This window comes from Delphinus delphis, chromosome 4, assembly GCF_949987515.2.
Source record: "Delphinus delphis chromosome 4, mDelDel1.2, whole genome shotgun sequence".
Classification (NCBI taxonomy): Eukaryota; Metazoa; Chordata; class Mammalia; order Artiodactyla; family Delphinidae; genus Delphinus; species Delphinus delphis.
This window is the reverse complement of record NC_082686.1, coordinates 3,318,429-3,389,081: the sequence shown is the minus strand read 5'-3', so window position 1 is coordinate 3,389,081 and position 70,653 is coordinate 3,318,429. Positions and strand designations below refer to the sequence as shown.

Genomic DNA, 70,653 nt, shown 5'->3' with positions numbered 1-70,653 from the left:
TCCCAGAATAACCCAGATGACAGCAGCAGGGAAACTGAGGCACGCGAAGGTCCCACTCACAGCTTTGGGGTGGAACCTGGGGGTGGTCAGCAGAAACCTGTACTCCCAAAGGCATCCACATCCCAACCCCTGGAACCAGGGACCGTGTCACCTTCTAAAAGGGACTTTGCAGATGTGATAAGACCTTGAGATGGGGACACGATGCCGGGCTCTCTGGGTGGACCTTAAGTGTAATCTAATCACAAGGGTCCTTCAAAGGGTCAGAGAAGGAGATGTGATGATAGGAGAAGCGGAGGTCAGAGGGGAGAGAGATTGGAAGATGCTGTGCTGCTGGCTTGAAGGTGGAGGTGAGGGCAGAAGCAAGAGTTGCAGGGGCCCTAGAGGCTGGAACACGTGGGAACGGATCCTCCCCCAGAGCCTCTGGGAGGATCACAGCCCTCCCGACACACTGATTTATGACTTCCGATCCCCGTAACTGTAAGGTAATACACGTGCATTGCTTTAGGCCAGTAAATTTGGGGTCATTTGTTACAGCAGCGACAAGAAACGAACACATCTGTGGTGGGTCAGCCTCGCCACCCACCCGAACAGATCGACACACTCTAACTTCACCTGCTTGTAAACCGTGACCTTCACGTATTACAGGCTCACCACAGGGCACGCCCGCCTCCCATTCCTCTCATGTCTCAGTGGCCGGCTGGGGGTCTGCGCTACACCCCAACCGGGACACATGGGTGGGGACATTACACTGGGAGCCTGGGGAGCAGGCCCAGAGCCCTCTCGGTTCTAGGCACCCTGGACTCAGAATCTTGATTTCAGAACACTGACCTCCATCCTCTGTGGCCCCCCAGCCTGACGTCCAGCACATCTTCCCATCAGGAAAGTGCTCTTCGGAGTTGGGCAGACAGACTGGCTGGATCATCTCTGTTTGGAGAGGAAACAAGAGCTTTCAAGCCTGTGGCAGCTGTGGTCTGAGAAAACCGTCTTCTCAGTGCCTACCGCTCTGGCAGCTCAAGCCAGCTCCCAGAGAAAGGCCAGGTCCCTGGTCGTTTGGAAGCTATTTGCTCAGAGTAGGGACCCCTCGCCCACCAGAGCCCTGAAACTTTAAAACAACCCGAGACCGTGGCAACATGAGGGAGTCTAGACCAGGGCTCAGCATATTTTCTATAAAAAGCCAGATAGGGCTTCCCTGGTGGCCCAGTGGTTGAGAGGCCGCCTGCTGACGCAGGGGATGCGGGTTCGTGCCCCGGTCTGGGAAGATCCCACATGCCGCGGAGCAGCTGGGCCCGTGAGCCATGGCCGCTGGGCCTGCGCGTCCGGAGCCTGTGCTCCGCAACGGGAGAGGCCACAGCAGTGAGAGGCCCGCATACCGCAAAAAAAACAAAAAAAGAGAAAAAAAGCCAAATACTTTATATTTTAGGCTTGGCAGGCCACGTGGTCTCTGTTTCAACCCTCACCTCTGCCACAGTAGCATGAAAGCAGCCACGGGCCGTGGTGAACAAATGGGCCAGGCCGTGGGTCGATAAAACTTTATTTACAAAAGTAGGCAAAGGGTCAGATTCAGCCCATGGGCCGTAGCCTGCCTGCTCTTGTTCTAGACCACGGGCACGCTGCTTCATGGACCAACAGTGTGTGAATATTCCCATCCCTCCCGACATATCTGGAGGCGACGAGCCTGCCTGTCCACGTGGGCTGTGTCACGTAAGCCCTCCACCAAAGACTGTCACGGGGCCTTCGTGTGCCCGCATCCTGGGACACGCTAAGCTTCCGGGGCAGCTAGAGGAGAGGTAGAAGGGGGAAGGGCACTCACTCTAATTTTTGTCAAAGTGCAAGTGTTGGCACCTCAGTTCTTTATAACCAAGGGTCATTAATCATAATTAACAAACCAACACCACCTTTACAATTTCTCTTTGTTTCTCTAGAAATATTTGTTTCCGAGTGTGATACGTAGAGAATTCTGTGTGCTGTGTGATAAACACACTGTTGATTCTGCCAGGTCCAACCTGCTGCTGGTCCTGAGCCAGGATCCTGCTCCGACAAGGGGCCTTGTTTACTATACTCTGCTGCTCTCTGAGCTGCCCTAGTCCTTGGGAAGCAGGAGGGGGCTTTCACTTATTTAGGAGTAAGCTCATATGCTTTGCTGCGTCTGCAACACCTCGGAAAGTTCTGTCCTGTGTGGCTTTTCTGGTGTTTTTGAAACCTCCGGGAGTCAGGACTTGACGTTTCTGTGGAGAAACAGAGCCTCTGAACTCAGCAGCTGGTTGGGAGAGAACGTTTCTGAGTATTTCCAGGAGCTGGAGATTCCCAGTGTCTTCTGACTTGGAAAGAAAGGGCTGCGGGGAAGATCCCACCACAAGCAGCTGGCTGGCCTGGGAGGCCCTCTCTTTCTCAGCCAAGATTGAGACACCAGGCAGATGGGTGGGGACCTCACCACAATAAACACGACACAAGAAAAAGCTCTTTGTTCGCACGTGCCTGAGACCCCCTTCTACCACCCACAGGCACCGGGTGGTCTGGCCTGGGGAAGTCCCTTTAATCTCCAGGTGGTACCAGCAGAAAGGAAGTAGCACAAGTGAGGGCCCCCGTGGCCCCAGCCAAACCAAGTTGACCAAAGTAGAACCACACAGGCTCTGAAGTCAAATAATCATCAGAACCACAGCCCACAGAAGCAGGCCAGGACCTGCAGAGTGAACCTGAACAGGGTGACCGTCTGCTAACATTGAAGATGTACGTCTCCTTACGAGGTACGTCTCCTTAAGATGTACGTCTCCTAACACGATGGTCCAAATGACCAGAATGTGACTGAAGATTTCTTATCATACCAAGAAGGGGGAAAATCACAACTTTAATACAAAGAGACGGTCAACTGAGGCCAACGCGGGAAGGAATCCCGTATTGGAATTATCTGGCAGAGTTTGTAAGGCAGCCTTCATCACCATGCTTCAACAAGCAATTCAAATTCTCTTGAAACAAAGGATAGCAACAAAATGACAGAGACCCAGACGTACCGTTGAAAGTGACAGGCCCGGCCAGCTTCATGAGGGCGATGTCATTGCCCAACCTCTTTGGCTTGTACTTGCTGTGGTAGATGATTTTTTCCACCAGATGGGAGGGGGCTGGACTGTCCAGCAGAGAAACGAGGCCCACCTGGATGGTCCATGACTTGGGGAGGTAGAGACTAAAATGAGAAAGCCCCAAGCACGTTAACCCACGGACCCCTCAGGTGTCCCGACAGCCGGTGCCAAGGAGATGTCAGCAGACGTCCCCCCCACCGAGCCCTGCAGAAGCACAGACCCACCCTATGCATTTCCTAGACAGGCCTTGCTCTTTGCACCTCTGGGCATTTGAGAAGTGAGCTGAACTTTGCTCCCTGTGAGAGTCCATCAGGGTCTGTTCTCCATCAGAAACCGAAGTAGAGGGAGGTGGAAATAACGGGGACAATTGCCCCTGTGTTTGGAAGTATCTTCTGTGGTTTTCTTCCAAGCCACCCCCCTGGAGAGAGACTCAAGGAGGGGTGGCTCTGGGGACACCCCTGCCTACCCTGCACCCTCCCTCTCCCTTTCAGCCACAGCATGGTCCACTGTGATGAGCTACGGGGAGGCCTAGGGCCTTTACGTTGCTGGGTTCCCTCCCGCGAGAGCTTCCTTCCTCTTCCTTCTCTCTTTTCTGTAAGAGCTGCGGGCCAGAGATCCTTAACATGAGCCCGGGGTCACCAGTCTCACCCAGCTGATGGAGCTGGATCCACAGTGAAGAAGGAAGGTGCCCCGCCCCGGGGACATTACTTTGTGACCATCCGGTCTGTCTTCCTGCTTTCTGGACCTGCCCTGCTGTCGACCACCCAAATCAGCCCTGTCCCAACATGGCCCGGACTGGGATGGGGGTCTGCAGAAGATGAGGACCCCCCGCAAGGAGGTCAGGAGAACTCACTCATAAACACAGTGGGCAGCAGTGACGATCCACACGGGGGTGATGACGGACCCTCCGCACAGGTGGTAGCCCTGGAACTGCAGGCTGGCCTGCCAGGGCCACTGAGCCAGCAAGGACACGTTGCCACCCACGATGCGCGGGCTGGAGCCCGTCCTCAGACCGCAGACTGCAGAGCGAGAGGGAGGGGCAGGGGTGGGAGCTTTGGCAGGAGCACAGGGTGAGGGATGGGGGGGGCAGGTCCCCTGCGGCGTGGGACAAGCAGGGTGCTGTAGGGGTGCAGTGGGGAAAGCCCGTCAGGACACAGCGCCAGGTACGGCGCCCCCTTGCCAGGAGCACAGGGTGCCTGCCCAGGCTGGGGGCGGGCACTAAGCAGCCCGTGCACACTTTTCTGGCAGGAGGGGTGGGGAAGAGAAGGTGACAGAGAGTCAGGCGATTGGAGCCACCACGGAAGGACAGGACATCGTGCGCCGTGGTCCTGTCTGCTGCTGAGAAGTCGCCCAGGGCTCTCTTCACCAACCTGGCAGATGGGGGTCACAGAGTTCCCACCTGGCCCCTGGGAGGAAGGGACTGCCAACAGAGCAGTCCAAGGAGCAGGGAGGGGGGACAGGAGCCTGTGAGCCAGGGCTTCCTTCCGTTTCTCTCTGCGTTTCTGTAACTCTCACCTGAGCACTTCAAGGTAACCACGTAACCCGAGGTGCATCCCTCCCTAAAGTGGAAAAAGAATGCGTTTAATGATAAATACCCGAGGCCTGTGAACTGAACACTTTTTTTTTTTACTTAAATCTTGAGGTAAAAGAAAAATAAACTTTACTCCCTTGCTCTTGAATACAGATTATAATTTTAGTCTATTAAAAAAAACCCACGAGAGTGAGGTCACACAATGCATTATAAAACACGTGACTACAGTGAGGTATGGTGTGCGTGACCGGGTGTTGAGTATTTCTAGGCTTTGTATAGCTAACGATAAGAAATGTATAATGAGCTATATTATATAAATATACACTGGTGTCATTTGCATGTCAGTTTTGTGGCTCTCCTGCCACAAAGTCCTTGCAGCCTGGGACACATGCATGTCAGAGAAGACCTCCCCCCACCCCCAGAGCTGAGATGTGATTGCCCGGGAAATGACACACGCTGTCCCTTGCGTGGGTGGGTGCTCATGTTACAATCCAGCCTGGGATCCCTTTGTAGATCCCTTTGTAGATTTCCTGCCTTTAGAGCCCCAGTCCTGTCACATGATCATGCAAGAAAAAGCTAGTGTCACCAGACTGAGGTTTTAGGACCCAAGAGATGAGCTGTCCCTGAAGATTTCACGTGGGTTCAGGAGCGACTGTCAATTGCACAATAGGCTGACAGGCAGGTGTTTCCTGGAGCAGAGAACACACTCCTCTTGGGGTTTGGTCCAATAAGTCAGGAAGAGCACATGGAACGTGGGTTCAGAAAGCCTGACGTACCTCTGTGCACCAGACAGGTGACCCCTGTAAGCTTCAGGTACCTGACTGTCACTTAAGGATACCTCGTTTTACCTTCCTTATGACTTCTTTGGGGAAACATGTAATACAAATGGTGAACATTAAAGTATTTTGTAAATAAAGAAGGATACGTTTCTTTCTTAATTTCTTTCTTTCTAATATTTTTTCTCCTCCCTCCCTCCCCCCTTTCCCCTAACACATCAGCAGCGCCCACCGTGTGCACGGTGCAATGCTGCATTTACGACACGCGCATCACGGGACCCCTTTACCATCCTTCCTCCCTCTGTCTGTTGGGCTGTATTTGCCTGGCTTGGGATTAAGTTCTTGTACCCCAGCCTGGTGCGTCCACCCTTCTAACCAAAGTGGCCAAACCCGCACCTGGCACTTGGAGAACACAACCTCATGCACAAGTCCAGCGGATGAGTGGACATAAGTGGACACAGCACCACCTGGCCGCTTACCTCACGTACACCGACTGGTGTAAAGTGGTCACTTTGTCATCTGACAAGAGGTGATTGATGGAAACGAACTCCTCTCGGAACTGCTCCTCCAGTGAATCCACTCTGATGGTGTCCGAACTCACATAGCTGCAAGCACAATGGAAACACAGACCTGATGTGTGGAATTCACTCTGTAGCAAATCTACCTGGGCTCAAGTCACAAGGATACAGGTATCATACTGGGAGGGGAGTCATTTTGCAGCCCCAAACCGTAAATGGCTTCCTTCTGCCAACTTAGCAAGGTATTCCAGACCTGGAAGAGTCTGGGGCGACCCTCTCCCCACAGCCCATCCACCCACCATGGGCTCCAGCCACATGCGAGGGAGGACCACTTCCTGACGTAGCTGGGGGGACACTCCCTGATGCATTGAGCTGAACTGACCTTTGCTTGGCCTGAAGCGAGCCTCAGAGGGAACAGAACACAGAATTGGGTGGAGTGTTTTCAGGTGAGCACCGAAGTGGGGATGCTGAGCGCCCCAGGTACGATAGGCTGGGGGGGGGGGGATGAAAGACTTTCCCAGGCTGCCCAGAGCTGGCAGGGTTCCCGTTACAGACAGATGAGCACGTAGACGGAGAGATTCGGGGGCACCAGGACAAGTCAGTGTTTAAAGGGTCAGGAAACAGGTCTGGAGAATGATGGAAAAGAGGGAATAATATTTTTCAAATCAGTCATCCAAAGAGTTATGAGATGGGAGGTCGTGGAATGAACAAAAGACAGAGTCGCTGGCTTGCTTCGCTCACGAACTCACCAGCTTTTCAAGCATGATTTCATCAGGTGATTGTAAACGCTGGGGGGCGGCGCGGGCAGCGTACGTGGTGTACAAAGTGCAGCCAGGTTTGAGTTTTGAGAAAAATGTAATCTAGGCAGCAGCAATGACCCTTCCAGCCTCCCCAGGTATTGCTCAACCCGCTGATACGTCAGGCACCAGATGAAAGAGCCGGATGTTACCGAGATGGAGATCCTGATACAGGTGGACTGGGCCACCAGTGGGGCGGTGAGGGTGAGGCAAAGGGACCCCAAAGGCTGCACCTGGAGCCCCATAAATTGTCAAAGTCTCAGTGGTAACAACAACCATGACCACAGACTCTTACAGGGCGTCCCTGCGGTCCAGGCCGGCTTCAAAGCCCCAAGATCACTTGACCCTCACAGCGACCCTTTAAAGCTGGTATTATTATTCGCCTTGTTTTTGAGGCCTCAGTCATGTGATGGGGCTGCAGGTGTGCTGGGATTTGGACCCAGGCAATCTGAGTTGCCAGTCCATCTTTTATTCTTTATCACAGACCTCTGACACAGGATGCTATAGAGCAGAGGGGATCAAAGGAGGGCTTTCAAGAGAGAAATAGGAAGACTAAACAAGAAAGGATACAGAAGCAAATCTTAGAACTGAAGAAACAGGGAAGAACAGAGCAAGTTCAGAGGGAAGAAAATGGACAGTGTTGACAGACTGTCAATGGACAGACCGGAAAATTGCATACTCCAGACTTGCCCTGAGATGGAACAAGGAAGGAGCCTCTCCGCAGACGGCTGGGGTGCAGAGACGCCTGAGCACTGCCGGGAAGGGTTGGGAGAAGGAGAGAGGGGCTGCTGGGTCCTTCTGCAGGACAGAGGGGAGGCCAAGGATTCAGGGCGGGGAGGTGGTCCAGGAGGGAGAAGCAGGGGAGGCAGATGGGAAGAAGAAGGGACGCCCCCTAGTAAGTCCAAGGAACTACCTCCTATGGAGCAGAAATGCCCAAGGGAAGCTTTCAGCTGTGCGCCGTGGTGGTGGGGTTTGTGTGTGTGTCTGTGTAATTGGCGTGTGTGTGATGTGACGTGTGCGCATGGTGTGTGTGGCGTGTGTGTGTTTGTGGTGTGTGATGTGGGCTGCGTGTGTGTGGTGTGTAAACGTCCTCCTTGCCTATGAGGGGTCAAGTCTACATAAGTCCTGAAGGCAATTGTGTGGGTGTTTTGCTGTTGTCGTTGGGCTTGAAGTGCAGCTGATTTCTGAATCCAGGTTGTCTCGGGTGAGAAAGAGGCACATGTCAGGGATACGGGCTGGAGGGTGGGTGTCGCTGGCTTTGGAGGAAAGAGTTGAGAATGTGATGCCTTAGATTTGCAAGTCAGGGCTCCCTGCTCAGAGCGTGGAGGTTTCAACACCCGTTTCCTTGGGCGCCAACAGGGTTGCCCACTTCCTGAGGAGAGTGTGGGTACTCAGAGCCTGCTGGTTTTGAACTCCAAGAATCCGGCACAAAGAGGAGCAGAAGCGCAGTCCTGGGCACCCGAGGAAGACAGCAGCTACCGGGGGCCCGAAGGAGGGGCCAGGGGAGGGACGGGGCCGCATCAGGGCCAAAATGTGTCGCCCCAGTGCAAAAAGTCACATAAGGAACGCAGAACGTTGAAACATGGAGAGTCCACGGCAATAGTTCTTTCTTCTACCTGTTTCTTTCTTCCACCTGTTGCTAATCAACTGTTTTGAATAACTGGACATTCACTAAATTGCTGACTTTTCGAACTTGGCTCCCTGGGGCTCCTTGGGAAGTGGGACCAAGCTGGGTGGTGTCGGGAAGCTGCCCAAAAGCTGTGGCCTGAGGAACTGGGGGCTCTGAAGCTATTGAATGTTTGCATCTAGGGTCCTGGCCTGAGACGCCCCCAAACACGCTAGGTCCCGAGTGACCTTGAGCAAGTAACTTAGCATGTTGGGACCTTGGCTTGCGCACCTGTGATGTCAGGCATCGCGGGGTTGCCATGGGGATGTCCAGGTGCCTTGTGCGTGCTCAGCTAAACGGCAGCTGTCTGCCCTCATCGTGATCACTGCTCATGTCCTGCCCACTGCTGGACACTCTCTGAATTACCTTGGAAACCCCAGCTGGGCACAGGCGACAGTAGCGTGGTGACTCTTCCAGTCCTCAGAGCACATGGTCCTCCAGGTGGCAGCCGTGAACACCTGGAGTGCGGCGTTCTGACCGCTCACGCGGACTGACCAATGCACAGGAAGACAGGTCGTTAGTGGCCTGAGGAGCCCTGAGACCCGGCAGAATTTCTCTGCAGCCAGCCTAGACCCTCCCGTGCTGAGTCTGACCTGCCCCTGGTCAGTGCCCCACCCACGCAGGGCGGCCACAGTTCTTATCGTCTGTACCCCTGAGCTCTCTTGGAGTTCTCTTCTGCTTGCTTACCAACCCAATTTTAGCTCCATGTAAGGACCCTCCCTTAATACCCAGCCCAGGGTCTCCTGGGCTGAATGCCAGTTGGATCCCATGACTTAACAAAGGCATTGCCTTGGACCCATGTCTCAGATGGGGAAGGTCAGGGTCGGGTTGTACTGACGTCCTCCTGCTTCTGCTTCTGAAAAGGCATGACCTTACCACATCGGTACTCATCTTCCCCGTCTTTGCAGTCGGACACTCCGTCGCATCTAGCCGTCAGCTCAATACACTTAAAAGACGACCGACACCTGTACTTCCCGGAGCAGTCAAAGTGGACTGAGGAAAGGAGGGAGGGGGTCGGGGAAGGGCTGCTTCAGTGCACAGCACTGACAACCGTGCACCTGCCACGCGGCCTTGAGCTTGCCCAAGCGTCATGAAGGCTGCATTGAAACGGCACCACTGCCAGCAGCCTGTTTCCCTCAGCCCAGTTTCTGTTCCAGATTCCAGCGGGTGGGGCAGCTGCACCCCACCGTGTCTCCCTAAGTGACCTCAGGCCACAACTCAAGATGAATTTTAGACTCCGGTGGCTCAAGGTCCAGAGAGAAAGTGCATGGCTGTGGCCGACTGGCTAAGCCGGCTGAGCAAGGAGACTTGAGAGAGGACCCCTGGCCCCCACTCTACCTCCTGCCTTCTCTGACCCTGGGCGAGAAGTGAGGGCACTGTGGACCCCAAAGCCGAGCACGTGGAGAGTTAAACTGATCTGAGATCCGCCTATTTGAAGAGTAAATGCGAAATTGTTCCCTATCAGGGACCATTCAAATGACTCTCTTTCTCAAAAACCACTTGCACCTTATTTGCAACCCAGCTTGGCCTGGCATGAATGGCCTCCTTGTCTCCTCCACCCGCTCCCACCCTCTCCTGCCTGTGGGTTCAGTTTCATCAGCTGCCTTTGGCCACTGTTAACTGGGCAGAGGCTCCTTGGTGACGAAACCTCCACCACAGCCAAAGGCCCCGCTGGGGCCCTGGTCGGCTTCACGATCCTGCCGGCAAATAAAGCTCAAATCAGCAAACCCAGAGGGTGTTTGCCTTAGTAATTAGGGCTGTGTGGCGGGCCCGGGTTGGTGTGAGGGGGGAGCCCGTGAAAGTCTAAACGCCTGAACAGGTATTTGAGAACCTACTAAATAATGGATGGTACTCACTGCCCAGACCAATGGCCAGCGCTAATATCAGTGCAATTATCCCGATGACAATGATGGGAAAGAACTTCAGTGGCAGCAGAGACAGGAACTGGGCAGCCACCGCGTCGGCATCTAGAAACCAAAAAGCGGGGAGAGCAAAAGGCCACGGAACAGCGAATCTGAATGAAATAAAACAAAATTTAGCTCTTCATCTCCCCTGCCCTCAGTGCAGAGAATGTTCCAGCCCAAAGGGAGTTGACTTCGAGAAATGGCCGCCTACCCAGGGGCACGTTCTCTAAAAGTTGAGCCCCAAGCTCCCCAACACCAGCCCAGCTCCATCCGTCCTCGGTTAGGGGACGGTGTGATGGGTTGAATTGTGTCCCCCAAGAGACATGTTTATGTTCAAACCCTCAGAACCCAGAATATCATCTTATTTGGAAATAGAGTCTTTACAGAGGTGATCAAGTTAAATCAAGGTCATTAATGTGGGCCTTAATCTAAAATGACTGGTGTCCTGATAAACAGGGGAAATTCAGACACAGAGACAGACACACACAGAGGGAAGATGATGTGAAGAGACAGGGGCAGAAGGCCGTGTGAAGAGGAAGACAGAGATGGGGGTGATACATCTATAAGCCAGGGAACCCATGATTTATCAGCAAACCCCAACATCTAAGGTGAGGCAAGGAAGGATTTCCCCTGCAGGTGTCAGAGGGAGCAAGTCCTTGCGGTCACCTTAGTTTCAGACTTCTAGCCTCCAGAGATAATAGATTTCTCCTGTTTTAGGCCACCGAGTTTATGATGTTTTGGTGGCCCTAGGAAACTAATACGGAGGGGAGGTAGAACCCCAACTCCCAAGGATGTTTTCCTACAGAGGAAGGCAACATGTAAAACCCAAGCAGGGTGCTTTCAGGAGAGAGACAGCTGGGATCTCTGAGAGGGTCACCAGATGATGTGCGGGTCATTCTCCACCAGTCCTGGGCATAGACACTGAGGGCCTTTATTCCAGACCATCTCTTGGAGGATGCTGGCAGAGCAAACAGCTTAGAAGATAGAGATGGTGTCCTTCTCCGGAGCAAGGGACAGGTTATTATTTACATCTGGCTTAGTAAATACCACCTCTTCCTTTGGGACAAAGCTTGTGCAGGTCTGTTTGAAGCCCATTATAAAAGATGTGGATTCCCTCAGCTCAGGGCTCCTCAGCTGTGGTGCAGACCCACTGCGTGTACAGTGTGCACCTGGGCCACTCCACGTTGCTGCTGAGGGACGTGGTGGGCAAGCGTGACCTACTCAAACAGGATGCTCGTGCCACCTGTGCTGTGCGTACACGTGTCTGACGGAAGGGCTGTGTCTTCTGCCAGCATCCGTGGGACTGGGGCAGGCTGACTTGTTAGCTTGCAAGTAGGGTAAAGCCCCAGACCCTTCCCAGTTCTTGCCTATAGAACAAGGCTGATTTGGTAGAAAAGAAGATGTGAAGAGCTTAAGATACCCAAAAGTGCAAGCCTCTCTGGACAACAGGAGGATATCCACTGCAACGTTTACTCTCAGGAGAACAGGCCATTTCATGCAAATTATCTCATCAATCCTGAAAATACATCTATGCTGAAGTTGTCCTCTCTTATAATTAGGAAGGTTAGAATGTAGGGAGGGGAGGAAGCTTCCCAGGCCTCACATGACGACACAGGACGGAGACTGCCTTGGCCTGTTTTCCTGCTCTTGGAGATGTTGGGCCGAGAGTCTCCCATGGAAGAGCCAAAAAGAGGCTCCCTGTCTGTCTTTAGAAACCCACAATTTCATCCTCTGGCTATAAAGACTGCGATTATAAAATGGTCAGTACCCTTCCCGGTTGCCCAAAACAGAAGTGAATTAGAAAACAAAAAGGGAAAAAAGAAAGCGATGAAATGGGAGAAAAAGGAGAAAAGAGTAAACAAGGAAAAAGCAGGAGCAGAAAGGGAAGAATGGGGGGATAGGAGATGCACATCAGACTCTGTGCCGTGAGTGTGGAGCGGGGCAGAGGGACCACCCGCACGGTCCTTGTTTAGCCTTGGATGCAGGAGCGGGCGGCTTGTTCCAGGGTGTGCTCTCAGCACCTAGAACGGCACTAGCCATTCCACGGTCCTCAGTAAATGTTAGTAGATTGAAGGAATGGATGGATGGATGGATGGATGGATGGATGGATGGATGGATGGATGGTTGGTTGGTTTGGGGATGGTTTCGGGATAATGAACGTGGTTTTATCTCAAGGCCAGAGACCAGTTCCTTTCAGGATGACCCATTTAGAGTCAGCAAAGCAGACCCCTCCCCTCCACCTCCCCCGCCTCCGGAAGCCTGCCCCAATCAGTCACTCTCCCTACTGAGATGCCAGCTCTCCAGTCACACTTTAAAACTCAGCAGGAACCCCAGAATGACTTCTCATCATTCTAGCTGTTCTGTATCTAAGAGTGAGGTTTAGGAAGTGAGCCCCAGTTGTAGATCCAGAGCGTCCTGCAGTTATAGCGCCTCCTGCAGTCACAGCGCCTTTGTATCCGCTCACATTTGCCACTTTACGGCTCCTCGGCCGCGTGCCCTGTGGTCCCACTGTGGTCCCCCTCCTCCTTGCCCTGTCTTTGAGGTCATGCTTGGAATAAAAAGCAAAAGGTATAGCATCTCTTCAAAGGAGGAACGCAAATGATAAACAAGCATTTGGAAACGAAAAACACACCACAAATTAGACACAATTACATATCACCTTTGCAATGTATTATTACTACTACTACTATTTCCACTGCAGTCCAAAGTGAAAGGAAATGGATCTCCGCTTAACAGTCAATAAGAGTATAAATTGTGTCAACTTTTTGACAGTCAAATTGGAAATATGTACCAAAAAGCTAAAAAATGGATAGAATTTTTGACCTATCAATTCCACTTCTAGGAATTTATCCTAAAAAGTCATCATAGATGTACACAAATCTCTATGTAAAGGACACACTTAAAGGAGCGACCTTGAAAATATTGATGCACGGACAGATGGAGACAGCCTAAGTGACCAACAAAAGGGAGGTGGTGAAATAACAAATGGCATAGAAATATCTAAAACGATAAGAGGACAGGGGTCGGCAACGTGTTTCTGTGAAGGACCCGATCATAAATGTCTTAAACTTTATGGGCCATAAGTGGTCCCGTCACAACTTCTCAACTCTGCAGCTATGGCCTGAAAGCAGCCAGACAAGATGTGAATAAATGGATATGTCTGTGTTCCAATAAAACTTTATTTATAAAAACAGACAGCGGGCCAGATTCGGTCCAGGGGCCATAGTTTGCCAAGCCTTAAAGGCTATTTAATTATTTAATGTCATGGAAAGATGAACATAATATTTTTAAGTTAAAAAAAATAAGCTTCAAAATCATACAAAGAGTACAGGCAGACCTCGTTTTATCACGCTTTGCTGATATTGCAGTTTTCATAAATTGAAGCTTTGTAGCAACACTGTGTAGTCAGGTAAAGGCTAGCATTTTTTAGCGATGAAGTTAATTGTTTAAGTTAAAACGTAATTTTTTAATTAGGGTATGTACATTGTTTGGGGGCATAAGGCTACTGCACGCTGAATAGACTATGCTATCGAATAAACTTGACTTTTTGTACGTATGGGGAAACTAAAAAATTAGTGTGACTCATTTTATTGCAATATTTGCTTATTGCAGTGGTCTGGAACCAAACCCAAAATATCTCTGGGGTCTACCTTCATATTTCACTTCCAAAGAGAAATACAGATATGTTGATAGGAAAAAGGCAAGAAATAAATTATAAAGTGCTAATAGGTTTATCTCTGAGTAAGAGTAAAATTGTGGTTCATCTTAAAAAAACTTTGATTAACTGTATTTTCTAATTTTCTCTCATAAACAATGTATTGGTTTATTTAAAAAGAAAAGTTTAAAAAAGTTTTTATTCCTTCCCATGACTAGGAATTAATCATGAAGAAATGATCAAAACTTAGCAGAAAAGAATATGTATAGTGCTATCATGTTATGATTTATATTATAAAATATTAGAAACAATTATATGTCAAATGATGACCCAAATGGCTACGTAAATTACACACCTACCTGATCCTATAAAAAAGGGCATTTAGAAAACCAAAAAGCACATGGAAGAACGCCTGTCTGCACCTGCACTGCCTGTGAGTGTATACTTATGGTCAAGGACATGGAGAGAATAAAGAAAATGTAAAAACTAGCTAAGTTTGGGTGCTTAGGTAACTGCAGGATGTTTTTTCTTCATTTCCACTGATGCTAATTTTTGAAAAGCATTTGTAAGTTGTGTATATTTTCCCTTACTTGAAACCTCTTCTCCCACCTCCCATCAGTCCACATCCTCTGTCCAGGTGGTTTAAAAGGAATCATTAGTGCGGCCCCCATGCCATGCTTTCTGGAACCCTAGCCAGGGGCCCCAGATGTCCCTCTGCCCAGCCCCTGGGCTCAGCCTTCCCGACTGCAGCCAGGACCAGGGAGCCACAGCTTCCTGTGACAAGTCCTGATAGGGTCTTTGCCAGAAAGATCCTATCCAGGCACGAAGGAGTCTGCCATTTCTCCGAGCATTTATGACCCATTTCCAAAACCAACTTTCCTTCCTTCAGTTGCTAGGAGCAACTCCGTCACCTGCTGTTGAATTTTAATCTAGGTATCTGATACCGTGAGGGCAACCGGCTTATTTTAAGTTTTCTGGAAGGGCTGGTGACCACTGATTGTCAGGAATTCCTGGAGGGCTCAGAGATTTCCTGGCCAGGATCTGACCCCTAACTCCCAGGGGCAGTGGGAGCCTGGATTTCTGAAAACCTCCATCCAGAGAATACCAACACCTGTCTCCAGGGAGTTCGCAAGAGGCTAACCAAAGTGACGGCCCCCCTAATGCCCCTTCTCTCCAGGATTCTGCAAACACGAGGAAGCGGCCTGTGGGTGTGAGGGCTCCTGGGGAGATATTTCTCCAGGGGAACACTCAGCCACATCCATCATCTATATGGGGGAGGGGAAGCGGGGCAGAAATGATACCTGGTGCCACCTACCTGGTGTAACAGGACTTATTTTCAAATCGTCAAGGCCGAAAAGCGATCTGAAGGAGAAGGGGGCTTCGGCAGCAGGTGGGTCATTTTCCCCCATGGTGACTATTTCAGGACCTCGGAGACCAGGCTCTACCTCCACCTCCTTCGCAGGAAAGAACAGAGAGCGTTTGCGTCCCTATTTATAGTTTTAGCATCAAACGAATCTTTGTCGTGTGAAATCTTTGAAGTCTGACAATCCACATAAAGAGCTTTCAGTGCCGATAAATCGAAACTATTTGTCCAGGGAGAACGCATTTTTTTTTTCTGAGCCACAGCAGATAACGCAGAAACGTCTAGAGTGAGCGAAACTACGAATGTAATTCTGCCAAACGTATGACTTTCCCATTATTTGTTCAACCAATCTTCAAATCAATTGAACAGCATGTCTCTAGAGATATGCCCTTTTACCATTTAGAAGTTAGTTACCATTATTTTTCAGAAGATAAATTACTTTCAAACCCTTTCCTTCTCTGTTTTGTCCCACTTAAACTTGACCCTTTGCCCGTGCAGGTGATACACCTACCATACTATAAGAAGTCTGGATACTCACATCATGTCCGTGCCCCCAAAATGCAGATAGCACCAAGGAAGGGACGCTCACCCCCAGTATTCGGAGCTTCCCGTAAACACAACCTTTTCCTGGCTCGCACAGGCTTGACCTAATTAAGGATGAAAGTATCCTCGCCCTCTGGGTGCCCAGTCCCCCCCCCTTACCTCGCAAAGGGAGGAGTGGCTGGGGACTGCGGGCTCGCCCAAAAGCTACACGGGGGATCTGTTTCCTCCAAGAGAATTCCACCTATCGTGATGCCGGACAGGTCAGAAGCCTTTGGAAGTCATTTCCAATAACTCAAAAGAGGGGCAGAGGGAGCAAAGAAACAGTCCAAATGTTCCCGACTGAATTCCGGCTCACTCTCCGAGGAATCAGGCGAGAGCACCCCAGGAAGTTGCTTCTGCAACGTGCTAACGCCTAGACTTGCCAACAGCCATATAAACATGGATACTTAGATCACCCATTGTTATTTTCTCTCCATTTACTTGTAATGTTTGAAATTCAAAAGGGAACTATTAAGCCACTTAAAACAAACTCTGTCTTCATGCTGTTTCACGTGGTCATGGGGAAATCTAAGCAAGAGTCATGCGCTAAAAATGTTTATTTCATTTCCATTGCGAGAGTAGCTTCGACGAATAGCTTAGGAAACTAATAATTCACATTCAGCAGCTTCTACCTTGATTCTTGCTCGTAACTGCAGCTGACCGTCAGCCTGTGGCAAATTCCACAGCCTGGCTTTAGAACGAGAATAAGAATCAACAGCAAAAGGCTTTCTGAAACGGGGAACCTAGGTAAGGGAGTCCCTTCCCAGCAGGTCATGGTTGGGGGGTTTCACATCCAGAAATGTTGAGAAGTCATCTTTTAGAAGCGGCTTCTCTCCCCTGCACCTGCCCCACCCCCACCCCCCACTCCACTCACCATTTCTGGAGCCGCCATCATTAAAAGCAGAAATAATTTCCTTTCTCATTATAAAAGCAAGCGTGATGGTGAGCAGGCTGCCAACAGGAGAGTCCAACCGGGAAATATTTCCACCGAGGCACTCAGCCTTGTCGACTCAATCATCACGCAAATGGCTTGATCACGGGCCCCTGGGTAACCCTACCTGGCAGTGACTATCAAGTAGCCACTGGTGGTTGACTGCAGAGACCAGAGAGGGGAAAATGTGGCTTGCCTTTAATTAGTTAAGTAAGGTAAGCAAACCTTTTCAGAAACTTCTCATAAGAGAGGCTTTGGGACACAGGCACTCCTTTTATTTAAAAGAACAGGCAGGTCCTGCCCGCTGCTGAGCAAGGTCACCCAGCAGGGCAGGGAAACTCTTTGGTGGGGCTTTCGAGCCCCCTGTGTGCCCGACCTCAGGTTTAGACTTGCAGCGCTCTGCAGACAAAGGACAGGGGACCCGCAGCCAGCACTCTACAGAGACACCCTGCCCGCTCCACTCTGCAGAGTCCTCTGCGTCCCAAGAGGCTTCTGCACACAATACGGCTTAGAGATGTGTTATCAGGAAAGCACAGAGCCCTGCTGCTGTGGGCAGGGGACTAGGAAGCCCTTTGGAAGGCCAGGGTGAATGTGAGCTAGATGAGAGTCGTGCATTCACTGATTCAGCAAACATTGATGGGCCGTCTGCCATGAGCCAGCCATCTAGACTCAGAGCAGGTGGCAGAGGGGACAAAGCACTCACCTGTGGTCTCAGGTGATGACAAACAGTAGGAAGAGATGAGGCCAGGAGAGGTTTAGATAATGATGGGACGGTGTGGTGGAGGAAGGCCTCCGGGAAGGAAGTGATGTGTTCGTAGAGCCCTTGATGATGTGGCAAAGTGGGTCTTGTGAGCCTGATACTAACCAGGACTCTTGGCCTCCTTAACCAAGAGAAATTGATAAGAGGCCAGACAAGAAATTCAGGCAAGGCTGTATCGGGGCTCCTGTGGCCACAGGAAGGAGCAAAAGCAAGTAACACGTTCCCTTGATCGCTCCCCGAGGGGGGTTGAGCTGTTTCTTACATGGGGTGAGGGGAGGGGTGTGTCCAGGGGTCAGGCCAGAGGGTGGCTCAGGTGGTCTGCCCACCCTTTTGGTGGTGTTGAGTGCAGGGGGCATGCGCAGTGCCTTGCTTTTGCTCCCAGCTCTTCAGAAGTGGCAGTTGGGGTTTTGTTTTGTTTTTTTTTGGTCTTTTTGTATTTTTTGAATCTTGTTGTCCAGAATTTGTCCTAACTGTGCATGCATGAAGTTATCTTTAATTCTTTATAGTTTCTTTGCATTTTGTTTCTCTAGGAGACGTTTGTCCAGGTGCAAGCACTGCAGCAAAGGATCCCAGGTCCCAGCCTGTCTCCAGCTAAGAGGGGAGCTTGCTCCAAGCATGGGACCATCAATGCCAAAGGCCCAGTGGAGAGGATGAGTTAGGAGTGTTGGAGAAACTCAGGAAAGCCTATGTGCCTGGAGTGGCCAAAGGGCAGAGCTTGGAGAGCCCGGGCTCCTGGAAGGACTCTGGTTTGGCATCCACGTGAGGGAAAGGGTGGAGGAGCTGATGTGGTAGATCCCCGGGTGTGGTGGGGATCGACCTGTGTGCACCAAGCATAGGGGCAGGTTTGTGTGTACAGAGGACCAGTACGAGGTTACTGAAACCCTGGGCCACCACGACTGCAACCAGGGTGCTGGTGGTGCAGGTGGAGATCAAGGGCAGGGTTTGGGATCGATTTTGAAGGTCGCATTGGTGGGATTTGTCAACGGCAACAGTAGCCAAAGAACTATATTCAGCCAATCGTGAATTACTTCAGTCTTGTTCTCCCACCTCCGAGCACCTGCTCACATATCTCTCAGTGTCTTTTGCATTTAACACCAGGTATCCCTCAAGCCCATACATCCCTTCTTTACATCTGTCCTAACTACCCTCCCCAGTCCCTGAAGAAGCATTTGCTCTCAAAGACAGCAACAGGAAACTTAGAACTTAATTCTTTCTTTGCTTTTACCTGAGTGTCATAGCTGGCGCTCCCAAGTGTGGTACAGCTCTCGAAGGACAGAGTCTAGAATGTACTCTTTGGGTGTCCAGCCCAATGGTGAGTGTATGATGGGCCTCCATGTATACGAGTTGATTGTAAACCTAGGTGGATGGAGAATACTGAGTGGACATGCAGAAAACCAAAAGCAGCCACGAGGGCATATTACCATGTGTTCACATGTTGGCATGTGGGTCACATGAAGTCAAAGATTGGGACAATTCACCAGGGAGTATTAGGGAAAGAACCCATGAAGGTAGCTGGACTTCTACCACCATAAAGTAGCTTTTCAGAAAGGTTACCTACAATTCAATTCCATCAAACTCAAAATAAAATGTTAAGGAAACAGAAATCAGCATACGTAGGGCTGGCAGATATTCACCAAGCTAATGTCTTCAGAGGTCCCCGTTTGAAGGTATGAGAAGGGGCATCCTCCCCTGAGGACTGCTCTAGAAGCTGTGAAGCCTTAGTAACCATCTTCACACAGCTTGAGTTACAGGTGTGGTCTGTTTCCACCTTGATTCCTTTAGTGAGTGAAGGGAGGCTTTGGGGCTCAACCACAGTAGAAATCGTTGATCAGGAAGCTTTAGTCTTTTCACTGTTGGCCTTTGAAGATAACTTTGCAATCTAAGAGAAAGGAATTAAGCTAGATAGGGCACTTCCTGGTTTACACGGATAAGATATTTTTTTTAAAAAATTTACATTTTAATATGCTATAAGCACCAGGGTTCACAAAGTGGCTTACTATTAGAAGAGAAAAGTATGTTTGAAGAGAGGCTCTATTTCAGACCCCAACTCTACTTTTTTCCCTTTGGGTAACAAGCTTTGCCTATTTTCAGACATTCAAATTTAAGATCTATAATTCATTTGATTTTGAAATTATTTCATCTTTTGAAATCCCCAAAGGAAAAAGATATTACTTTAAAATATAATTTTTACTTTTCACATTTAAAGGTGAAATATCGAATCTCTTTCCTCTGAGATGGACGAAAATATAAGGAGATGCACTATGTAGGTATATGTCATATGTATTCAATATTTGGTGTCCAAACCAGTGCAATAAAACTAAGGAAGAAGGAGGAGGAGGAAGAAGAAGAAAGAGAAAAAGAAAAGAAAAAAGATGAAAGAAAAAGAAAGGAATAAAGGAAGGAAGGGAAGAAAGAGGGAAGGAAGGGAAGAAAGAGGGAAGGAAGGGAGAATTTTTAAAAGAAAAGAATATGTACTGGTTAGAAAACAAGAAACACAGCTAGTATTATTCATAGACAAAATTATTTTTGCACAAAGACTATCTTTAAAATTCTAAAGATAAACTTTTAGAATGAATAAGTAAGTCAAGTAAGACTTGTGGATATAAGTTGAGTGTAAAATAATGTGAAATCAATAGTATTTTGATTTACCAGCAACAGAGAGTAGGAACATGAAATTTTTAAAAGATATACTTTACAGTGCCTCAATAATAATCAAATATCTAAGAATAATAAAAGCAATATTGTAAAACCTTGTGAAAATTAAGAGGGAAACCTCACTAAAATGGAATTGGAAGGCCAGAAGTGGGAGTTCTCACAGACACACAGGTAGACGTCAATTACAGGAAGAATTGTCAATTACAGACCCCAGCGGAAGGGTCACCAAAAGGAAAGAATCACCGATTATGCGCCCCAACAGGAAAAGATGTACATTGCATCTCCTACAAGAAATTGACCAGCCCGGTAACTCAGCCAGGGACAAACCATCATCACCCTGAATTCTCACTTTTATCCAATGGACTTAGTTCAAAATAAGCCCTCCCAGCTTCCTCCTTTTTACTATAAAATAATGTTCCTCTCCTTTGTTTATTAGACCTGCCTGTGGTTTTTACTGTGACTTACTTGTCCTGAATTGCAATTCTCTGTTATTCTCGAATAAACCCATTTTTGCTGGTAAAATAACGGACTTTTATTTTTTTAATAGCAATCTGGATACAGAAACTATGGAACAGAATTGGAAGTGCCTGGAAATTCGGCAACTTACATAAGACGGTCAAATTCCTTGAAAAACCACTTAATAAAACACAAGAAGAATAGTCCTATATTGCTTAAATAAAGTAAATCCATAGTTTAAAACTTCCCAAAAAAGAAAATTCTAGGCTCAGATGACTTCACTGATAAATCTTTTCAAATATTTAAGAAAGAAATTATACCAAACTTACAAAAACTCAGAATTTGGAACGAGGTAACACTTCCCAACTCATCTATGAGGCCAGAATAAGGCTGACACTAGGGTGACAAACTGTTCTTGTCTTCCTGGGACTGAGAGGGTTTTCCCAGGATGGGAACTTTCAGTGCTAAGACCAAGAAAGTCACAGGTAGGTCAGAATGAGTTGATCACTGCTGATACCAAAACCTGACAAGGAAATTACAAGAAGGGAAAACAAAAGGCCAAGCTAACTTACAAATATTGATGCAAAGATTTTAAACAAAACATTAACAAATTGATTCCAGCGATATATAAAAAGGATAACATATTATAGCCAAGGAGGTTTTATCTTTGGAAAACAAGATCGATTTAACATTCAAAAGTCAATTGGTGTAAGTTACCTCATTCATTGAATAAAAAAGGAAAGCAATATGATCACCTCAATAGACGCAGAAGAAGCATAAGATAAAATTTAATATCCATTAATGAAATTTTAAAACACTTCAGTAAACTAGGAGTGAAAAGGAATTTCTTTTATTTGATAAAGAGTATCTACCAAAAAGCCACTTTTATTCAACATGGCATTGGAGGTCTTTGCCAGACAATATGGCAAGAAGAGGAAATAAAGTTTATAAATATTAGAAAGTGAGGGGAAAACTGTCCTTATTTGAAGATTACATAATTGTGTACATAGAAAATCCAAAAGCATCTACCAAATATTAGAATTAATAAGTGATCTCAGGGCTTCCCTGGTGGCACAGTGGTTGAGAGTCCGCCTGCCGATGCAGGGGACACGGGTTCGTGCCCCGGTCCGGGAAGATCCCACATGCTGCGGAGCGGCTGGGCCCGTGAGCCATGGCCGCTGAGCCTGCGCGTCCGGAGCCTGTGCTCCGCAACGGGAGAGGCCACAGCAGTGAGAGGCCCGCGTACCGCAAAAAAAATAAATAAATAAGTGATCTCAGCCAGATTATTGGATGTGACATCAATACATAAAACTCAATTGTATTTCTATACACTGGCAGCAAACAAATGGAAACTGAAATTATTTTTAAACCATAGCATTGAAAACATACAACATGTAGGAATAAACTTAATGACAGAAGTACAAGACCCTGAAAACTACAAAGCATTACTACAAGAAATTAAACAAATAGAGAGATATACCATACTCATGAAAGACTTAACATTGTTGAAATTGATCTATGGAGTCACCGAAATCTCCAGCAAAATCTCACCGGGCCTTTTGATTGGTGGAAATTGGCATAATACTGCTTTTGATTTTCCTCTGGATTCCTTCCCTTTCCTTTTTTAAAATCAATCTTATTGAGGTTTAGTTTACGCACTATAAAATGCACCCATCCTAAGTGTTTAGTTCAGTCAGTCTTGAACATCTATGCACCTATACAGTCACCACCAAATCAGGAAATAGGACATTTCCATTATCCTCCCAAAACCCCTGCATACACTAGTCTTGGTCAACCACGTGACCTGCTTTCTGTTTCTATAGATTAGTTTTACCGTTTTTAGGATTTCATTTAAATAAAACCATATAGTATGCATGATCTTGTGTCTGGCTTCTTTCAGCCAACAAAATGTTCTTTTAAATTCATCCATGCTGTTGCATGAATCAGTGGTGTGTTACTTATTATTGATAAATGTTATCCCATGGATTGAATATACCATAATTTGTGTATCCATTCTCCAGTTGATGGACATTTGGATTCTTTCCAGTTTGGGTCTCTTGTGAATAAAGCCATCATGGACATTCATATACAAGTCTTACTGTGGACATACATCTTCATTGCTCTGTGGCAGATTGCTAAGAATGGATTGGTCATATAGCAAATGTATGTTTAACTATAAGAAACTGTCAAAATGTTTTCCAAACTGGTTGGACAATTTTGTATTCCCACCAACAACATTATGAGAGTTCCAGTTATTCCACAGTCTTGTCAAAACTTGGTATCGTCTGTCTTTTCAATTTTAGCTCTTCTAGTAAGTGTGTTGTGGTATCACGTTGTGGTTTTAATTTACATTTCCCCAATGACTAATGATATTGAATATCTTTTCACATCCTCACTAGCCATTCATGTATCTTCTATTGTTAAGTGTCCATTTAGATCTTATGCCTATCTTTAAACTGGATTGTTTGTTTTCTTATTATTGATTATAGTAATATAAATACACACAATAGATACATATGCAATTACAGTAAGTCCCCAACATACGAACCTTCAAGTTGCGAACTGTCAAAGATGCAAACGTGCGTTCGCATGTCCAATCACGTAAGTTAGTTCATGTGTCTAGCGTACATTGTCACGTGCGAGCATCCTCTACAAGTGGTTGTGCTTTTGTGTACTTTACTGTACAGTACTGTATAGAGTACAGCAGTATAGTGTCTTTATTTCAAACCCAGCATGTCTGGAAGCAAGCGTAAGAGCAGCGGTATATAGCCGATTGTGTTAGTTGGATACCTAGGCTAACTTTGTTGGACTTACTAACAAATTGGACTTACGAACGTGCTCTCGGAATGGAACTCGTTCGTATGTAGGGGACTTGCGGTATATTATATTATATTCTCTATATATTCTGGATATAAGTCCTTTGTCAGGTGTATATAGGATGATATTCTCTCCCAGTCTGTGCCTGGCCTTTTTAGTTTCTTTATGATGTCTTTTCAAGAGCAGATGTTTTCAATTTCGATGAAGCCAATTCATCAATTTTCTTCTTGTATGATTCATGCTTTTTATGTACTAAGAAAGCTTTGCAAACTCCAGCATAGCAAACCCTTTTTCTTTTAGAAGTTTCACAGTTTTAGCTTTTACATTTAGGTTTATCATACATTTTCGGTTAATTTGGGGGCATGAAGTGGAGAAAGGGTTGAGGTTCATACTTTTCCCATATCCATATGCAGTTTTTGGCACTATTTATTGAAAATATTACCCCTTCCCCCATGAATTACATGGATCCCTTTGTTGAGAATCAGTTTCGCTACATATGAGGGTCTTTCTGCACTCTCCAATGGCTCACTATGGCAACCTGATTTTTAAATTTATGTGAAAAATCAAAGGGCCCAGGGGAGCAAGACAATCTTGAAGTAGAAAACACAAGTCAGGGCTTCCCTGATGGCGTGGTGGTTGAAAGCCCGCCTGCCGATGCAGGGGACACAGGTTCGCGCCCCGGTCCGGGAAGATCCCACGTGCCGCGGAGCGGCTGGGCCCGTGAGCCATGGCCGCTGAGCCTGCGCGTCTGGAGCCTGTGCTCCGCAACGGGAGAGGCCACAACAGTGAGAGGCCTGCGTACCGCAAAAAATAAAAATAAAAAAAAAAGAAGACACAAATCAGAGGCCTTAGCATTATAGTAATTAAAATAGTGTAGTGTGGACACAAAAATGAACAAATCAAACAGGAAAACAGAGTCAGAAACAGACTAATACATATTCAGTCTACTGACTTATAATAAGCATTCTATTGCAATTCACTGGGCAGAGGATGGTCTTATCCATGAATAAAGAAAGGTATAGGGAAATAAGTGAACTTTTATGCCTACCTCCCACCATATAGAGAATGAATTCAAGGGGATCTTAGAGCTAAATATGAACCGCAAACATGGAAAAGCTCCAAGAAGGAAACATAGGAGACTATCTTCGTCAATGTTGGATTAACAATGATTTCTTAAATAAGATGTAGGAAGTTCTAACCATAAAAGAAAAGATTGCTACATTAATTTTTATTCAAATTAAGAACTTTTGTTTTGCCCAAAGACATTAGTAAGAGATTAAAAAAGCAAACCAAAGCCTGGAAGAAGTTACCTGTAAAGGCATCCAACCAAACACTCATCTCTAGGGCTTCCCTGGTGGCGCAGTGGTTGAGAGTCTGCCTGCTAATGCAGGGGACACGGGTTCGAGCCCTGGTCTGGGAGGATCCCACGTGCCGCGGCGCAACTAGACCTGTGAGCCACAGCTACTGAGCCTGCACGTCTGGAGCCTGCGCTCCGCAACAAGAGAGGCCGCGATAGTGAGAGGCCCGCGCACCGCGATGAAGAGTGGGCCCCGCTTGCCACAACTAGAGAAAGCCCTCGCACAGAAATGAAGACCCAACACAGCAAAAATAAATTAATTAATTAATAAACTCCTACCCCCAACATCTTAAAAAAAAAAAAAAAAAAAAAGACATCTCTAGAGTTTCCACAAATTGATAAGCAAGCAAAAACAATCCGATTTAAAAATGGCAGACAACTAGAAGAGGCCCATCCCCAAAGAGGAAATTCAGATGGTCAACAGCCTGTCTCATGGTGGTCAGTGTCACTGACATTTGGGGAAACGCAAATGAGAACCATAGTGAGATACAACGACGCAGCCCCAGACTGGCTGAAAGACTGATAACATCAAGTGTGGGCAAGGACGTAGAGCAGAAGGAACTTTCTTCCGCTGCTGGCAAGGGGGCAAGTTGGTACAAGTGCTTTATAAAATTGCTTAGCAGTTTCTAATGAAGGATGCACATGTCCTATGACCTCACTATCCCACACCTAGACGGGTGTCTAATGCATGCATGGGGCACTCACACACATAGACAAGAATGTGTGCAGCGGCAAAACTGAAACCCCCCAAATGTACATCAACTGAGAACTAGAGAAATAAATTAGGGTGCATTTATCTGATAGTTCACAGCAATACAGTGAACCACGGCTACACTCAATAACGTGGATAAATTTCACACTCATAATTTTGGGCAAAAGGAATCAGACATGAAAGAGTACAGGCTGTACGGTTCTGTTTATGTCAGATTCAAAGATGAGCAAAATTAATATACAAGTGAGCACAGCAGCTACATTTTGGGGGAGGGAGGAGAAAACGAGGAGGCTGGGGGAATGATGCTGGGGGCCAGGGGTTTTCTGAGGCTCTGGTGATGTTCTAGAACAGGGTTTCTCAACCTTGACACTGTTGACATCTTGGTCTGGGCCCTTCTTTGCTGTCATATACGCTGCAGCATTCCTGGCCTCAGCCCACTGGGTGCACGTAGCAAACACCCCCTCCTCCAGCTGTGACAACAAAAAATGTCTCCAAACATTGCCAGCGGTCCCTGGGGATGGGGGCCAAAATTCCCCTGGTTGAGGACCTTTGTTTTATTGCTGGTCTTGGAGGGTTAGGTTAGCGAGCTCACTTTGTGAAAATGCATTGAGCTGTACACGTACGATTCATCAGCTTTTCTGCATGCATATTAAACTTTAAGAGTTTTTTAAATTGAAAAAAAAAAGTAAATGAATAACTAGAAGAGCCAAACCTTTTAGAGCTAGCAGGGACACTAGATGCAGTGCCTTGCAGCAAGGAAGTTAAGATACAGTGGTTCAGAGTTAACCCCACACCGGCTTCCCCTCCCCCACCCTGCCCCCTCCCTCTCAGGCCGACTCGCTCCCCAATACAGCCCAAGTCAGAGCCAAGGCCGATCCCCTGCAGGTACTCGGTTGGACCTCTAGACTCCAAACCCCACTGTGGAAGGGGCTTGGTTGACCTTACACCCGTACTCTGCAAAGAGAATTCTGAAAACCAATAGCTCATGCAAACAGGATATTAGCTTTTGTCAGAAAGATCAAAACGGGTTTGAGGTTTTTCTTCTCAGCCTCAGCCTCCCCTGCCTCTCCCTCCCTGCTTTATCTGCTCGCTTCAGTCGGCATCAGGAAGAGATGGCAGCGGGCGAGACTCAGATCTATGCCAAGGTTTCCAACAAGCTCAAGGGCCGCAGCACCACCTCGCTCCTGGACCCCCTCCTGGGCATGGGCTTCCCGGCACACATCGCGTGAGTACCGCCCTGGCTGGCCATGTGCCCTGGACCCTGAGCTGGCCCCTCTGGGGCCACAAAACTGCAGGTGGCTCAGAGCACTTACTTCCTGTCAAGGGGTGCACCGTGCAGGGCCAGAGACTGGCTCAAAATGAGGCCTTTTCTGCTTTTATAAATGACACGATCTTTGCCTTTTAAAGACAAACTCTGCTGGCTGGTGATGGAGGGACCTTGAAATTTGTGAAAATTGGAAGCAGGGTTTGGAGGGGCCTGGCTGTACCTCCTCTGTGGGCAGCTCAGTGAATCTGAGACAGCTTTTTAGACTCGAATTTGAAAGCCCCAAAGCCGGGTGGATCTCTGATGCTGGGATCTCTTGAAATACACAAGAATGTAGTTCTAAATATGTAGGGAAACCCCTTGTCCTTAGGGGAGGACTCTCTTGAATGTCTGATAATGGAGCGAAATGGTTAAGGAACTCCCCGAGCAGGGTGGACATGAGCCTACTTGTCCAAGGAGAAGGGCCACACAGAGACAACTCCACCTTGAAGGTTACCCTCCGGGAGAGGACAGGGTCCCCCAAAACAATGAGCTTGAGACTGACATCAGGTTGCAGCTTCCACAGTGTTCTTAGATCTGGTGCTTTTCACGTGTTTATTCATGTGGGAAATACATCATAAGTCCCCTTAGGTAACCTCGGATTTGGGGGGGGGGGGCAAACTCTCCTTAGACAGATGACAAACCCTTGCCCAGCTGCGTGGAATGACTGAGGCTGGACCCCTTTCCTCCCCAACCCAAATCAGGACTTTGTTGTCATGGTATGCTCATAGTAAATCGGGGGTCTGTGAGACGGGAACAGAACCAGGCGTGTGCAGGGTGCTTGCCGTGGGCCGGGCACCGTCCGTCAGGGGCAGACGGGGACACCGAGGCTGGAGAGGGCAGATTCTGGAGGGGCAGGGCTGGAACCCCACTCCCAGTAACACTCACGCTCGCAACACTCACGCTTTATTATGTGACCGAAGCCACCATCGGAGACATACTCAAAATTCCTTCCAGTTTAAACAGCTGCGTGTTGGAGGTGGAGAAACGTGTTTTAAACGTCTCCCTTAGGCGAGAGCGCCCAGGTAAGGCTCCTGTTAACGTCTCCAAGCAGCCTCATCCCCGCCAGTATCCTCTGAAATAGCAGCGCTGGGCACTGGCCATCTTGGGTGCCTGGTCAACTCCAGCTATTTCCAGGCTGAATTCCCAGATGAGTTACCTTCACCAAACTCCATCTGTCCAGTTCAGTCCCCTTCAGTTAAACTCCATTCAGTGTACGTTCATCCTAGTTTCAAGGATGCTTAAGACTTGGTTGGGCCCTGGGAGCTTGTGGTCCAGTTGATCAGGTGGATGGACTCAAGTCCATTGAGATGAGGGGCAAGGTGGCCATATGTGCGGTGGGGAAGTGCAGGAGAGCTGCACGGGCACCCTGCTTGGGTGGTTTGCGGAGGGCTTCCTGGAAGAGAAACCTCTGAGCCGAGCCTGGAAGACCCAGTGCCATTTGCCCCAGGGCATGTTGGCACCAGGCCTAATCTTGGCAGGGAGGCAGGTGTGCAAGCCTGGGACATGGCCCTGCGCAGCCAACTCAAGGGTCCAAGAGCGGGTCCACCTGGCTTGGGAGCAGGTGCGTGGGGAGGGATGGGGACGCGGGATTCAGGTGTGGGTGGACCTCAGGACAGGAGCCCTTGGACTCCGTGCCAGGGACTGGGGGTGGGGGCCAGGGAAGGAAAATGATGGGCTGAGATGCAGGGCGTCTGCGTTTCCAAAACCACAGTGATGCCACGCGGAGGGCGGAGGCCTGGGCGCTGCATCCCACTGTGAGGTCTGGCCGTCCAGCCCCTGGGGGGGACCCCCTAAGGTCCCATGTGCTGCAGGGACACTCCTGTCTCTCTGACCTTTTCCAAAGAACAGAAGGCAGGTTCTGAGAGCTCCTCGCGTTCTCCCTCCCCACAGGCTCAAGGCGTTGGCGGCGACTGGAAGGAAGACGGCGGCGGAGGCGTCAGACTGGTAGGTGCGGTGAGGTGTCTGCAGGGTGAGCGCTGGGAAGTGCCCAGGACACTCCAGGGGGCGGGGAACCTCCACGCCGCCCACCCAGTACCCAGGGAAAGGAATAAAGAGGCCCCGTTTAAAATGGAAAACAAAAGAGAGAGAACTTTGAACAACGTTTTCTTCACTTAAAAGTCTGATTTAATCCAAACGTGCCTGTCAGTGAAGAGTAATTTCCATGTGATTTGTTGAGTGAACAGGGCAGAGCCAGTCTTGCTGATATGAACGCAAGGTTGCCACCGTCTTCACCTCTGATGGGGCGAGAACTTGCAGGTGGTGCTGAATGCCCCCCAAGGCCTCGCACGTTGCCCCTCAGGGTGCCAGGTGCCTGGGGGCTGGGGGGAGCTCTGGGTTCCAGGAGCTCTGCGGCTCTGCCAGCCTCCTGCTGCTACAGGCCTCGGTTTCTGGCCCTGGGAATCAAAGAGGACACCCCGTTCTCTAAAACTCAGTGCCGCCCGCGTGTGGCCTGATGCCATCATCCTTCCCCTGGTGGGAAGTCCCCTCGTGCTCCGCCCCGGAATAGCTGCAGTGAAAATCAAACAAAAACCCCAGGTCCCGCCAGGCTGGGGTGCCCTCCCCAGGGCAGGATGGCAGACACAGGCACCAGGTCTCTTAGGGCTCAGCGTGTCCTCGGCGGGAACCCCCTCCTCCTCCAACAACTCCAGGCCAAGGGCAAAAATGCCCGCCCTGTACGGGACAAAGGGAAGCACCTGGGACCCTCTGGGCTAGGCTAACCCTAAAGTCCATTGGAATTAAAAACCAAACCCGCTGCCCTGAGGGTCGTGCTAGTGGTGACTCAGCCAGAAAGCCCAGCAGACCCGCCGGAGAACAGGGAGGTGGTGGGTCCCCGAGATTCTGTGAGAGTGGGCGCAACCGTACTCCTAATCGGGGGCGGGGGGGCTGCAAATCAGGATGCCGTTAACAGCAAAAGGCGGCTTCGAGTGTTGGTGAGAATGCGGGGAAGGTGGTCTCTCGCTTTCTCAGCTGCAATAGCGGTGAATATCAACACTGAAACTGTGTAGCTGCCCCCCAGAAGTTCATGTCCAAGTACATTCCCTGGAGAGACACAGGGGGCCTAAAAGGACACGGACAAAGATCTCGATCACAGAGCTGTGAAATTTAAAAAAAAGAAAACAATTTAAATGTCCATCGATGGCATGGGTGGATGAGCTATGTAGATGGTGCACTGTTATACAGACCTTAGAAGGTTCATTCTGACAAACTTCCCCAGATGTATGTGTATCGATGTGGAGAGATTACAAAAACACAGGGTTGAGTAAAAAATGCAAGTTGCTGAATTATTTGAGCAATAGCTTACGATTTATATAAAACACACACAAGTGCTATCTGAATTGGTTACCTAGATGTCTCGAAGAAAACAAAGCAGGTTAAGACTTGAGGTTTCCTCTAGAAAAGGGGAAGTGAGCTACAGTGGAAGGGGTATAGCTTCCTCTATTGGTATTTTCTTTTTATTAAGGAGAAGGTATTTGTGTGTATCTTATGTTTTCTCCAGGGGCTGTACCCTGATTCCTAAATTCAATATTATATCACAAGCACTTCTCTGAGTCATCAAAAATTATTCAAATCCATAATTTCCAATGACTGCATGATAAAGTTACTATCTTTTTTCTCGTTTTTTCCTTCTTTCCTATTATAAATAACCGTACAATAAATATGTTACATGAAGTCTTATCTATACTTTTTGCCTCGGATAAATTTCTGGAAGTGGAATTATTAGTTCAAATGGAATGGGTATTTTAAGGCTATTGACACATCTTAGCAAACTGCTATATGTAAAGGTTGCAGAAATTCATCCTTAAGTCTCACTGCACCTTCGACACAATTAAGCCTTTCACCCTCTCAAAGACATTCTGTTAATTTGACAAGTGAGAAAATTAGTGTCTCGTGGTTGCCTCAATTTTTTTTTTTTTTTTTTTGCGGTACGCGGGCCTCTCACTGTTGTGGCCTCTCCCGTTGCGGAGCACAGGCTCCAGACGCGCAGGCTCAGCGGCCATGGCTCACGGGCCCAGCTGCTCCACGGCATGTGGGATCCTCCTGGACCCGGGCACGAACCCGTGTCCCCTACATCGGCAGGCGGACTCTCAACCACTGCGCCGCCAGGGAAGCCCCAATTTTTTTTTTATTATTGGTGAGAATGAACTTGAATTGGGGGCTCTATGTCATTTTTCCTAGTATTTTTTTTCTTAGTATTTAAAATAACTTTCTGAATTGAAAGAAAATATAGTAGCCACCTAAGTTCTGTCTAGTTCTTTGTGGCTTTGATTTTTACACTTAATTTGAAGTTGGAGATAAAATTAAAGTGTGAGTTTTTTTCCACAAAATTTTCAACCCTAAGGAGATGACTGGCCCACAAACACCATTAGAAGACCAGGTTTTGAGTGTTTCTGTCACCTTTCTCTGCTTTTCTGGGTCTTTGGCCTGGGAATCAGACTAGCCAGGATCTGAGACCTGGCTGGACACTGACCTGCTCTGCGGCCACACTCAGCCCCATGCTCGGCAAGTCCCGCCCGGGCATGGACACCTCTGCTCTGCACGGCCTGCTGTTCTGAGTCGCTGTCACCACTGTCCCGTGTCCTCCATGGGGAAAGACTCTTTTGGCCACGACGCCAGGTAAAAGTGTCCCATTCTCTGTTGCAGGCTGCACTGCCACTGCAATGACCCTTCTCTCGACGACCCCATCCCCCAGGAGTACGCCCTTTTCCTCTGTCCCACGGGACCCCTGCTGGACAAACTTCAAGAGTTCTGGAGAGAGAGCAGGCGTCAGTGCGCAAAGAACAGAGCCCATGAGGTCTTCCCTCACATAACACTCTGTGACTTCTTCACGGTGAGTCGGTCCAAGGAGTTTTTCATGCTCATTAACACAGCAGCTGAGTCATTTTCTGCCAGAACTAGGTGGTGATGGGTCAAAATTGAGGGGTTTCCTTTCACAGGGTGGTCCACAATGGTGGTGTTAGCTGGACTCTTTGTGTGAAATATCCTTTACTTTCCTCCTCATCTTCATCTGGTCAACTTCTATTCATCCTTCAGAACCCAACTCATTTATCCCCTCCCTTTTTGAGTCTTCCCCAGCTCCCCAGGCAGAAGAGGTTGCTGCCCTCTGTGCTCCCACCATCCTCTTGTTTCTAAGTCTAGCGGCCCTCTTTCCCTGTTGCATGGCCATGTGTCTGGTTCAGCTCTGCCTCCCTCACTGGACTGAACCGCTCAAGTGAAGGAGGATAATTCACTTGCCATTGCCCCCCAGAGACCAGCACCTTGCCTCACACAGGTGTGTGATGGATCAACTAAAGGGCGGGTTGGCCAGCCACAGATGTAGGACTTCTCCCTGCCTGGGGGACCAGTTCTCTGATTCAAAAGATGTTCAGAGAGCCAGCTGCAGCTCCCAGGATGGGGTCCTGGGAAGGTGAGAAGGACCTGGGATGCTCAAAAGACAAGAGGGAGGCATGAGAGTGAGAGAAGGAGGGGCAGACACCAGAGGAAAGTACAGAGGGCACAGCCTGGCCCCACCCCGCTCTACTGCCAGCAAACTCTAAGGGTCCCACCGGGGCCCAAGGAGCCCTCTGTTCCAGGCTCCTTTGCGCTGCACGGAAAGGGGGATGCAAACCTGTGCAGGAAGGCTTCCAGAAGATGCCCAGGAGAAGCAGCATCTTCCAAAGCCCTTGACAATCATCCTCATTTGCCAGGGCCAGTGGGGAGGGAGTCCCAGGTTCTGAAACCAGGAAAGTCCCTGGCAAACCAGGGTGAGTTGGTCACCCTACGTGCACATTGATGGCATGTGTGACAGGCTCCTTCCTGGCTTGTCCTAGGAGCTCATCAGGGGAAGGAGAGGCAGTGAAGCCAGCAACGAACATGACCTTAGAAATGGACACACCGGGTCCTGACAGCCAGCGAGCTGACCGGGGCCCCCAACTCTTCCTCCCGGCCTGTCGAGGCATGTCCATTTGTGCACGCACACACGCATACACAGACACACAGAGACACACACAGCATCTCACACAGACACACCACACGCACACACACACACCATGTCACACACACAGATATGCACACGGAGACACACACAGACACACACAGCATCTCACACAGACACACCACACGCACACACCATGTCACACACACAGATATGCACACAGATACACAGAGACACACACAGCATCTCACACAGACACACCACACGCACACACCATGTCACACACACAGATATGCACACGGAGACACACAGAGACACACACAGCATCTCACACAGACACACCACACGCACACACCATGTCACACACACAGATATGCACACGGAGACACATACAGACACACCACACACACACACACACACACACACCATGTCACACACACAGATATGCACACAGATACACAGAGACACACACAGCATCTCACACAGACACACCACACGCACACACACACACCATGTCACACACACAGATATACACACAGAGACACACACAGAATGACACACACACACACCATGTCACACACACAGATATACACACAGAGACACACACAGCATGACACACACACACACCATGTCACAAACACAGATATACACACAGATACACAGAGACACACACAGCGTGACACACAGACACACCATACACGTAGATACGCACACACACATTTCCCTCCTCTCGAGGTAGCTGCCCCCTCACGCCCGCCCCACGCCCCACGCTGCCCTGGTGGCTGAGCGCCCCTTTGCAGCACAGGAGTGTAATAGGGATTCACCCTTGCCTTTGATTCTGTAAAATAACGCTCAACCACCGCATAGCGCCGTCATCCACAGGTCGGTGTGTAACGCGGCCCCTTGCTCCCAGATCACACGAGATGCGTGCCCTCCAGGCACCGCGTGCTTCCCAGGCCCTACGACGACTGCAAAGATACAACAGAAAGGGTTGAATTCAGCGCGCTCCTGGTTAGCAGGGGGGCTGAGGGTGCGCATTACCAGCGATGATAAGGTTCATAACTCAGAGAGTAAAGAGGGCTGTGGGGAGCCCAGAGGGAGCCTGCTGCTGGGGAGAGCGGGATTTGGCCGGCTCCCCGAAGGGGGTCGCTCTGTCAGGGTTCCACTGGGGCCCCACACGGGCGCGTGGAGTCTTTCCCACTGAGCAAGGAGCCAAGGGCTGTGTGGCCAGAGGGCAGGTGAGTGGGTGACAGCAGGGTTGAGGGGGAGCTTGTGAGCCAAGACCACGTCAGAGGAGAGCCCGTTGGGGGCAAGGATGGCTCGGTCACTGGACGAGTGTGTGGCCTGCTGCCGGGTCTGAAGGTCAGCAGCTGAGGGGTAGGCTACAACCCTCCTCAGTAGGGTAGGTTCTGAGCGGTGCGCCCCGGGGCTGCCTTGGTGTCTACAGGAAACTTCCAGAAGCCAGTGATGCAGCGCTGAGCCCAGCTGTGGGCCACAGGACCGGAGGACGGGGCTCAGGATGTGATGCGGGGTTGGGTCAACTCAACATGGAGTGAGGCACATGTTTAGAGGGACAAGGGATGTTTGACCTGGGCACTCAAAGGCTATTCTATTCCCAAAAGAGCTGGACCTGAATTCTGTAAGAAACTGGGGACCAGCTACAGAACGAATCCATCACCCCAAACGCCAGGACTAGTTAAGTTATGTTACAGCATCGTGGACAGAAAGGAGGCTCCCGAGGCTGCCTGACTTTTATTAGCTAAGGTAACAGGTGACGTCCTGTCTCTGTCCCTCAGTGCGAGGACCAGAAGCTGGAGTGTCTGTACGAAGCACTGAAGAGAGCCGGGGACAGGACCCTGGGTGCCTTCCCCCCGGCCGTGCCTCTGGTGCTCCATTCTTCCGTCAGCTACCTGGGCTTCTTCGTGAACGACAGCACCGCAGACATCATCCAGGAATTTGCTGTGATGTTCGCCACGGAAGCGTCCATCTTAGCAGGTAGGCAGCCCCAGGCAGAAGCACACGCGGGGCCCGGTTAATAGAAAGTGGTCCCTTTGTGCCTGGGGCTGAGCCCGCCACACTCGGATGCGATGGGCAGACCCCAGGGCCGCAAGAGTGAGGCTGTTTCCCCGATGCAGCGACGGTCATCCTACGGGCTGGCCGGGCACAGGGCTGTCTGCACCCTCACCAGGTCACTTCCACACCCACCTGGCCCTTTACAGCCAGCAGCTATGACACGGCCTTAACCTGAGACTGAACGATTAGCTAGAACCTCCGTAACGGGCCAGGATGTCCTTCAAAAATGTAAGCTTAGTCAGACAGAGAAAGACAAGTATCATATGACATCACTTACACATGGAAAAAAAAATGGTACAGATGAACCTATTTACAAAACAGAGTCACAGATGTAGAAAACAAACTTACGGTTACCAAGGAGGAAAGGGGTGCGAGGGATAAATTGGGAGATTGGGACTGACATAGCCACACTACTATACACAAAATAGATGACTAATAAGAACCTGCTGTATAGCACAGGGAACTCTACTCAATACTCCGTAATAACCTGTACGGGAATAGAATCTAAAAAAGAGTGGATATATGTATATGTATAACGGATTCACTTTGCTGTACAGCAGAAACTAACACAACATTGTACATCAATTATACTCCAATAAAAATTAATTAAAAACAAAACAGAGTGAGCGCATAGAAAGACTCAGAACTAGCAGACGGCTCTTCTCTGAGTGGGAATAGCCTTGTCTGCATCGATGTGGTTTTTCAAAACACTCAGCCGTGTTCCAGCTGCTGGGAAACTGTCCCAGGAGGGACGGTGTGTGGTCACATGATGACAGGGGATCGTAGGCTGGGGCACCTCCCCCAGCCCCACGCCCACAGAGGCAGGCCTCCTCACCAGGCCAGCACTGTATGTAGAACACAAGTCCTAGCTGATTCATTTTAACGTTCTAGGTATGAGCGTAGTCTTGTCTCCTTGGCCTCTTGGGGGGAAAATTATCTAGACTCACTTTGCAAATCAACCAAATTCACTTTCCTCAGACACCAGCCCCGGTCTGGAGACTGAGGTTCCGGCTGGGGTTTACTGGGAAGAATTCCAGACTTGACCTCAGGTGTGAATTTTCCCTCGTCTCTGGTTGGTGATGTGACCTGAATCATGTCCTCTGACCCCTGAGTCGTTTGCTTTCTCTGCAAATGACTGGGGCTCTCGCCCTTTAAACAGTGCGGTATGTTTGGGGAACTTCCCCGTGGTCCTGGTACTCAGAGGTGCTCCGCACAGCTGTGCTTTGCTGAGTCTGAAACTCGAAGAGGCCGCAGCACCCTGGTAGCAGGACCCCTCCCTGCCCCCTGCAGACATGTATGCACGCAGGTGCCGGTCACATGAATAATTTCCTTAGTCCCAGATCTCCATTTGGAGGCTCGCTTGTCGAGTCTGGGGTCATATTTGCAGCTAATGATAACCTCACCCCATGTCCTTGCGGATTGCCTCCCTTATGTAAACGTGAGTTCAGGGGATGGTTCTTGAATCTCCTTGTCTCTAGAAGGACGACGGACATGGCTCCTGTCCTGATGCAGTGTATCAGCCGCTTGCCTCCGAGCAGGCCTAGTACCTCACTTACTCCCATGCCCCCCAAAAGTAGCTCTTAATGACCACTCATTTAAAAATAGAGTGACCGAGGGCTGTGCAGGGTAAAGTGCCTGCCCAAGGTCACTGTCATGGGTTGAAAAGTGTCCCCTAAAATTCAAGTCCACCAAAACCTCAGAAAAGGACCTTATTTGGAAATAGGGTCTCTATTAGATGTAATTAGTTGAGGTCACACTGGAGTAGGACAGGCCCTAAGTCCGGTGTCCTTGTATGACGAGAAGACACAGAGACACAGAGGAGAGGCCATGTGACCACGGAGGCAGGCATTGAAGGGATGTGGCCACAAGCAAAGGAATGCTGGGGCCACAGGAGCTGGAGGAGGCCGGGAGGGACCCTCCCCGGGAGCCTTCAGCGGGGGGCACTGCCCTGCAACACCTTGGTTTTGGACTTGCAGCCTCCAGACGCATGAGAACAAATTTCTGTTGTTCTAGGCCATCCAGGGTGTGGCCATCTGTGACAACAGAGTCCCCAAGCCAGTGGGTGGTGGACCTGGCATTAGAGCCCGGCCACGTCCTGCTTCACGCCTCCTGGGCTTCGTGCTGACCCGCTCCGCACCCCGGGAAACGGGCTTTGACCTCACGTCCATCGCCCACCCCTTAGCAGGCTCCGCCCTGCCCTCCACGGCCGGCACCCTGGGCCTGACCCTGATGGATCGGGAGGCACCAGGCACAGCTCAGCCAGCGAGCGTGATCCTGGCCAGATCACGGTCCCCAGGGGCATGGGCCACACAGAGAAATAGACAAGCGCCCATTCAGATCAGGTGACTCAGTGATCTCTCTGACGATGACCTCAGCGGGCCTTTCCCAGGCCACGCTGACTCATCCACGGCAGGGCCGTCCCCCCCACCTCGTCTGGAACACCCGAGAAAAGGAATTTCCCCGGCACCCACATGCTCTCTTGCTTCGAGCTCCTCTCCCCCGCAGCTCAGGGCCTGGAGACCTCGCCGGTTTCTCTTTTGCTACCAAAGGCTCAGATAGAGGATGAGAGACATCAATGGGGTTTTGCCAAGTCTGGGCTCCAGGAAGTGGGTGCATCACCCTTGACGTTTTTCAGGGGGAAGACGGATCCTGTGTGTTGCTAACGGTTGCCTGTGAGAAAGGTAGCAGGTAACTAAGATTTACTGAAAGTTTCCCGGGGACCTTACGGTTAAGAGGTCGGTTTCCCAGGACAGCCCGTCCAATCCTCAAGTTGTTGCTGTCGAAACTGAAGCTGAGTCAGACCAGGATGGTCCCCAAAGTCAGTTGCCAAACGGGGCAGCTGGGTCTAAAGTCAGGTCTATCCGATTCCAGAGTCTGTGCAGTTCCACTAGTCACCGCCTCCCCGGAACAAAGCTGCTTTGTGACCTGGCTGAAACCGGATCCTGGCTGCTTCGGGGACGCTGCCCCGAAGTGCTGCCCACTAACCTGAGGGCCCTGGGATGGGGGCCAGGAGGACTGGGGCCATGAGGGCAGAGGTCACTCCAAAAGACCAGGGCCTGGTGGCGCAGGGGTTGAGAGTCCGCCTGCCGATGCAGGGGATGCGGGTTCGTGCCCCGGTCCGGGAAGATCCCACATGCCGCGGAGCGGCTGGGCCCGTGAGCCATGGCCGCTGAGCCTGCGCGTCTGGAGCCTGTGCTCTGCAACGGGAGAGGCCACAACAGTGAGAGGCCCGCGTAAAAAAAAAAAAAAAAAAGACCAGGGCCTTGGCCGCTCCAAGGGCTTCCTGCTTCACCAAAGTCAGCAGAATATTAAAGGCACTGCGATGCCTGATGGAATCGCATTGCTTAGGGCATTTTCTTCCAGAGACTCCGCAGTTGACTGGAGCGTGAGCCCACCCGTTCAGGCCACTGTGTCACATGCACACCCCGGGGGATGAAGGAGATTTGAATCAGTTGTCGGGGCAATTAGCTTGCAAATTGATGGGCCACAAACAGCCGCCCCCAAAACCTGTGTCTCTATACCCTCTGCTTTCCTGCTTCTTCGTAGAATCTGCGAGTACCCGGCCACCGCCTTAACGAGGTGACCTCTGTGTGGTGGCCCGTCTGGGCCAACTCCTTGCCCTGGCGGGGGAGCGCTGGTGTGGGGAGGGGAGTGGGCAGAGGCAGGAGGTGCGTGTGTAAAGGCGTTTGCGCCTCCAGCCCGGGTTCGTGGCCGCCCCGGATGCGGCGACCCCGGGCGTGCAGTGCGGACGTCCGGGTCAAGGTGCCTCGTTTGCGTGATTTCACAGACTGCATCGTGAAGCCCTGCACCAAGCAGCTGCATCTCACCCTGGCCCACAAGTTCTATCCCCACCACCAGAGGACGCTGGAGCAGCTGGCCAGAGCCGTGCACCCCGGCCACGGCTGCCAGTGGACGGCCGCACTCTACTCCCGGGACATGCGCTTTGTACACTACCAGGTGAGCGAATGCAGGCGGACGGCTGGACTGGACCCCGCCATGGCAATAGGTGAACGCCGCCCTCCTGACGGAGCCCTGACCCGCAGGAGCCCTCGGATGGAGGTATTTCAGCAGAAGGACGAACTTCTATCCCTTGTCTAAAATCATTCTGTGGCCTGCGTTTGGGAATTGACATTCTTTTGTATATATGAGTCGCAGACACAGAAATTTGGGGAAGAAGTGGAAACATTTCTGGTATTAAAAATGGACGGTTGCAAAGATTTATGAATACATTGTGCTGCTTGCTAATTTGTTTAGATAATGATTTGAGTGAAGCCTCGGTTCAAGGCTCCCTCCCCACGGGATTGGTTGCTTTAGATGGAAAGCTTGTTACGCTCCTTTCAGACCCATGGAACAAGTATGAATGAATCCACCGTGTTCTGTGGTGTGGGAGAAGCTGTAAATAACCTCACTCCAAGGGGGCCAGATGTGAACATCTGGTTATGCTTTGAGATTTTCATATAAGAAATAAGTAAACAGACATAAATAGGTAGGTAGATAGTAGACTGATAAAATAGGTAGATGATAGAGATAGATAGATGATAGATAGGTAGATAGATAAATTGATAGGTAGATAAGAGGTAGGTAGATAATAGATTAGCTAGATAGGTGATTGATAGATACAGATAGGTAAATAGATGATAGATAGATGATTGATATGCATAGATAGATGATAGGTAGAGAGATAATAGATGATAGATAGATAATAACTAGAGAGACAGACGATAGATAGATACCAAAATGCATTTCTGAATGTATCTGAACAAGTGTATACTTCCTTTTGTCATAGTCTACTGTCATCAGACAGAGGCTTGGATGTGTCTTGGAGACACAGAACCCATCCTTGCTTGAGACGTGAAGACACTTTCCTCCATTCTAGACCCTGAGGGTCCTGTTCCAGTACAAGCCGCAGAACATGGACGAGCTGACCCTCAGCCCCGGTGACTACATCTTCGTGGACCCCACGCAGCAGGAGGAAGCCAGCGAGGGCTGGGTGTTTGGGATCTCGCAGCAGACCGGCTGCCGGGGCTTCCTGCCCGAGAACTACACGGAGCGAGCTAGCGAGTGTGACACCTGGGTGAAGCACAGGTGAGCGCCGCTCTGCCCCCGCAGCCCAGACGCCTCTCTCGGACTTAGTGTCTGAGAGCGTCTTTTTGGAAACAGTGGCCACGGTGCTTGTATGCTTCTAGACAGTTCCATTGTTGGTAAAAATTGCCTTCTCCGTGCTGGCAACATTATCCCTGAAGGTATACGGTAAATATCTTGGTTGATTTGTGGTTTTCCACTGAAAACATTCAGAAAACATCACTCACTCTACAAAACTTTTCTGAGATCATAATCCCAAAAGGACTACAAAATACCACTTCCTTATTATGAGCATAGCAAATTATAGAAGCATACAAGCACTGTAGAAGAGATAATTCAATTAAAGATAAGCCAGTGAAATAAATTATGATACAGCCATACAATAGAATACTGGAGGTTTTTAAAAATGATCACAGGGAAGTATTTTATGTACTGATATAAAAAAATCCAAGAGAAGTTGCAGAACAATGTGTATAGGATAGTACTAACTGTGGCGAACAGATGCATTAAAACATTACCATCTGTACTTCTATCTGCACATAGGTATTTATATGCACGTTCATATGTAAAGGTTCCCTGGAAGGGAAGATGTCTATAAACGTCTAACAGTGGCTACCTGCAGGATTGAGGGTGGGAGTTGGGAGAATGGAATAGGAATGGGAGGGAGACGTTTCACCCTCTACCACTGCATAATTTTTAACTTTGTGAACCATAGAAATGCATTACTTATTCAATATCTAAATTAATCAATTTTAAGTTTAAAGAAAAGAATATAAGGAAACTGGGTCAAAGGGAGAATAAAGGGAGAGAAGTCAGACAAACCCAGGGCCAAGCTCTGTACACACCATGCACGCTGTGGGCCCCAGGCTCCGAGCTCTCCCACACCCAACGTAGAAAGGGATATGGCTTCCACGAAAAGATCACAGCCATCCCGGGTGTGGGTAGACCAGTCGTCCCGGAGAAGCACAGTTTTGCAGGTGTGGACATGGCCATGTGTCCAGTGGCCACAACAAAATCACAGGACATTGATGTCACGAGGGACTGCAGAGATAATCAGGTCCATCGTCATCCCTGAGAGCTGAGAACACTTGGGCCCAGGGAGGTGGAGGGGCCAGATGACATCACGCAATCAGGGAAGCACTTGGTTCCTTTTAGAACCAGCTCAGACCATCACCCGGTCCAATGAACCATTTAAGGAGTAACAAGGGAGAAGATGCCGGTTCCACCCCAACTGACCATCTGAGGTCCAGGTGGTGTGGGCTCCCGTCTGGTCCCTGTCCTCTAGCAAGTCCTCCAATCCTTGCTCAGGACGAGGGAGCATCACTGTCGCCAGGCAGTCGGCAAACTGGATGTTTCTAGAACTATGCAGCTAAGATTCTGGAGAAAATGAGTTTGTGGCTATCGCACCTTTCACCTCACAGTTAATCTATTATTAGTCACCTATCACCAAAGTAACGGTTCAGCTTTTAAGCTGAACATTTCTGGGACTATTCCTTCTAGAAACAAGTTTCCCCTAGGAATTGATAAGTATTAACAAGAATTATAGCAAAAGAAGAGAAAACTAAGTACTGGGCTGGGCTGTGGGGTGTCTGATTGGCCGTGTTTTGGAAGCACCCCAGCTGTGCTGGGGAAGAAGTAAGACAAACTGTGACATGTGATTATGGGTCAGAAGGACAGAGAGCCAGCACTGTTGTCGGACTCAGCTGTCCTGGCTAAGTCTTTTAAAATGGCCCAAAGTGTACTTTACTAAACTTCAAACTTTCAAATTCAGAAAATGGCCCTAGAATGTCTGGACACCTTACTAATTCGTTGAGCAGAAATGCCGTCCGATGATACTGTCCCAAGACTACTTTAGCTGTGGGCAGACAAACTGTTGTTTATAGACAGTGGATAAATATCTCTGACAGTGTCAGCACAGAATTCACACTTGGGACGTGCAACCCAAGCAGGAAAAATTATTGGCCTTACATCAGTGACCCATCACCAGTGCGACAATTCAACCTTTGTGCCAATGGTTCAGGGTCTCTGGATTTACTCAGCAACAAAATGACCCCACAATATTTGCCTGTTACTTTGAAGAAAAAGATCAGAGGTGACCACTGTGATATTGATGGAACATAGTCATGCATCACAGCAGTTTTCAACCCTCCACAGATAAGAATGTATGTAGCATAATCTCGAACAAGGAGCCATGAACGTTAGAGCTTAGAGGACACTTTGTCCTCTTTGAGCCAAGATGAGAGAACCAACCCTGGAGCAATACATGCTCAGCAACTTTCCAAAACCACAGAGCAAGCTCCTGGCAAGTAGCTCAGACATAATAGAGATATTGTCATGGGCTGCATTGTGTCCCCCAAATTCGTACGTTGATATCTGAAGCCCCAGCACCTCACAATGTGATTGTATTTAGAGATGGGTCTTTAAAGAGGTGACTAAGGTAAGATGAGGTCACAGGGTGGGCCCTAATCCAATTTGCCTGGTGTCCTTATAAGAAGAGGAGATCCGGATGCAGACACACACAGAAGGATGATCATGTGAGGACACAGGGAGAAGATGGCCGTGTACACACCAAGGAGAGAGGCCTCTGGAGGAACTAACCCCGCCCATACCTCGATCTTGGACTCAGCCCCCAGACTGTATGAGAATAAGTATCTGTTACTTTAGCTGCCCTGTCCATGGTACCTTGCTACGGCATCCCTAGCAGACACAGTCCACACAACCCCACAGGTGGCAGCTGTGCCCCTTTTAAAAGCCAGGGAGAATTTAAATACATCTATTTCTATGGTGTAAGTTAAGCAGTAAGTGGGTCTCCGACGTTTCAGAAAAAAACAGAAGTATTAAAATGCTACGTTCTTTCCTTTCTCTTCTCATCACCAACATCCCCGTGGTAGTCAAGGTTGTATTTCATTTGAAAGAGTAGCAAAAAAAAAAAAAATTCAATTTTTCTCTCCAGCTGTAAGCTTCACAGATGTTATTTATAGATAAGGAGGCTTCACTCTCTGCCCGGAGGGCCGGGAGCAGGGTGCGGGCGGGCCACGCCTCGCCCTCAGTAAGGGGAAACCCACCAGCATTTCCTGTGTCAACATGAGACTCTGCAAATACTGAGAGCGTGCTCACTAGAAGAGGGAAATGTCAATGGTCTGCATATGGGGATCACGGTTCTTGTCTACTTACCACCAGTTAAAGATGTCGAATGTGCTGACATCTGACGCTGTGAGAATATGAGCCTGTAAATCTATTTGACCTGGATCCTGCTGTTACCGACCAGGGCTCTTAGCTTCCTTAATCAATGGAAATTGATCAGAGGCCAGACAAGAAATTCAGGCACGGCTTTGTTGGGACCACTGCTGCCACAGGGGGGAGTGAGAACCAACAACAGGTTCCCTTGCTTGCCTGCTCCCCGAGCGGGGGCGAGCTAGTTCCTTATATGGGGCGAGGGTAGGGTGTGTCCAGGGGTCAGGCTGGAGGGGCGACTTAGGTGGTCTGTCCACCCTTGGTGGACGCACAGTGCCCTGCTTTTGCTCCCGACACCCTGTTTCTGCTCCAGGCTCTTCAAAAGTGGCAGTTGGGTTTTTTGGTCTCTTTGTATCTTTTGGGTCCAGAATTTGACCCAACTGGGTATGCACTCAGTTATTTTTAGTCCTGTACAGTTTCTTTGTATTCTGTTGCTGGAGGAGAGGTGTGTCCAGGTGCAAGGCCTGCAACAAAGGGTCCCAGGTCCCAGCAAAAGGTCCCAGGTCCCAGCCTGTCTCACCGCCAGTAGGATTTACCACTCAAGACAGGACAGGCAACAAGATGGGAAGAGAAGGTACGACTGGCAGACAGTTTCAGAAGTGAGTTCACTACATCGAAACACCGCGTGGGCACTGAGGGTCCCGGGTGTACGGTTGTGATGGTGAAAAGCAGGTGGCCTGAGCCTGTGGGCCCCTGAGATGCAGGAGAAATGATGCCACTCCCAGCTCAGGACCCGGTTAGGGTCTCAGGATGGAGGCCTGGGAGCCATCAGCTTTACGAGAACTGGGGGACTTGGGGCCACTGTAGGAGAGAAAGGCAAACATTTACAAATGGGCCGAATAAGTAGAAACACACCACGGTTCATGATGGAGCAAAATGAATCCTCCCAGAGCCATTTCCAGGTTTAATGAAATTCCAGGGAAAATCCCAATGGGATCGTCTGTTGGAACTTCACTGAGTGATTGAAAAATTTATCTGGGAGAATAAATAGAAGAGAAGAGCTGAGAACACTTTGAAAAATAAAAGTGATGAGAGGAGATATTTACCCTACCAGATATTAAAAGCATGTTATAAATCTATAATATGGTACTGACTTGAGGGAAAGAGAAAAAATAGATCCGTGGAACAGACTAGCTAACAGAGCAGGAGACCTGGTATATTAGGAGGTTCCTATCTGATAAATACATCAGAAATAGGAAAATAAATGGGTATAAAATAAGAGGTGTTCTGTATGACCTCACAGCACACACTGATATCAGTTTAATTCTGAGTCAAGAATTAAACAGAAAAAGAAACTCATTTTAAAATAGAAGGCAGTTTAAACGACTGTATTTCTGATTTCTGGACTGGGGAGAGCTTTGAAAGCAGAGAAGCAGTGGAATGGATCTTAGGGTGAGACTTAACAGATGTGTCTTTAATACTGATTATTAAATGCTTAAAATGTAAGCCTTCTGTATGTTAAAAATCATAAAGAATACTACAATTTAAAGAGCAAGATGAGAACATGCTTTCCAGAGAATAGGAATAAAGATGACGTTCCCTTACCAGTCACTCACGTGAGCGGACTGTCTGCCTCCTTCTCTTCCCCCGTAAACTGGAGGCCCAGGCATCCCTGGACACTCTGCCCACCCGTTGATTTGTGTCCGATTTTTTCATTGAACCCAGAGGCCACCTACTGCATTCCTCATTCCTATCCACCGGGACAGGTGAACGTCAGAAGGGTGTCTACCCGCTCTGGTCACCTGCAGCCTCTGGGCCCACGTGCCCTTCTCCCCATAGCACACAGTGATGCTGGGCCCAAACTCCTAGCCAAGGCCACCTGTTCACGGCGCGTTGCATCCCATCCCTCCTGGGCATCCCTTGCCCTCCAATGGCATCACGCCAGCATCACCTGTCATCCCAAGGCCCTCCCCAATGGCTCCCACCAGCAAGCAAACATGCTGTCATCTTAAAAACAAAATCAAGCACAAGCTCTTTTTTTCCCATTTCCCTCTCTAGCTACTGTCCATTTCTCTCCTCTGATTGTACGTATCTTTTTCACTCAGCCTTGTTTGAAACTAGCCCACATGCTCTAAAGCAGACAGCTCCTGAGGACAGCTTCGGTCTAACTAGTCGTCCTTTTACGACCACCAGGACAGGTGTTCAGATCCCATGGGAAAGGGAACCAGAGGTGCTTGTAAATTGTTTTTAACTAGAGGTTACAAAGATGGCCTTTCGCTTTCTAAAGGGAATCTCCCCGGGAACCTGGCCATTTCTTGCTCTTGGAGGATTTGCATCCATGACGGTCGGCGCCTGGCCCCTCCCCTGTTCCTCACCTCGGCACCAGCAGCCACTCGCCTTCCGGAGTTCTCACAGCTCTGGTGTGCCATGACCTTTGCCCTCAGTGGTCCTCAGAGCTCCCAAACAGCTGCCCACCCGGGGCACCTTTCTTGATCCCCTAGACGAGCAGCAGTTTCTTCTCCACCTGCAACTGCTCGGGCACTGTGGTCACCCGCCCGCCCGCTAATGCATCTGTGCCTCTCCTGTGTGTTGCCATGGTGTTTAATGTGTCTGTTCTGCTCCCTTATCCCTGTTCCCAACCACGAGCATCTTCACACCTTTGGTTATTTTAGAAGGCGATTCTTAGAGGATGATGCACTGGTTTGCTCGGGCCTCATAACAAGATATCACAGACATGGTGACTTAAACAGCAGGTGTCCCTTCTCTTGCAGCCCTGGAGGCTGGAAGCCCAAGCTGAAGCTGGTCCCTCCCGAGGCCTCTCTCCCGGGTGTGTAGATGGCCGTCTCCTCCCAGTGTCCCCACATTGTCGTCCCTGTGTCCTGATCTCCTCTTCTCAAAAGGACCCAGTCAGATTGAATTAGCACCCACCCTAGTGACCTCATTTTACCTTCATCAGCTCTTTAAAGGTCCGACCTCCAAATAGGGTCCCATTCGGAGGTCCTGGGGGTCAGGATTATACACCTGAGGGCACACAGTTCAGTCTGTAACAGGTGGTGACGGAGAACGTGAACCACCACCACTGGCTCAGGAGCTGCTATGTGCTGGGCACTGAGCCGTTTTGAACCATTGTTTCGTTTCATCCCCACGACGACCCCACCACCTGTCGCGTCGCATGGGTGCTCTCCATCACGTGACGACCGGATGCTTCCCGGGGTCGTCATGACACTGATCTCTTTCCTCTCCCACAGGACGTACACCTTCGGTGTAGCCCCAGACCAGAGCTCCGGGAAGGACGGTGAAGCCAGCAGCAGACGGAACGGGGAGCCTCAGCCTCTGCCCGTGTCCCAGAGCAGCAGCCTGCAGTCCCTACAGGTGACGGGGCCCTGAGGTCAAATGAGCCGCTCACAGCCCGACTCTGTGTCGACTCCGGGTAGACTCAGCTTCTCGGGGCAGCTTTCACTCAGACACTGCTGCCCTGAGCTCAGACCCAGGTGGGCCAGCAAGGGCCCCATCTCTCTGCTACCAGGTCCCCCTGCTCCGTCCACCCCGGGCAGAGGGTGACCCCCGCACACACTCACACGCTGTGAGCCTGACCACTGTCATCATGGCACTAGGTCACGGGGCAGGAAAGGGGCAGAGACCCAGCCCTCCTGGGGGGCCACACTCTCACCCTAACTCTGCCATCAGCCAGCTGCCTCCTTCCCCAAGAGCCCACCGGCCCCCAGAGCTTGCCTCCAGTTCAGACAAGAGCTGAGCGCAGGGCAGGGGACCCTGGGAGGACAATGGGTGACCTCTTTAGCTGGGCCTTCAGGGGGTGAACGGCCTGGGTGGAGAAGCTGCAGACTGGGAGCCAGAGGCCTGCCAGCCCCAGACCGATGAAAATGGGGCCCCCGGCCCAGACTCTCTGGGAATGAGGGGGGCCGGCCTGGACTGGGGCCGTGGGCTCCCTGAGGCTGAGCCCCCTTTCAGATTGAAGGAGGGGAGGAGCTGGCTTGCAATGGTCAGCCCCGAGCTCGAGCTCGGCCTCTGTCTGAACACTGGTGCTTTAAATGAACGAGAACCTGACACCGTCCCCGATAACTGAACCCTCCCCTGGCCTGAGGTCACTCCATCCAGGTAGTGAGAAAGGAAAACTGGCCATCGTTTTGCTATGGTCGAGTAGTGGGCTGAAAAACATCTCCAAAGAGGTAAGGTCCCAATTCCTGCCACCTATTATGAGGAAAATGGTCTTTGCATGTGGGACTGAGATAAGGATCTTGATGGGGAGATTATCTTGCAGGCCCTAAACCTAATCACAGGAAACAGGGGATGTGATGCTCATAGACGAGGAGACAGGCACACAGGGAGAAGCCACGTGACCTCGGGGCAGAGACTGCAGCCACACGGCCACACGTCAAGGATGCTGGGGCCACCGGGACCCTCCCCTAGAGCCTCTGAGGGGGCCTGGCCCTGCGACGCCTTGATTTTGGACTTCCGGTCTTCAGAACTGGAAGAGAATAAGCTTCCTTTGTTTTCAGCCCCCGCAGTTGGTGCTTTGTTACAGCAGTGCCAGGAAAGGCATCCGGCGCCTTCTGTCAAAAGATCTGATGTGGGCTTCCCTGGTGGCGCAGTGAGAGTCCGCCTGCCGATGCAGGGGACACGGGTTCGTGCCCCGGTCCGGGAAGATCCCACATACCGTGGAGCGGCTGGGCCCGTGAGCCATGGCCGCTGAGCCTGCGCGTCCGGAGCCTGTGCTCCGCAACGGGAGAGGCCACAACAGTGAGAGGCCCGCGCACCGCAAAAAAAAAAAAAAAAAAAAAGATCTGATGCAGCCCTGCTGTTTTGTGGGCCCAGGGCTTACTCCATTCCATTCCCCACAGACCTTTCACTTTATCATAATATTCCTGATGCAAAGCTCTGCATTTCAAAGTTCAACTCGTCCGTGCTCTTCCAGGGAAGAAAATGTCCCCAATCCAAAACCTCAGCCCAAGGCAGTGATGTGCTTTGAGACCATCAGGGAGCAGATCCAGGTTGGGAGCACATGTGTGTCCTGTGACCTGCTGGGAAGATCCGTCCTCGGCAGGGGGAGTGAAATAGAAAGGGGGTCCTGGTGTCCGTGCAGGCAGTCCCACAGCCATACTTCAAAATGTAAGACAGCAACGGGACTTCCCTGGTGGCACAGTGGCTGGGACTCCGTGCTCCAAAGGCAGGGGGCTCGGGTTCGATCCTCGGTCAGGGAACTAGATCCCACATGCACGCCACAACTAAGGAGCCCACGTGCCGCAACTAAGAAGCCCACATACTGCAACTAAGACCCAGTGCAACCAAATAAATAATTCAAAAAAAATGTAAGACAGCAAGACGACCTTCCCCTTGCAGCTGCCGGAGGTCGGTGTTTGCATCCTGGACCAAACATCGGCGCCCTCCACCACAGTATTCACTTCACCTTGACCTTGTGCCCATTTTGAAGACTCCGCCCCAAGGCCCCGAGAAACTACAGATGGAGACCTTGACCGTCCCATCGGCTCACAAACACCGCATTTCACGCGCCCGTCAGAACGTAGTCAGGTCCACTGAGAAGAACACTGTATGTCAAGCAGCTGGGGATTCTGCACCCCCCCGGGGGTGGGTGGGCCCCATGAGGGGTTGGGAGGGTCTGGCTGGGGCTGCCCATGGTGCCGGACCCAAGAGCGCTGGTGGGGCAGGTGCAGTTTGCCCGAGACCCTGCTTTCTGGTGTCTGCCCTTCTCAGCAATTCCCAACCACTTTCCAACATGCGGGGACTCTGCTGGGGCCCCTTCGTCCTTCTTGATGAACTTGAAGACGTGCTGGGGGGGGCAGCCAGAGGTGCAGACCCTCGAGGCCCCACCCCTGTAGGCACAATCAATCCCAAGGGCGTGGTCAGTAGCACTGGCTAGTTTCAAATGAACGCCGTGTCTCTCAGGGTGTTTACCTGTTAAAAATACCTACATTTTCCTCTCCAGTATTTGGGGGAAACCAGAGTGTGATTCTGGGTCTGGTGATGGAGTTCACACTGAGGAGGGCCACATCTCATCACCTCTTCCTCACCTCACTCAATAGCAAAGATACAGGGACTTCCCTGGTGGTCCAGTGATTAAGACTCCACACTTCCGATGCAGGGGGCGAGAGTTTGATCCCCAGTCAGGGAACTAAGCTCCCACAGGCTGCGCAGAGCAGCCAAAAGAAAAAAATAGCAGGTACAAAACTATCAGCTTCTCTCATTTGCACCCCGAAGCCCACCTTCAGAGGGATGTGAGGCCAAAGATGGGGAGGGAGAGAAAGGGTCCACCTGAGGAAGAGGAGTGGTCAGGGCAAAGCAGACCTCTGGCTGGAGCTGTCTCCTGTCCAGACGCCCTCCCCCTTCTGACCGTCCCTGGTGACCGTGGCTCCAGGCATGACCAAGTCCCGTGTCTTCCCTGGAGTCCCCCCAGCCCACCTCCTGTGGCAGGCACTGTCAGCTCTGCCCCTCGTCCTCTGCCATCTGTGACTCATCTTTCCATGTTGGTCCAGAGGCCCCAGTGAGATCCGAGGCCCCCTAAGTGGGGCACCTGTGGACGACAACTTGTGTCCCAGCATCTGGCACGCGTGTCCCCAGACCCTGACGGCGCGAGTCCCCAGAGGCAGCGGGCCTGTGCTGATGTGGAATTTCCCATCCTGCTCCAGAGTCGAGTCCCCTGAATGGTCTGGGCCTGGCACTGGGCAGCATCACCCCCGCCCCCGGGGCTGGGAGGCGAGCTCCTTCAGGGTACCGGCCCAGCCTCAGTGCCTCCCTCGAGAGGTTCTCTGTCACCTCTGGGGTTCCCGGGGGAGGGCTGTGCCCCACACAGCTGTCCTGGCAGCTCCACGTCGGCTCCACCCTCAGCCTCTGCAGGTCACTCTCACCTCTCTGGCCATCTCAGCTCTCCCTCATTCTCTCCGTCTTTTTTGCAGAAAATGTGCTCAGGCTTCCTCTCGAGGTCAACCTCTCCCTCTGACATAGCACAGCGAGGAGAAGGTTCAGCCCCCGCTCCCCTGAGGAAACCCCCAGCCACCCCGCATATAGAGGCCCCCTCCTCAAAGACCCCCCACGCCACAGCCTGAAATGCAGCCCTTGGGTTAATTCACCGAAGCACTGACCTCCCCAAGAGCAAAGGTGGACATGAGCCCTGCAGTTTTGAGGCCCAAAGGCCATCTGAGTCCCTGTCCAAAGCAAAGGGGGAGAGCTCCAGAGAGCTCTGCTGTTTCCATAGCTGGACCCTGCTAACCTCCTGTCGATGCCTTTCTCTCCCCAAAATAAATGAAGTAAAATAAAGTGCTGTTTTCCTCTAGCACTCAGCCAAACAGAAAAACGCCAGCTATGGGAAAGAAGGACCAGCAAGAAAGGAGAAGGAAGGGGTAGATGCAGGGCTTCTCCCCTGGGTGCCCAGAGCTGAACACACGCCCTGGCACCCTGGAGAACAGGGTGAACCACATTTAAGCAGAGAACCACATTTAACACACCAACACTGGGGTGGTCCCAGAGGCCCCCTCGGAAGAAAACGAGTGCCAACAACAGAGGAGACTAGGATGGATGGATGGATGGTTAAATGATAGATAGATTAGATAGAGAGATAGATAGATAGAGAGATAGGTAGATAGATACATAGATAGATAGATAGATAGATGATTGATAAATAGATAGTAGATAATAGATAGATTTTATAGATAGATATAGATATAGATATACACACACAGATGGTCCCCAACTTACAATGGTTCGACTTACAGTTGTTTGACTTTAAGATGATGCAAAAGCAATATGCATTCAGTAGAATTTTGAATACTTGAATTTTGAATTTTCCCAGACTAGTGACATGTGGTCCAATCCTCTCTCTGATGTTGGGCAGATGTGAAATGATATTAAATGCATTTTTTACTTAAGATCTTTTCAATTTATATGGGTTTATTGGGATGTAACCCCATCCTATGTTGAGGAAGATTTGTACATATCTAATAGTATATACATATATCTATTATATATATCTATTATATATAATAGATATTATGTAATCTATAATATTATAATAGTATATTATAATATAGTATATTATAAAGATTATAATTATATAATTGAATTACAATTACATATCATATTATAAAGTAATAAATGTATATTTTATTATATTTAGATAGATTCAGATCATTTCCTAAGAAGTCACTATGGAGGGGTGAATATTTGTGTCCCCCACCAAATTCCTATGTTGAAATCTTGTTGATCAATGTGATGGTGTTTGGAGGTGGGGCTTAGGTCATGCGGGTGGGGCTCTCATGAAAGGGGTTAGTGACCTTATGGAAAAGACCCCAGAGAGCTCCCTTACCCTCCACCGTGTGAGGACACAGTGAGATGTTAGCCCAAAAGAGGGCCCTCACCTAACTGTGCTGGTGCCTGATCTCTGGCAGCCTGAGACTTCCAGCCTCCAGAACCATGAGACACAAATTTCTGTTGTCTTTAAGCCACCCAGGTATTTTATTACAGCAGCCTGAAGGGACCAAGACAAAGGGTAAGAACTTGGAAGAGACAGAAAGTAGACAGTTGATGTGTCATGATGTGGGTCATTTGTTCCACTTTCTTTTCATTTCCTATGTGTGCTGTAGTGCCCAGAAAATTAAAAGTTGCAAGAAATTAGAGATCACCTGCAATTCTAGTCCCTTCTCATCATAATGATCCTGGTAAAACGGGCTGTAGCTACTGAGCGAGGAAGGAAGAGACGTGGTGTCCAGGCCACCACTGGATGAGGGGGAGAAGCTGCTGGAACAAGTCTCATAAGGTAGGTGTTCACTCTCACGTGCCTTTCTTTCCACCATTCCAGGCCACCATACTGAGGAAAAGCGTCCTGGTGGTGCGCCATGGGGAGAGAGTGGACCAGATCTTCGGGAAGTCCTGGCTGCAGCAGTGTTCCACTCCCGACGGTAGGTGCAGTCCTGGAGAATCCAGAGGCAGGAATTAGACAGAGCTAACAGATGAGATCACGTCTCAGACTTCTTAGCCAGAGCCCCTGGGGCACCATTCTTCAGAATGACCGTGCATAGACTGTTCATGTGGGATAGACACACGCTCCATCTCTCTCCACAGGCATTACATGTGTGCATGTGAGCGTGTATGCATCCGTAAGTATCTTACCTCAAACGCTTGGGGAAGATGGAGGAATGGTTTTCAATAGTAAGCAAGTCTGCTGGAGTGACACGTGGACAGCCCTGTGTGTCCTGGCAGCACACATGTGGCATTTGGTTAGTGGGTAAGGCACTGCCTTGAAAGCCAGTCACTCTGACTGCAGTCACGGACCCTCAGCTGCTGGCACATACCCCAACTTGCAGTCTCACAGCCGCATCTTTCTGAGGTCATCTTCCCTGCGGTGGTCGCTTCCCTACAATGTCTGGCCGTGCTATACTCAACTGAAGGGCATATTTTCTAACGTATTGGGTGCTTACCCCAACTTCACCCCTCTGGATGCCAAGAACTGAGAACAGGGCTTGTAAACACAAAATACCCACAGTCTCTGTACTGATCCACAATTGTGTCACACACATCCCCTAATGGAAAGCCCAGAGTGCCACTATTCCTGAGCCATGGATAATTATATAAATGAAAGTATTAAGTGAACCTAGTGATAAAATCCATTCACAGTGGCTGGACTTGCTGAGCCCTTGGGGATCCCTCCAGGAGCCCAACAGGCCAAGAAAGGGAGAGGTGAATAGGGGAAGCATTGGCAGATGACCTGAATGCAGAAGAAAATTCCTGAGCAAATGACGTCATGACTACACCTATCGCCAAGAACCCATAGAACTAATGCAATGCTTGTCTCTACCAAACAAGACCAAGTAGAGGCACAAAGGCTCAAGGAAGAAACAGGTGGCTCTGGAGATGCATGGGCATTCAAACAAAGAATTATAAGAATTATAAGACAATAAAACAATTACCAAAACTACAGACTGAAATGGCACACACGTCAGTAGGTATATGATGGTGGTGGTAGGGTGAGAACCAGACCAAACAACCAACGTCAAAAAAGAGTGACTGAAAAAAAAAAGTGACTGGACTTCATAAAAAGAGGGAAAAGATTTGGTCATCTATGCAAAAGATCAAGTCACCTATAAGGGAAAATATGTTAAAGGCACTGGAAATTCCCAGCTTAGAGGAAGCTGCTGATGGGTCTTCTACCAGGTAAGGAAGCCCTGGTAAAGTGCGTAGTGACTGTCTACTTGGTCTGAATTCTGCAAGTTGCAGTGTTTGATCAATTACAATGGCGGGTATTTGGGGACACTGCTGGCCTCCCCTTGCATTCCGGCATCCCTCCTGGTTTCTGCTCACTTCTGGACGAAGGACCCACACCCTCTATGGCCCCTGACTTCCCAGCGGCACTGGCCCAGGGCACCCCTATTCGCTCAGACTGTACTCCCGTCAGAACCCAACCACCCCCCAGGTCCTCGGCTTCTTCTGAGCTCTGCCCTCTGCCTCCCAAAGTGATCACAGATAAAGCATCAGTGAGAGCAAAAGACCTCAATGGAGTAGTTTCACATTTGGGGATGACAGATGCCCTTGAGAATATGACAGAAGTGACGGACCTTCGCTTTGAATGAAAAACAAATACCAGCTTTCCCTGCGGGCACACCTAACACTGGCATTTAATAAAGGTCTGTAAAGCTTACGGTTCAAACAAAGTCTCTGCCAGTGGAAATTCCAGGGAGGCAGCTTCCAGAAAAATCTTGCATGGAACCTAAAAACACAAGGCATGCAGATAGCCTCCGCCTGCCTCCCCTCGGTGAACTGCTGGGAGGCTGGGGTGGCGTGTTCAGGAGCAAGTGACAGGCCAGCCGTATGACGTATGGCAGGTCTCAGGAGAGGCAGGTTGGCTGCTAGAATCTGTTGTAGCCAGGAGGTTTGGGGGCCGCTTGGGAGGATGAGAGGGCTTGGTGTGGTGTGGCGTGATTATCCATTTATCCGCAGGGATAATTGGATAATCTGAGGATGAGATCAGACCTGACCCTATTGGCCACTACCTCTGAGCCAGGCTCCGGGCTCCAAGCATTATCTTGCTGATTCGTTCAGACAACTCTGTTGTTTTCCGATTTTTATTGATAAGGGAGATCAGTCAGTTGCCTCTACACACACACAGCTAGTAACTGGTGGTGCCAGGATTTGCACCAGATCGTCCAATCTTCGAGCCCAAGGTCAAACTCAAAGTGAACCAAGGTGCTCTGAGCCTCTGAATGGGTGGTGGTGGAGGGGAGTCCCAGTGGAGCCCCCTGATGTCCAGTCCTACCTCAAGCAGCTGACTAATAATACACAATGCAGGACCCTCTCCCGCCATCTGTATTCTGTCCCGTAGGCAATGGGACATCTTCAAGCTATGGGGATGGGTTGAGTTTCATCTAATTAATTAATACCAATTTGAGATTCTTATCGAGTTAAGCTAAATCAGTCTCGGCTCTTAATCAGGAAAATTGTATGAATGACTCTTCGGGGGGGGGGGGGTTGAGAGGACAAAGAAGGTCTCATGGTTCCTATGGCTGAAACAGACGTTTTCTGTGTTTGAGGGAACGGGTGGTGGGAGTAGGACTTCCTCCTGGAATCCACATCACAGAGCATGCTCAAGAAGAAACCCAGTCGACCACAATGTAAATAATTACTGTGTTTCAAATGTGGGTCTTGATCTTAAGAGTTTAGTGGGACAAATGTGCACTAACTCAGTGGAACTGAGCATCTGGTACGTATTTATGCTTTAGGGAAATACTACCGGCCAGACCTGAACTTCCCTCGCAGTCTGCCCAGACGGAGCCGAGGTATCAAAGACTTTGAAAACGATCCACCTTTATCGTCCTGTGGAATTTTCCAGTCCAGAATGGCAGGTATGTTTGAGGATCATTCTAGTAGGAATAGTAACAATAGTGGTAGCAGTGATTATCACTCACGTGTATTGAGTCCTTGCTACGTGCCCTTGGAGGTCAGATCTCCCCTTTATATGAGGGCACCAGTCCTCATAAATTGCTCGTCTTAACTTGATCACCTCTATAAAGACCCTACATTCAAAGAAGGTCACACTGTGAGGCATGGGGTTAGGATTTAGGGAACAGAAATCAGCCCATCACAACATCCACGGAAACCTCACTGGGGTTGGTACCGTGCAGATTTTGTACTGAAGAGATCTCCTTCTTTCCCAAAGACCAGGTCCTCTAAGTTTGCAAGAAGAAATGTGATTTACAGGCTTGTCCTTCCATGAGCCCCAGGGGGCTTGAGTTTCCATTACTACAGATGACCATGAACTTGAAACAGCACCCACTTGATGCTCACAGTTCTGTGGGTCAGAAACACAAACACAGCATGGCTGGGTTCTCTGTTCAGGGTCTGAACTCTGATATCAAGCTACTGGCTGGGCTGACTTCCCACCTGGAGCCTCCTGGAAGCAGTTCCACATTCGTTGGGCTGGTGGGAGAATTCAGTTCCTTGTGGTTGTAGGACTGAAGTCCTCACTTCCTTGCCTGGTGCCAGCAGAGGGCCTGCTGGATTCCTAGAGCCCACCCGCCTTCCTTGCAACATGGCCCCCTCCATCTTGGAAGCCAACAATAGAGAAGTTATTGCATGTCAAATCCCTCTACCTTTGGTTTTTAAAAAATTTTTTATTAAAGTATAGTTGATTTACAATATCATATAAGTTTCAGGTGTACAGCAAAGTGGTTCCGTTTTAGATAGATAGACAGCTAGATAGATAAATGTTCTTTATCAAATTCTTTTCCCTTTCCCTTATAGGTTATTACAAAATATTGAGTCTAGTTCCCTGTGCTATGAAGAAGGACCTTGTTGGTTTTCTGTTTTATACATAGCAGTGTGAATATGTTATCTGACTTCTTTTCCGTGACCGGCTGGAGAAATCTCTGCTTTTAATGGGCTCACCTGAATGGGTCTGGCCCACCTGTGATAATCTCCCTTCTGCCTTATAACATAACCTGGTCACAGGGGTGCTAGCTCACCGTACTCACAGCTTCCACCCACACACCAGGGGATTATACAGGGTGTGTATACGGGGTGGTGGTGGGGATTCTTGGGGCCACTTAAGACCCTGCCTGCCACGGGTAGTAAGCCACCTGTTGGAGTTGCCACCATGGGTAGCTACAGTTATGAAGAGAGCACTTCTCCACCTGCTGTCTTCCAGGGGAAGCTCTGCTGGACAGTGGCATCAGGATCACCTCCGTCTTCACCTCCCCAGCCCTCCGCTGTGTACAGACAGCCAAACACATCCTGGAAGGTCAGTGAGAACTGTAGCTAGCTTCTCATGTGGCCTTGACCTCATGACTCTTCTCCTGGGGGAGACGACAGTGAACAGAGGTGAGACTGGGGTGGGTGACCACGAATGGCCACACAAAGTCACAAGACAGCTGTGAACCAGCCCTCGAGGACTGTTAGGAGGCACTGAGCCAGTTAGCATTTCTGGGAGGTCAGGATTGTAATTCGCCTTTGGCCTGCTTCTGCCATGTGTTTTTTAAAAAGCTGGGGGCGAGGGTGTTCCCAGAGAGCTGAGAACTGCTGTGGTCCCTTCTCAAGTCCAAAATGCAAGACTCCCTGGGCAAGGGAATCGGCTTCTGGGAGCTGTTCGGCACCATCAAAAGCTGCTGTGTGATCGGAAGCCAGTGGCAGACCCTTCTGAGCTAGCGTCCACCTACAGGAGGAAGCAACTTCCTGCCAGAGATGGGCAGCCTTCCCTGGAGGTCCTGGTTCCTCCCCTCCCAGTGTGGGAAAGAGGGCACAAGACCTAGGTCGCCATGCATGCACGGCCGGTCCTCCACAGTGATGGGAATGAGGGCAGAGCATGTGGACACAGGTGTAGCAGGTGGGCACATGTGGAGGAGGTGGCTTGCCTCTGCTTTCTCAGAGACACAGGAAGTCAGGTCACCAGGTGAGCATGAGAAAGGGGAGTGCTGAACGTGTGACATGCTTATTGGGGAGGGGGACCAGGACAGGGATGGGGAAGTACAAGGTGACCATTGGGCAGCACAAAGGCCACTTGACGTCATGGGCGCAGCCTTACACGGAGACCCATCAGCTGGGCTGGGGCTGCCCCCAGGCATGGGCCAGGAGGAGCGGAAGGCCCTGGGGCTGTAACCCCGGACAGGTTTGAGAAGTGAGTACGATGAAGCAAGAAAGGGTGCGAGGTGCACAGGGAAGGGCCGTGGAGATTGAGTGGAGATTTTAAGCTGTGTAAGGTAGGGAGTTAGGGGCTGGGGGAGGCCAATGATACCAAGAAAAGAGTCAGCTCCGTGGAGTGAAATCCCGGGAGGTGGCTGGAGGGTTGGAATCCGACACGAGGGACAGGAGGTTACAGAGAAAGGAAGGCTGGCTGGAGATAGAGAAGGGGATGGCACTGAGCTTAGAGGGGGTTGCAGCTGCTGGGAATGACCTACTAGATCAAGGTCAGGGAGGAAGGACATCAGTGGAGGAAGGGGACAAAGCAGAAAGAGGCTACTGCTGGAGCGGTGTCAGAAAGAGGGCAGCAAGCGGACCTTCACGGGAGGAGCTGTTGAAACGATGGCGGGTCCGCCAGCCCGAGCCCCTCCCCGATATCTCCTCCACGTAGATCAGAGAAGCTCGGACAAAGTGCCTTCCCAATTCTGCCATGCAGCCGGGAATCCCTCCCAGGGATGGACCTGATCCTTGCACAGGACCCGTGTGGGCCCGTGGCCAATCCAGTCCTTTCCTACCTTCTCATTAACGTGCTGTTTCTTGATCCACTGGCTAAGTTGTGAGGGTAGAAACCCATTTCATCACCGTCCACTTTCCACACATTTAAAACTCGGACGTCGTCTCTGTGTATCGTCAGCCCTGCAGACGTCCTCCGTTTGTCATGTCTCATCCGAGCATGACAGGGGACCCTGCACTCCCCTGCACGGTTTCTCGGGTCCCTGAGATGGAGAAACGCCCATGGTTTCCCCCACTGTTGAGATGTGCACGTTCATTGCTTTGCTTCCCTGCAGCTCTGGGCTCTGGACCCATGGAGCCGAGGGCAGGTTTACGCACAATGTCAGCTGCTAAACAAACCCGGGAGGGGCCCAGGACCCCGCCGTGTGTGCTCTGTTTCCATTTGATAACTCTTAATAAATAGGACAGAAGAAAGCAAAATAGATATGAAGTCATTCTATCCCCGGATAGCTTAGGATCAATATATGTGTAATTAACTCAACCGCTACAGTGATCAGATGTGAAGAAAGTAAGAAACACGCACAAATACAGGATAAAAGGTGACAGGCTCGTCCCTGGTTCTCCTATGCCCCCCACCCGCCTTTAAACCTGCCATTTAATGGAACTTATCTTGTTTTAACCCATCCGAGAGGCTGATACGTTTCCACTAACCTAAAAAAACACTTGAATTTGCATCTGAGGCTGGCAGCCCACAGGTGAGCGGGGGTGACACCTGCAGATAGCCCGTGTCCAGCCAGGCCAGCACGCGCATGTCTCTGACGGTGACTACTTCCTCTGAGTCGCCAGGCCCTTTCCTGATGATGCTCTCGGGCTCCCTTTCCCCACCCAGCCTCCCAGCCATGGTCACAATGTATGAGAAAAAAGATAAAGGAATATTCTTTTGGCCTTAAACGAATATAACTGAGAGCTTCAAAAACATCTTTCATAACTTTATCCCCTTTTGGTTATCATTCATGTTTCTTCATTATGAACGTATCTGTTCCAATTTCTCTGACTTCTATTCTATTATGTGGATCTCTTGCATTTAAAATAAAAGCTCCCCAAAATGTTTTCTGACCATGATCATGTCAATGTCTTTAACATGATCTCTCATTGACTTTTACTCTATATGCAGGTGGGGAGAGGACGACAAAGTCAGTTAAAAGAGCATAAATCCATAAATCCTGTGTTAACCCAGAAAGCAGGATGCCCGGCCTTCTTCATATGTCCTCGAACATGACCATCCTTTCCCCAGAATGCTAAGCTTTATCTCACCACCATGTCAGTGAATGTGTCCAGATGGACCATTTCCCAACGTGTGACCCACAGAACAGGGAGAGGGCCCAACGCCATTTGGGACACTCTCCAGACTCCTTTTTTTTAACTTTGTAGAATATTATTTTTCTTTTTTCAATTTATTTTTTATTGAAGAATAGTTGAATTACAATGTTGTGTTAATTTCTGCTGTACAGCAAAGTGACTCAGTGATATGCATATATATTCTTTTTCGTATTCTTTTCCATCATGGTTTATCACAGGATATTGAATGTAGTTCCCTGCGCTCTACAGTAGGACCTTGTTGTTTATCCAGCCTATATATAATAGTTTGCATCTGCTAATCTCAAACTCCCAATCCATCCGTCTCCAAACTCTTTCTTCGTGTCACCTATTCCCGGTGGACACGAGCCCCTCACAGGCTGCGGGAGAGCCCAGGAGCCCCATCAACCAGGCTTAACTCTCTTTTCTAAATGTGCTTTGCAAAGGAACCCATTTCATGAGCCTGAAATACATTTTGGGAATGGGTTTTATTGCCAGCATTTCCGTTTAATGTCATTTTCTCCATTTCGAATAAAAGCATTAAGGTCTTGTTTTTCCCCCACTCGAAAAGAGGTGACTTTAGTTTACAGGTCTCTTACTGAAGGTATTAAAAAAAAATGTCAGCTTATGGAATGTGCTTTTCTGTAGCAAACATATGTACTATTTTTGGCAAAACAGATGAAGTATACTTAGATGCAAATATGATTATATGAAGTCTTGTCCAAAACAACTTCACCAGTTAGATTTTACTGAATTCATGACTTCCATTTCCAGTTTTGTTTAATTTACAATAGAAAGTGGAGGTTTTTTCTCATTAAAAAAAAAATCCTAGGGAAGGGCCAGTTGTGAGAGATAGAATGTTCCAGAAGGTGACTCCCAGCCACCCTCCGCTTCAGCTCAGTCCGGGGTAAGTGTTTACCAGGATGGCGCTTCCGTGTGACTAACAAGCTCCACGATTGCCCTCGTCTTTTCCTCAGATCATTGGACCAGCCAAGTCCTCATAGGTGCAGGTTCCTCCTTGACCCAAGGAGGCGCGCGGGTGCCGCGTGCCATGGGGCTGCATCGCGTGACCGGGATGAGCTCCAGGGAGGCTGCTGCCAGTGGCACCTCCCAGATCCCAAGAGACTCTGGCCCTTCCTGATGAACAGAGGGTCCTCACTCGTCTCATACCCTCCAACTGCCCCGTGGCTTTTGTCTGAGAAATAGTATAAAGTCAGATTTTTTTCCAAAGGTTTGATTTAGACCTAGGAAGAGACATCTTTACAGAAAGCCAGAACAGACGCCGAAGATGATAAACACTTGTATTCTGTTGAATCCAGAGCTCAAACTGGAGAAGAAAATTAAGATAAGAGTGGAGCCCGGAATCTTTGAATGGACCAAATGGGAGGCTGGCAAAACTACCCCGACCCTCATGACCCTGGAAGAGCTGAAAGGGGCGAACTTCAACGTCAGCATGGATTATAGGTGAGCCGCCTCGCGTCGTCTGCTGCTGGGGTTTTCTCGTTCTTGTTAAAGAAAAATTACTCCCGACGCTTGGTAAAGATACCAAGGAAGGCTTTATTCAAGAGGGACCGCTGCAGTGGGGGGTTGCAGAACGGGAGGAAGATCAGCTTCCCCTCCGAATACAAGGCCAAGTGGGGATTCTTCCTCCCAGGAGCAGGGTGGGGCGATGGGAGATTCTTAAGAGAACAGGGTGATTCTCGCTAAACGGAACCTAAAAGGATCCTTTCCGCAGGCAGGCCAGGGGATCGGACACCTCCTGGGGTTGGAGGGGAAGCCGAGTTTGCTCGGATATCCAGAGTGGTCAGATACGGGGGTGGGCGATTCTGGCTAAACTGAGTCCACAAGGTTGGATGTGAAGCCCACAGGTCGGGCCAGTTGAGAAGAGGGTCGGTCAGTCTGGCTAGAGTTCGTCAGCCAGAGGACCTGCATCTCCCTCTGCCCGCGGCTGGCCGCCATCACAAGCCCGTGTGGCTGGTGCGCAGTGAGAAGGCACGCTGGAGGCCCAACGCCAGCTCTTTGCTGGTTTTGAGCACAGATCTGGAGGCTTCCTGCTGACCGCGAGCCCTGGCTAGAGGCGAGCCGTCACCTTTCTTCTGTTCCCCTCCCCCTCCTCCAGGCCCGCCTTCCCCCTTCCCTCCCTCCTGCCCGCCGAGCGCTACGAGGATTACTTGCACAGGTGTGCGGTGAGCATGGAACAGATGGTCAGCATCCGCCCGCAGGATGGTACGTGCCCCCGTCGTCCTCGGGTACCAGCCGCCCTGGGGGTTGGGTTCTCACCTCCGGGATGGAAATGATGGATTTTTGAACCTAGGGATGCCCCAGCCTCCCCTGCCCCATTTCCCTGCCTCTGGAGTGCTATATCGCTACCTCTGCATAGACACGTGCCCCCCGACCCAGGCCCTGGGGCCGCTGATTTCGGAACCAACACCTGATGGGATCCAGGACAGAAGGGTCAACACAGACCACCCAAGCCCACTTCCTAGGAAACAAAAGAAACCAAGGAGCAAACAGCCAAATGTTGGGTCATGTTTAAATGACAGTTCGGACAAAGCGTCTGTTTAAGTTGATGGTTGAGACCATGAAAGAAATTTGAACATGGAATTTAAATCTGGAATCTGAATATGGAAGTATTTGAGAAATATTAATGCTAATTTTGTGAGGTGTGATAATAGCATGGTTGTCGTGTAAGAATGAAAAGTCCTCATTTGGAGATGCAAACCGAGGTATATCCTGTGAAATGACGTGATGTTTGGGATGTGCTTTAAAACACTTCACTAAGTGTCCATCAACCAATGAATGGATTAAGAAGATGTGGTGCATATACACAATGGAATATTACTCAGCCAGAAAAAAGAATGAAATTTTGACATTTGCAGCAACATGGATGGACTTGAAGGGCGTTACGCCAAGTGAAATTAGTCAGACAGAGAAAGACAAACACTTATATGTGGAATCTAAAAAATACAACAAACTAGTGAATATAACAAAAAAGAGGCAGACTCACAGGTATTGAAAACAAACGAGGAGTACCAGTGGGGAGAGGAAACGGGGAGGGGCACGATAGGGGTAGGGGATTAAGAGGTGCAAGCTATTAGGTATAAAATAAGCTGCAAGGATATATTGTACAACATAGGGAACATAGCCAATATTTTATAGCCACTAAATGGCGTATAGCCTTTAAAAATTGTGAATCAGGGGCTTCCCTGGTGGCGCAGTGGTTGAGAGTCCGCCTGCCGATGCAGGGGACACGGGTTCGTGCCCCGGTCCGGGAGGATCCCACATGCCGCGGAGCGGCTGGGCCCGTGAGCCATGGCCGCTGAGCCTGCGCGTCTGGAGCCTGTGCTCCGCAACGGGAGAGGCCACAACAGTGAGAGGCCCGCGTACCGCAAAAAAAAAAAAAAAAAAATTGTGAATCACTATATTGTGCACCTTATATAATATTGTAACTTATACAGTATAATATTGTACATAAACTATACTTCAGTAAAAATAAAATAAAAATACTTCACAGAAAAGGGCGTGGGGTAGCAGACAGATGACACAAGATGGGCAAAATGTCAACAACCGTTGGAGCTCCCTGATGGGAGCACGGGGATTCATCAGACCCGCTTTTGGGGTATATATGAAAATGTCTGTAGTAAAACTGGAAAAACGAATCCTATAAGATTTAAGTTAGCAAGTGCGTATCGAACATCAGCAATGTGTCAGGTACCAGATAAAGCATCATGGGAAAAATCTAAGCAAAGAAGACACACGTTCTGCCCTCAAAGGGTACGAATGTTGTTGGAGGAAAAGGCGCAAACGTCTGGAGTATTAGGAATATTAAATAACATGAAAAAGAGCTCAGAAGGAGTCGATAAGGGACCACCCGGCCCGCTTGCCCCACCATCGTTCTTTCCACCCCCTGTCCAAAGGAGCTCAGGGGACCAAAGACTCTGATGACCAGGACCTCGGGGACAGCTGAGCCCCTGCCCTCCCGCCAGAGTCCCCAGTGCACCGTGGGGCACAGGCTCTGAGACCTCAACCTTGCGGTGTCCAGCGCAGCACGCACACCCGGCCCCGAGACGGGTCCATGTGACCTGTTTTGACTGATGGACGCCCTGGGGAAGGTGCTTTTGGAAACCACACCTTAGTGGCCTTTGACTCATTATCAGTCTCCCGTTGCTCACAATTATCGCTCCAGGCCATCAGAGGACAGAATGAAATGAGGGCCTTTCCCGCACCCAGGCCCCGCCCTGGCCCACCTGTCTGCACCTGACCCAGGCTGAAATTCAGTGTCCACGGATGACCTTCCTTCCAAGCATCTCCCTACGGTCCTGAGGGCTTCTGGAAGAGGACGCAGAACCATTGCTTCATTACCTCTAGGGTCTACTGACCGCTGCCGGGACACAGGTGGCCGCGGCCTGCTGCAGGGATGCAGAGCCATCCACCCATGGCTGTGGCATCCAGGATGCAGCACCTGAGCAGTGGCATGAGTAGGGTTTGGAAGGCAAAGGCGGGGCCAGGAGGAGGCAGAGACGTGTGGATCCAGCGGACAGAGCAACGGAAAGTCCGGTGGGGCTGGAGGGTAAAGCCTAACACCTGCCAATCCTGTGGCACTGGTGGCCCTTCAGGCTTTACCTGTTAGGTCCTCACCCTCCCGTGCGGTCTGAGATATCACCTCCACTGACACCATGTGACTTGGAAGCTCAGAGTGTCTAGGAGGCCGCCGTGTCCAGGTGGCCCGGCTGGAGAGCACAGGCCAGGGGTCAAACCTGCATGTCCGGCAACCTCACCATGACCTCGGAGGCCGAAGAAATGAGTGTGAAATTACTCAGAAATAACACAGGAGAAGCAGGGGGGGCTTGGCTCTGGGGGTCACACTGGAGAATTTATAGCCACATTAGGGGCAAATGAATAGATCGCTCTGTGACTCTCAGCTTTCCAGGGAAGCTCGGGTTCTGATTCCGTCCTCAGGTGGCGGGCTGGGTCCGGCCTTGGGGCCCCCCTGGCTCACGCGCGGGTCTAACTCCCAGCCTTGCCCGCGCCCGTCACCTGTAGGAGACTCACTCGGCCCTGGACTCTGGAGGTCTTTCTGTAAAGAGAGAGTCATCCGTGGCCCCTTCGGCACTGAGCAGCTGATCTTTCGCAAGCTCACAGACGAGGCGTGGACGAGGCCGCTCAGCGCACGGCGCCGGCCCATCCCTGAAGCTTGCGGGCGGGTGCTGCCACCCGAGCCCCGCACAGGATGCGACGGGCTCAGAAGAACTTCTACACAAACGAGAGGCCGACTGCCAGTGTTAACGAGCTCTTACCAACCACGCCTCCCTCCTACCCGGGGTCCCTCAAGGCCTCGGGGCACCACGAGCTTGTTCCGCCCGACAACTTTGCCCCCCCCACCATCTAATAAGACGCGTTCTCTGTGCCTGCTCTGACCTCGGGGTGTCTTTCCTCCCACAGTGGGCGTCATCCTGGTCGTGGGCCATGGCTCGGCGCTGGACTCCTGCACGCGCCCACTCCTTGGGCTGCCGCCCCGGGACTGCACAGTGTTTACCCAGCTAGTGAGGAAGGTACGCGCCCCCTCGTTCGTGTTTCTGCCGCAGAAACAGGCAGCCCGACGATGCGGCATCACCACACGCCCCTCTCAGGACGAAGACAAGCGTCCTGACAACCCAGGGCAGCAGGGACCCACCTGTCACCTGAGAACGTGCCCGCCTGCTCTGACGCAAAGGGCAGCCTTGGGCAGGGAGCAGACGGGGATGTTTGTCATCTTTACCATTATGGCAACTGTGGCCATTTGCTACCCACATAATATAAAAAACAAGACAGAGAACTTTTATTATCAGGTCACATGATAATTCCTGTCACTCCAGTAGTTGAGCACTTGGTCCAGTGGGGGGTGAGACATTTGGATAAGAAGAGAAAGGGCGGTTGCTGGGCTCACTTGCTCTGGGGACTGGGGGGCTGACGGCCAGAAGGGAGCCCCTCCCTCTTGCCTTTGGAGTCATCCAGCCTCGGAACACACGAGCTGGTCAAAGCTGCTGGGGTGCCTGGTGCCGGGCCGGGGCCGTATAAACACATACTGAAAAAGCAAGCAGGTGACGGATGTGTAGAGAAGGATAACGGGTACTTTGGACCAAACTGTGGAGCATCACCCGGCAAAGCAGAGGTGGCTTTTATCCAGATGGCGAGGTGAATGGAGGCAGGAAACGCAGGACTCAGACCCCGCCCCCATCCCTGCCCCCCCCCCCCCCCCCCCCCCCCGTGTACTCCGACGTGGCCTCTCCTATTCTTGAAGCCCTTCCCACCCCGGGGCCCCCCGGGGGTCCTCGTTATCCATGCAGACAGCAGTGCTGCACACGCCAGGCGCTGACTGAGATTGCATGTCAATTGCATGTTGACACGGTTCCAAAATCCCATTAGTCTTTGTGGCCAAATTCCCACCCACTCCCCTGACCCTTGGCCTCCCCTCTCGAGATGCCAGCCTTGAACTTCCACACTCCCGCCACTTTCTTACACTGAGGATTCAGAGTCCACCCCACCCCATCCCCAAGTTAGCTGGATTTGCCAGTTAATATCAGAAATTCATCAAGGGCTTTACCAACCAACGATGGGCCTTAAAGTCAGGGGCAGCCGAAAACGGACATTCAGGAGTCCACGCCCATCACACTCATCCCCGAACCCTCCCCCCAGGCTCTACACACAGAAGGAGAGGGTGTCCCTGAGTCAACGCCAGCCCCCACTTGCATCCTGCCCCCCAGGTTGGAATTTTTGCACGTTTCTTCTAAGCAAGGAATTTCCAGACATTGAAAAGAGAGGGGGAAAAAAGGAAAGCAGAACACGTAAACAAACAAAGCCTTAAAAACAAAGATCTGCTCCAAACCATTTATTTTACGGGGAATTGAGGTCTAAAGTTTCGCTTTGTCCTTTAATCTTGGGTTTGAAAACACAATACCTGTATCCTTTTGTGAGGCTGAATTCGAGAATGGAAGCCGCTCTTGAAGCAGTAGGGTAGACAGAAGGGGTTCTCAGCCTCAACACTGTTGCCATCTGGGCGGGACGATGCTGTGCTATGGGGACTGTCCTGTGCATTGTGGGATGTTTAGAAGCATCCCTGGCCTCTACTCCTGAGATGCCGTAGCACCCCCAGCTGTGACCAAGAGTAGGGTCTGCAGACATTTCCCACTGCCCGTGGGAGGGCGGGGAGGCCCCACTGAGGGCTGCTGCGTTGGACGTTAGCGCTGCATTCAAGGCATTGTGGGGACGTCACGCCAGCCTCCAAGGCTGTTGCCTTTGGAACAAGTCTGAAATCCATGGACCTGGTATAAAATAATAATAAGTGATTTAACTCTGTTCTAGATCCCTTCTCTGGGTATGTGCTTCTTAGAAGAAAACAAAGAAGAAGGAAAATGGGAGCTGGTGAACCCTCCCGTGAAGACACTGACTCATGGCTCAAACTCAGCGTTTAACTGGAGTAACTGGATCCCGGGCAACTAAGAGCCGCCTCTATGTTTGCATAATTCACAATGATGAAGAGGGGAAACGCTTCGCAGTGGCTGTAGGATACTGTTATTTCGAAGAGGTCATAGTCTCCCCTAATGTGACTTGTAGAAGCACAAAAGGCACTTTTAGATACCAGAGTGTTTGCCCTCTGCGGACCGTCATCCTGTGAGCTTAGCTGTGGGGATGCCACCGTGTACCATGTGCATTGGCCATGTGGCTTGGAGGGGAATGAGGAACCATGACACTGACCCCACAGAAAATTCTACTTTACTTTATATGTTTTTATTCATCAAGTTCCCAATCATTTTTTTCTTTTTCTGTTTCAAACACTCTTTGGCTATGTCCACATAGGCCAAAAGAGGTGGAATATTGAATAAAATGTTGCAAGGAAACCACCTACCAGATCAAAACCGGGAAACAGGCTTGGTGACCACAGACCAGGTATTAGCTTCCTGTTGCTGCTGTAACAAGTAACTGCACAGTACTGATTAGAGTCACAACTTTTTGAACACACACGTGTTAACTCTGTTACAGTCCTGCAGGTCAGCAGTTCTGAAACAGGCCAGCGGGTTCCTTTCCTTCCACGGCCCTGGGGAGAGTCGGCTTCCCTGCTTCTCCAGGCTTTAGAGGTTCCTGCATTCCTTGGTTCACAGCACCTTCCTCTGTCTTCAAAGGCAGCAGTGGTGCCCCTTCAGATCTCCCTGTTCCTCTACTTACAGTCACATTGCCTTCTGCTTCTGACCTTCCTGTCTCCCTTTTGTAAATTCCCCTGGGATTACATTGAACCCACCCAATAATCCCAATAATCTGGGACTATCTCCCCATCTCAAGACCCATAATTTAATCCCACCTGCAAAGTCCCCTTTGCCATGTGATGGAACGTAGTCACAGGTCCAGGGGTTAGGATGTGCACAACTCTGGGGCCGCTCAGTCTTCAGCCCACCCCACCCCCAGTCCTTCCAAGCACTTCCAGCTGCTTATACAGAGGCCAGGGTGTAAGGATTTGTGATATCCGCCCTTGGTGCAGGTCTTATTCAGCTTCTCTTTTTCTCCCTTTGATCAAGTGGAGGGGGGAGGGGAGCTTTGCAGATGGAGGCAGTGGGTCCTGCCCTAACTAATAGGAAGGAAAAACCAGAGAGCCCCCAAGCCCACCAGGCACAGTGAAGTATCCAGAGATGGTGTATCCAACGGTGCTCTGACTTTGAAGAAGCTGGTCCAGGCAGTCGAGGCGGGGGGCCCTAGCGGTGTCCTCTCACCCCAACCGTGCTGAAGAAACAGAAAAAGTTCTCCAAGTGCTCAGAGGGAGGGCACAGTCGTGGTTGGATGTGCCACACCACCACCTCGCAATCCCTCTGCATTCTCTCCTGGGTATCCCAGTGCCACACAGACCTTCCTAATCACGATGATGATAAAAACTTCACAAATCAAGCAAATGGGGTTTCCATAGTGGTCACTGCTCGGGGGTGGTCCACAAGATGTCCAGGTTCACCCTCTCACGGGGGAGGCTTCCGGGTCTCACGCCCCTGGGTGATGAAGGGGGCAGACAACGACCTCGTCTTCACTGGGCTGCTGAAGGGGGTTTACACGGGACGACGAGATGGGTTTGAATCTCGGAGATTGAAGTCAAGTTTGCAAGAAACACTGTTTTCTTGATATTCTCTAATTCTTCTGACTAGCCCCCCACTTCTGCTGCAAAGATAGAAAAGCCCACTTCTGTCATTCTCGGCTTCCAGAATGACCCTCACTGTGCAGGGCGTCCTTGGGCACAGAGCTGTCCTGCGGAGGGGTAAGGATGGAGGTGCCTTTGGAAGCTTTTCATTATTTGGTGTAAGTTTTCAACTCTATGAACTAATAAGGAACCAGAAAAGAAGGAAAGAGGGCTTCCCTGGTGGCGCAGCGGTTGAGAGTCCGCCTGCCGATGCAGGGGACGCGGGTTCGTGCCCCGGTCCGGGAAGATCCCACATGCCGCGGAGCGACTGGGCCCGTGAGCCATGGCGACTGAGCCTGCGCGTCTGGAGCCTGTGCTCCGCAACGGGAGGGGCCACAGCAGTGAGAGGTCCGCGTACCGCAAAAAAAAAAAAAAAGAAGGAGGAAATAAAGATTTCTGAGCACTCTCCTCTTTCCTCTTTCCTTTGGCCCTGCTGGTCCTCAGGTGTTGACAAGCCTAGTCTGAGCCCTGCTGACGTCATCTGGAAATAGATGTCCTGTGCCCACTGGCGCCCACCTCCGATCCCGCCCACATTATCTCTTTGATTTCCTCACCTGTGAGCTCGAAAACACAAACCTGGAAAGGGGCCCTCCACCGTGTTTTACTTGCTGCCCCCCACACGGTGGAGGTTAACGTTGTTTAATAACTTTGCGGCACAGTGACTGGGGCTCCTCCTGGCCAGTACTTGGCTCCTTCGGAAGATGAGAGGAGGCTGAAAGTGGGGGGAGGAGCTGGCCTTGGGCTGGGCTGCAAAGGAATTGAGGGGCCTGAGCTCATGCCTGTGACAGAGAAGCCCTCAGCCACAGGTCTGGGGCCACCCATCCCTGCAAACGCTGCTAAGTTTCTCTGAGAAGAAAGAGCCGTCATAATTTTCCACCGAAGCAAGTCTTATTTTAGCACCAAATTTGAGATGCTTTAGGTATGAGTCATGTTGGTGAATTTTATGGGTTGAATCATGTCCCCCTAAATTTTATAAGCTGAAGTCCTAACCCACAGCACTTCAGAATGTGACTTCTATTGGAGATGGGTCTTTAAAGAGGTGATAAAACTACAATGAGGTCATTGGGGTGGGGCCCTAATCCAAGATGACTGGAGTCCTTATAAGAAGAGGAGATTAGGACACAGACATACAGAGGGACAATCATGTGAGGACACGGGGAGAAGAAGGCCATCTACATGCCCAGGAGAGAGGCCTCAGAGGGACCAGCCCTGCCCACACCTCAATCTTGAACTTCAAACCTCCAGAGTATAAGACTAAAATAAACAACTATTCTTTGAGCCGCCCAGCCTGTGGCACTTTGTCAAGGCAGCCCCAAGACTCTACTACAGAGCATAAAAAACATCTATACAAACACCAAACATGGATACTTCTGAAGGGCTGGTTACTGGCCAGGGCACGCAGCTCAGCGCAAGGCCCATAATAAATGTCACCATCAACCGAGCCTGTTTAAAGCGTCCAGATCCATACATGACCCCTCCTGACTTTTTCTGTACTTTCTGTACTTTTTTCTGTACTTTTTCTGTACTTATATTCAGTTAACATAAAAATCTAACTCCCTGTGGGCAGGTCTTGTGAGGAGTAAAGGCCAGAACCTTGGTCACCTAAAGGTCCTCCCTCCCTGGCCTTGGGGAAGAACGAGGTACAGGGACATTTGTGCTGACCCCCTCTTCCCACCCCAGTTATTTCTGGGAGTCCTCTGGGGAGCACGGGTGCTCGGGAAGGGATCTGTGGGACACTGCCCTTCTCAGCCCCCAAGATCAAGAGCCCCTAGTGGCTTTGCCATCCTACCGTCTAGAGAAAGGCACCCACCTAGGGTCACGGTCCACGCTCCCAGAACCTCCTACACAGAGCCAGGCTGGGGGTCTCATCCTCTCCAAGTCCCTTTGTCACCCAGTCTCGGGGGCTCACAAAGGCCTACAAACAGCCCTAACTGCTTCTTCCACTCCATCAGACCCCCAGATCAGTCCAAGGAGCGTGGCAGAGGAAGTGGGGAACAGAGGTGTCCCTCCTACCCACGTGCAGAGACCCTGCACCCTCTGGCCACGCATCGGAAGCCAGTTGTCAGTACTTACAGATGGTGGGACCATAAGCCTGGAACCCTAAGAAATGGATTGAAATCCTCGTACCCCAGGAAGAGAATTCAGCAACATGGCTGAGCTCATGGGTAAGTTCAAACATCAATAGCTTTTGTTTAGGGCCACATCCTTAGGAGATATGACACAGAGAATGTCCCGTTTGCATGGCCCTGACAGCACAACATGAAACACCTAGGAATACACTTACAGGACTCATGAGAACTTAACATACCACCGAGGGGCACAGAAGAAGGCTGGAATGGTTGGAAAGGCACGCCATGT

General features: G+C 50.2%; 2 protein-coding genes and 1 non-coding gene across 5 annotated transcripts in view; 1 reads left to right on the top strand and 2 right to left on the bottom strand.

The window, feature by feature from the left end:
- The window catches only part of TMPRSS3 (transmembrane serine protease 3), a 20,803-nt gene extending 4,045 nt beyond the window's left edge, over positions 1-16,758 (bottom strand). Inside the window, exons 1-11 of one of the 3 annotated variants that reach the window (XM_060009774.1) lie at positions 15,796-15,951; positions 15,237-15,375; positions 10,219-10,329; positions 9,239-9,355; positions 8,729-8,852; positions 5,861-5,986; positions 4,590-4,633; positions 3,928-4,093; positions 3,009-3,178; positions 829-924; positions 613-615 (exon numbers count right to left, since the gene is read on the bottom strand). In XM_060009774.1, the coding sequence (XP_059865757.1) occupies positions 613-615; positions 829-924; positions 3,009-3,178; positions 3,928-4,093; positions 4,590-4,633; positions 5,861-5,986; positions 8,729-8,852; positions 9,239-9,355; positions 10,219-10,329; positions 15,237-15,375; positions 15,796-15,798 (1,099 nt within the window). In that variant the 5' untranslated portion in view covers positions 15,799-15,951. Of the gene's footprint in view, positions 1-612; positions 616-828; positions 925-3,008; positions 3,179-3,927; positions 4,094-4,589; positions 4,634-5,860; positions 5,987-8,728; positions 8,853-9,238; positions 9,356-10,218; positions 10,330-15,236; positions 15,376-15,795; positions 15,952-16,731 lie in introns of those variants that run through there. The other 2 variants (XM_060009772.1, XM_069540617.1) reach the window with 2 other exon arrangements.
- Positions 16,759-26,666: 9,908 nt separating this feature from the next.
- Positions 26,667-66,977, top strand: UBASH3A (ubiquitin associated and SH3 domain containing A). Its single transcript, XM_060009771.1, has 14 exons — positions 26,667-26,779; positions 28,751-28,804; positions 31,502-31,688; positions 34,568-34,766; positions 38,632-38,801; positions 39,721-39,929; positions 46,349-46,472; positions 51,928-52,027; positions 54,842-54,964; positions 56,266-56,358; positions 60,422-60,566; positions 61,222-61,328; positions 64,545-64,654; positions 66,444-66,977. Exons 1-14 carry the CDS (start codon positions 26,667-26,669, stop codon positions 66,579-66,581), a joined length of 1,872 nt encoding a protein of 623 aa, XP_059865754.1. The 3' UTR covers positions 66,582-66,977.
- Positions 45,206-45,333, bottom strand: LOC132425160 (small nucleolar RNA SNORA61). The gene has a single exon (XR_009519359.1). It is a non-coding gene; the product is annotated as a small nucleolar RNA SNORA61 (small nucleolar RNA).
- Positions 66,978-70,653: the final 3,676 nt, after the last annotated feature.

Bases quoted from the DNA above. Each gene is read 5' to 3' on its own strand.
- UBASH3A (XM_060009771.1), top strand. From the start codon at position 26,667: ATGGCAGCGGGCGAGACTCAGATCTATGCCAAGGTTTCCAACAAGCTC. The intron at 38,802-39,720 runs GTGAGCGAATGC...CCTCCATTCTAG, and splicing joins TGCGCTTTGTACACTACCAG to ACCCTGAGGGTCCTGTTCCA. The intron at 54,965-56,265 runs GTATGTTTGAGG...GCTGTCTTCCAG, and splicing joins TTTCCAGTCCAGAATGGCAG to GGGAAGCTCTGCTGGACAGT.